Source organism: Nannobrachium achirus (genome assembly GCF_963921795.1).
Source record: "Nannobrachium achirus genome assembly, chromosome: 22".
Classification (NCBI taxonomy): domain Eukaryota; kingdom Metazoa; phylum Chordata; class Actinopteri; order Myctophiformes; family Myctophidae; genus Nannobrachium; species Nannobrachium achirus.
The window spans coordinates 11,216,204-11,286,221 of NC_137829.1; the positions used below are offsets into that span (position 1 = coordinate 11,216,204).

Below are 70,018 nucleotides of genomic sequence, written 5' to 3' on the forward strand. Positions count from 1 at the left end.
GTACTTTTACTTTTGGTACTTTAAGTACATTTTGATGCCAAATACTTTTACTCAAGTTTATTTTGAATTGAAGTGCGTGATGATTGATGTAAATACTTTATTGGAAGTTTGCATTGGAAAAAGACAGTAGGTCTACAGTCAGATATACTGTACAAGGTCTAAAGGATTGAAACCACAAGAAAGCACAATGGCTTGTTTGCATTGGGGTCCTTTTGTCAATTCATTAAAAAAGTGATGATGAATGATGATGATGATTATTATTATTATAATTATGAATATACAAATGCAAGTGGAGGACCAGATAAATTGGTCTCCATTTAGATGTTGTCCAGGCCCATTCTGTAGTTGTTCACTCACTATCTTATGACAAAAACAACAAGCCCTGAGGGCTTATATCTAGGTTATCTTTTAGCATTCTTTTGTTTAAATCAGTAATTCAAGACTTTCAGGTTCAATTCTTATTTTTTCACTTCACTTTTATTTTTTCACTTACACTGCTTTTTGTAAACAATCAAAACTTTTGGCCCTAAAATGTCTCCATAATTCTGTGCCACTTAGTTTTTGCATAAAGAAGCCTATTCATTATCAAATGACAAAAATTAACATGACATATAGCAGAATATTATCATGGCAATGTTAATTTTGAGTTCAGCTGTAGCTTACTTAATGTGTTATCTGAGGGAACAACACTTGCTTCTATAGGCAATAGTACATTTATTTGTATTTTGACCATTTTGGGGCTGCAGTGGCCTAAAGGTTAGAGCAGTGTGCTTGTTAACAGTTAAACGGTTAAATTCTTCGGACCAGCAGGAAAAGTCTGTGTGGGAGACTATGGTGGGAGAGTGAATGGCCACCAATTACACCACTGATCGTGCAAGGCACCGAACCCCCAAACTCTCCAGTGGAGCTGTCCAATTATAACTAAAGACTGCGGTTGTAGGCCTACTGGTCAGCTCACAGGTTTTAATGTGTAGACAGTGGTTGTACTGCTTTTTGTCTCCACCAGCCGAAGGCTGAGGGAGAGTATGTTTTCCCCTCCGTCCGTCCGTCCGTCCGTCCGTCCGTGCGTCCGTGCGTCCGTCCGTGCGTGCGTCCTCGCAGTTTGTGAACAGCTAATCTCAGTCACCGTTGGCCCGATCGCTGCCAAACTGAGCACACACACTCCCTGGATGCCAATCTAGAACCTCTGCCCCACATTTTTCAAATCAGCCTCATGGTGGCGCTATAACAGGCCGATTTGTGTGGCCTGGTTGTTACCAGCTAATCTCCGGCGCCGTTGGCCCGATCGCTGCCAAACTGAGCACACACACTCCCTGGATGCTAATTCAGAACCTCTGCCCCACATTTTTTAAATCAGCCTCATGGTGGCGCTATAACAGGCCGATTTGTGTGGCCTGGTGGAGACCTGTGCTCGGAAGAGCACTGCTTCAAGTTTGTACTGCTTTTTTTGTTGTCGTCATATTTTCATTTTGATTTAAGTGTCATTGTAAATGGCAATCAAATTCTTTCTCACAGCAAATAGTTTAGCAAATAGTTTTTTTTTTTTAAGTATGGCTTTAAAACAGTGGCGGGGAGTGACACTAATAGTGTCATCTATATGGTATCAGTGTTGTTGAGGACACTGCACACATTACTTATTTCCTGCATCATTGTATCATTTGGTCACAATTATGTAATTGTCTCCACCAGCCGAAGGCTGAGGGAGAGTATGTTTTCCCCTCCGTCCGTCCGTCCGTCCGTCCGTCCGTCCGTCCGTGCGTCCGTCCGTGCGTGCGTCCTCGCAGTTTGTGAACAGCTAATCTCAGTCACCGTTGGCCCGATCGCTGCCAAACTGAGCACACACACTCCCTGGATGCCAATCTAGAACCTCTGCCCCACATTTTCCAAATCAGCCTCATGGTGGCGCTATAACAGGCCGATTTGTGTGGCCTGGTTGTTACCAGCTAATCTCTGGCGCCGTTGGCCCGATCGCTGCCAAACTGAGCACACACACTCCCTGGATGCTAATTCAGAACCTCTGCCCCACATTTTTTAAATCAGCCTCATGGTGGCGCTATAACAGGCCGATTTGTGTGGCCTGGTGGAGACCTGTGCTCGGAAGAGCACTGCTTCTAGTTTATATACATTTCATGCTGGCAGGTGCTAAACTACAATAGCGGTCTCTAGGGTTGAGTATCCACCCAGTTATTTGATACATGATGTTGGCAACATAAATAGCAATGAATACTGAGCAAGTTAAGACTGTTTTGTTCAAAGGATTCCATTTTATCCAGAGGCATGGATAGACATGTTAGGCCACCTGACACATGGGATAACTTGGTTCCCTAATATATTTGTTAAAACTAACACATTAAAAGGTAGAGGTGCAATGATACCACTTTTTCATGACTGAGTATGAATACTTATGAATACATTGTAGTCTACATTTTATTGTTTTATTGTCTCCACCAGCCGAAGGCTGAGGGAGAGTATGTTTTCCCCTCCGTCCGTCCGTCCGTGCGTCCGTGCGTCCGTGCGTCCGTGCGTCCTCGCAGTTTGTGAACAGCTAATCTCAGTCACCGTTGGCCCGATCGCTGCCAAACTGAGCACACACACTCCCTGGATGCCAATCTAGAACCTCTGCCCCACAATTTTCAAATCAGCCTCATGGTGGCGCTATAACAGGCCGATTTGTGTGGCCTGGTTGTTACCAGCTAATCTCCGGCGCCGTTGGCCCGATCGCTGCCAAACTGAGCACACACACTCCCTGGATGCTAATTCAGAACCTCTGCCCCACATTTTTTAAATCAGCCTCATGGTGGCGCTATAACAGGCCGATTTGTGTGGCCTGGTGGAGACCTGTGCTCGGAAGAGCACTGCTTCTAGTTTTTACAGTGTGGCTCCCCCTAGGAAAAGGTCATGAGCCTTCTAGGAGAGGGTCTGTGTGTGCGTGCGTGCGTGCATGTGTGCGTTTCTGTGTGTGCTAACAGGGCTTGTAGGGCTAATCTCGCAAACCGCTGGACTGATCAGTGCCACTTTCCTATCCTGTGACTACTTTAGTACTGATCACTATCGTCTACTACTATATGCCAAAGCCCCAATCAAAGCTTTTCATCTAAAAAAATATATACAGTACTCCTACTCTACTCTCTCCAATAGTCATAAGCCATTTTTTTTCTTGTCTATAAATCATTTATTTTCTGAAACTTGTTTGAGTGATTAATTAACATCACTCTTTGACATCACAAATTATAATGCTCTACCTGGTGTTTACGTCATTGTAGAATGGCAAAATCTAGTGGAGGTGTATCTATATCTATATGTTTACAGAGTAGGCTTTCACTTTTTATACCTTCCGAATTGTAGCCACCTGTAAGACTGTAACTGCTCTTTTATAGCGGTTTTGAAGGAGTGTAAGGATTCACTTCTTGTGACATACAACAGATCCATCTGGGTTGTACTGATTAGTGGAGCTCCATCTGGTGTTGTGATTGTGGATGTCATTGAAGTGTTTGACCAGGCCCATTGCAAGTTGTTGTACTCTGTCCTCTACCCATAGCCATCCCACCCTAGCAAAATGAGCAGAGTTAGATCTATGGGTGTGAATCCAAGCAGTAGCCTTAACAGTTTGTTTTGGGATGTCTGGAGCTAAAGGCCTTTGTGTGCTATGGTATGAGGTGCATAGTTGAAGTGACATTGGATGAGTGCTCCTGCCAGAGTCCTCAATATATCTCTACTGACCAGTGAGGAGATCATGTACAAAAATCTTGTTCCTTGGTTGACTTTTTAAATTACTTTTGTTGCCATTTTTTTCACTGGCTGTGGTTAGATTTTACTCTAAAATGCAACCCAGGCAGGCAGTCTAATTAAGGTTATCCACACTGGCATTGGAAATTAGGAGAGAGATATTCGGACTAAAATATCAACATTAGGAAGCGCACTGTGGAGCTGTCGCTCTTTCTAGTAAGAGCAGCTCTCATGCGGAGACTTGTGTAACATGAGCCCAGATTTACCTAGTGCCCATCTTCCAAGGGTCACTTACGGTACTCACCTGCACAACAATATTCTGTCTCTGTCACCTCTTTCTCATGGAAATAAGTTGTTTATATGTAGCCTATGTGAATATTATATTTCCTGTTGTACAAATAAATCAAATCAAATCAAATCAGTCATTCTCAGTATTTGTATTTGAACTCCGTATTCAACAAGTGCTTTCATCTTGTCGACCTAAGCAAAGAAATAAGGTCAGTGCATTTACAACACAAGTACATAACTCTTTGAAAGTTAAGAATAGGTTGTATAAGATATTGATCAGTAATGCATCCCAACTTATAAGAAATATCATAATTAATAATCATCTTATTACAACTGCAAAGAAAAAGTATACTCAATCACAGGTAAGTTCAACCAGGCCTGAAATAACATCAAAACTAGATGTACATGGCTTTGGCCACTCTTCCATCCAGTTTGTTGATGACAATAGAGTATACTCTGATCCATCTGATATTGCATGTGCTTTTAACAATTAGTTTGACAATATTGGTACAGTTCTATCAGAGAGAGAGAGGATTAAGTCCTATTGCTATCTGAGTTTCTGACATGTTGCTATCTTGAAGCCTCCCACTGTGAAGGAAATCATAGGACATAATAATCTGAAAGATTCAGCTGCTGGTCATGATGAGGTCAGAGGATGTTCAGAAATAGACTGCATGAAAACAGACTGAACCATCTATGGTCTGTTTTCATCTTCTGAGGGTAGGCCACCCAGTTGTCCTGGTGCCTACGTTGTTTTGGTGCCCAGATGTCCCTAGTGGCCACTCTTCCGAGGTGCTCATATTTCCCTGGTGCCCACAATGACAATAGTGCCACCTCTTCTAACTTTTTTTAATCAATCAGTTTTGTCCTCTTTATGGTAGCCTGCACATGTTTCTATCAGAGGAAATAAGACTGACTGACTTGTGCAAATGCTGTATTATTAGCTGAAGAGAAAATATTTTTTCACCACAATTTAACAAGGCATCTTATAAACGATTAGTATCTCTTATTTTCACTACTTCTTGAACATTTGTTTTGTAATTTATGTAATTTCTATGATTTTTATTTTATTCATTAATGATATTACTGGGGGGGAAAAAATCACTGAATTTTGTTTTAAATACATGACAATTTTAGCTTTTTGGGGCAATGTTTTTTTTAAGGGACCCATAAAAATGGGAAATGTTTGGGAAACAGTGCCTTTATGGTTTTCCACTCCTATGAATCCATTCCAGAGCCGCTCTGATCCACTCCAGAGTTTTCACCACACTCATTGGCTCTCAAGTTTCACTCCTCCAGAGTGCGCTGTGCTTTCTGCTGCTTTGTGTTGAGGCAGGCAGGCAGAGCAAGCACACAGGCTGGCGTATGGGCATCCTTTAACTAACTACACAAGATTAACAATAGTCATCGTTCAATCTGTTCTCGAGGTATTCGTTTTTTGTTCGTTGCCATAATGTCGGTGGGAGTTGAATCTGGATTCTCGAGTGAAGAGGTACTGAATGTTCGGTTCCCTCTGCACCGAGCCTGCAGGGACGGGGACGTCGGTGCCTTGTCTTCTCTCCTTCAGTGCATCACAGACCCGGCTGACCTGGCCGTGGAAGACACCTTCTACGGCTGGACACCAATACACTGGGCTGCGCATTTTGGAAAGGTGCCTACTGCCTACTAATGTGTTAAACGGGCCGCACTTTCTCTTCAGTCAGTGGACTATTCTTTAAACGTTGTCCAAAAGGATAAATTCATTTGATGGTTTCCGGGTAGACTCGCCATTATTAGCAGCACTAGCAGGACCGCGCAGAAAGGGAGGCGTTGGCGGTTCTTGCTATGTAAATACTAAATAGAATGACCATCGATAGTTCGGTGTGTCACCCCAGGTAACAATGTAACATGCTAAACATGCGACGTACGTAACGCGGCAATGTTATTTCAAATGACTCCATGATTGAAGAAACTGGTATTTATAGTGATTATTTAACACAGTAGTCTAAACATTAATATGTGTCTGTAGCCTACGAATACAATATGACAATGCTGTACCCCCTCCAACTGTATTGTACTGTATGTTCCCCATTTTCAACTGTTTTTATTATGTAATATAATGTTATTATATTTTGAACCTTGCTTTGGCATTAAACTTATATTTTCTCATGCCAATAAAGCTAATTTGGCTTTGAATTGGACGGTCATTGTTGCTGTACAACAGTGCCTTCTCAATTACAAGATAAGTCTTAATATAAGCTGATAATTAATAGTTTGTGTCTGAGACAGATGTGATGGCCATCACATTTGCCCCCCCCCCCCCCCCCCCTAAAAAAAAGAAGACTGATTTCTGGGATTGAATCAGCACAGCCACACGTTAATATCCATATCCAATAAAAACCTTTTAACTTTATACTAATAAATGATAACTTTTCCACTTACTCCCGAATCTCTCTTCTCTATTATGCATTTTCTATTTCTGTTTTTTATTTTTATTATTATTATTTTCTGTTACAGTTGGAGTGCGTGATGCGTTTGGTCCAGGTGGGCTGTGGTGTGAATGCTGTGACTTCCAGGTTCGCTCAGACACCCACTCACATCGCTGCCTTTGGGGGCCACCCTGAGTGCTTGTTATGGCTACTGCAAGCTGGTGCTGATATCAACAGACAGGTACAGTATAACCACACCAAGAACTTTGCCCCATCATAAAATGTTAATTGTACTGTACATGTACAATAAATGTACAGGCTTCAGGTTACATTGGCAGTGCCCGCAGTTAAATGGTAGACTACTGACTCACGACACGTTAAACAGACACAACAGTAAACATCTGTGACATCCAGTGAGTGACATCCTTTAATCCAAAAATCAGTGCCTAAATGTAGGTTCACACATGATGGACGTGCAGTCGTGCACACAGACACGCATGCACATGCCAAGAGTAATTAAAAAATCAAACCTCGGTTCGAAGTGGAGCGGTGAATTTGAGCAGTTCCAGGTCTATGTTTTTGATTCTATGTGTTCTAAATCTATGAATTCTGTCCTAGATCTATAACACAGTGATGTTGCTAGCTTTTTAATGTAATGAGTCCCGGGACTCAAGAGGGGTCTTTCAGATGGGTCCCAGGGACATTTTATGAGTCACACAAAAAATCAACGAGTCAATGTAATTTTTCATAAAGTGTAGCATTTAACTTGTGTTAACCCTAACCCTTTAATATGTGCAGTATATGCAGACATAGAACAGTGCAAAGTGTATGCAAAATGAAATAGGACCTACATTAATAAAATAAGATAAAATAAAGACCAGTAATTCCCAACTGATACTTTTACTCCACTAAATCTCGGATCCGAACTTTACTCCACTACATTCATTACAAAACTTGATAGTTATTAGTTAGTTTGTAGATTTTGATTTATACAAATCATACATTAACCACTTCAGCTGTAGCCTATATATATTTGGCCATTTAAATAGCTCACATTGTGAGCTTGTAGATTTGCCATTAAAAATATTTGTATACACTTGAAATGGGACATTCACAATGAGTACTTTTACTTTTGGTACTTTAAGTACATTTTGATATCAATACTTTTGTGCTTTTACGCACAAAAGTAAAAAACAAAAAGTTTTTTGTTCTGGTAGCTGCAGAGAAAGGTCCTTGTCCAAATGTCCTCCTGCATGTGGTTGTGTATGAGTGAATAATGAAGATGAGTTGTCGATGCTTGCTTGGTCCCAGTGGTGTTTGTTGACTTTAAGATAACACTGTGTCGTTACTGAGGAATGTCAACAATGTTGCCAGGTTTGCTCATTATAAGTGACTTTGGTCTTCTTTTCCTGTAAAGTCTCTAGTTGCGAATTGCTTTTATTTGGGCTTGTTTCTGAAGTATAGTTGCTTATGTGGCTTGCTTTCAACATGCTTTTAGAAAATAGCGAATGTAATATAGGTCAAGTGGTGAAACCTTTGGGCTCGTTTTCATAGACCTCCTGTTTGCTTGTTTCACTCACAGAATCTGGCAACCGTGGCTTCTCCCCTCTGTGTGTGTGTTGCTTGTTTTTGGAGTGAGTGTGGGGGGTGGGCCGTGTGTGCATGCGTTTGTGTAGTGTGTGTGTGTGTGTGTGTGTGTGTGTGTGTGGGGGGGGGGGGGGGGGGGGGGGTGCGTGCGTTTGTGTAGTGTAGTGTAGTGTGTGTGTGTGTGTGTGTGTGTGTGTGTGTGTGAGTGCGTGCGTAGTGTGTGTGTGTGTGTGTGAGTGCGTGCGTAGTGTGTGTGTGTGTGTGTGTGTGTGGGGGGGGGGGGGGTGCGTGCGTTTGTGTAGTGTGTGTGTGAGAGTGTGGGGGCGGGCCGTGTGTGCATGCGTTTGTGTAGTGTGTGTGTGTGTGTGTGTGTGTGTGTGTGTGTGTGTGTGTGTGTGTGTGTGTGTGTGTGTGTGTGCGTGCGCGCGCGCGTTTGTGTGTGCGTGCGTGCGTAGTGTGTGTGTGTGTGTGTGTGTGTGTGTGTGTGTGTGTGTGTGTGTGTGTGTGTGTGTGTGTTCCTTGCACATGTGAGTGAGTGCTGAGGTGAGTGTGCCTGGCCTGCACAAAACAGCGCCCCTCCTTTAACTAGTGTGTTGTGTGTGGCCACTCAAGGTATTGCCAGACTACGGACACGGCCAGCCAGCCAGCCACCCAGCCAGCCACCCAGCCACCCAGCCACCCACCCACATACCCACGGATATACCTGTCTATTGGGAGCGTTTTCACCGCTCCAAAAGAAAAAGGCAGAGCGGTCTGTATGAGAGGCTGAGCTCAGCCTGATCCCATCACTGGCTGGGGGGGGGGGGCATCTTAACTCTAGGTCACGACCTCTCTAGTATACTGCTGTCTGCTCCACCTGACCTATATTCAGATTGAGTATCAAAAAGATTTGCACTTCTTCCAATTACGTTCTTGTGTTTTCATTTTCTTCGTCATAAACACCACTTATAGCTGCCTTTCATTCCTGATTCCTCGCTGCAATGCTGAGAGGATTCCAATTAGTACGACACAATTACATAACGCCTCCTTGTCAGGGATCACATCGCTTTTAGTTATTCTTTTTTATGCCATAATAAATATATCTTGTATATTTAAGACGTTGTTTAATTTAAAAAAAGACCCACACAGTATTTTAGCATGGCCTACTTTTTACGTCTGGTTAGAGACTAGTGAGTGGCTTGAAAATGTTGCCCTCTCTTTCTGTCTCCTTCACTCTGCGACTTTCTTGTTTTCTTCTTTTTTCTCTCTCTTTCACTCCAACCATCTTTGTAATAATGTGTTGTCCGGGCTGCAGTCGCATCCTGATTGCCCCTTTGAGATTCTGGTTCCTGATTATTGTGCACAGTGATATGTTTTTCTTTGCGTAACGATGATCTCTGTCATCCTTCAGGATTATGTGGGCGAGGCGCCCATCCACAAGGCTGCTCGCGCGGGTAGTCTGGAGTGCATCAACGCTCTCTTGACTCAGGGAGCGAAAGCTGAGTAAGTCCTGTTACAGCACCATACTGTGTCCTCCTTCTCTTTTTCTCTGTACAACATCTCAACAACACCTTTAAAAGGGATCGCCACCAAAACGCAAACAAAAATGAAAATACGAGATGGTGTTTGTTTTATCGTAGAGTAACACTAGTACGGTAGTTAGATCTAGGGATGTATGTAATCATTCTTCTCACGGATATGAGATTTAATAATCGAAACCTTATCCACAACCATCCAACGTCCCATTGCGCACAAGGAGTGCGGCAGTTCCGGCGCCGCAGCCAAAAGTGATCTACAAGCTCACAACGGTTGCATCTGCGACGCGAGGTGAGCTTGTATGTCTGCTGTTCTCCGGAAGTGTCCCACACATAATTCTCAAGGAAACAGGTGGATAGGTTTAATAATCTGAAATATGTGAACCACACAAAGATGATACAATTGCAAGTTTGGAATTTCAAGCAGCCACATGCTTTCATTCTATACACATAATGAGGTTGGCAAAGATACATTGATATATGAGGCTCGTCTTCAGGCCATAAATAATAATGCACTTTACCTGTAAATTGTACTCTTATGTTCCCAGTTAAACTTCGTTAATCTCAGTCACACAGCCATTGTATGTAGTCAAGACTTTTTAACCCTAGGACGATTGACCGGATGCCCAGTGAAAGGCAAAACACTAAATAAATGTTCACAAAGGTACCAGACAAAATGTTTGGTACATGGTTGGTAAATTAACAAGCCTGCCTACCGAATAATTTGACCACAAGGTGAAGTGTTTGATGAATATCAGCTATTTTGGTGGGGCTCCCTTGAAAACGTGATACATCTTGATAAATCTGAAATTGTTGTTTAATGTTGCAACAATTCACATTAAGTTGTCCTTGGTGTGCGTAATAACATTTACAGTTAAGACAACATAACTTTTTGAATTTTTAGAGATTGATGAAGAACTACTTCACAATACATTTATAGAGTTAGTTACACTTGGCACAGATTTATGAAATGCTGTATTGCCATTATGTATAAAACTAAAAAATAAATACTCATGAAATTGGCACTGAAATGATCATTTAAGAGAGAACAACTTAATGTAAAGGTTGACCAACATTATTTTTTATTTCTATAAAAGTAAGCCATGTTGCATGGTCTTTGTTGAATTCAGAGTGTTGTTTCCTTTGTTAATTAAACTTTGTTTTGGTTAGTATCTTATACTACACAGCTGGACTTGGTGACCCAATGTACATTTCCTCTTTTTATGAAGCATATATCATTGTCCAAATGAAGAGGCTACATTTATGTTCCATTTACTGCAAATGCACAAATAAAGAAATACTGGTAGTTGTTTCTTTTGCTGTGAGGATACTTCTTTACCAGATCCTTCTTAAAGCAAGTATTCAGCTGTTTAAATTATATAGAGTATATACAATATACAATCCTCCATTATTGCCACATTCCATCTTCCATGGAAGAAAAAAACAAAAAAACAAAAACAAAAAAAAGATAAAATGTAATGATTCAATTCAATGCTTGAAATAGGAAATCCATTATTGTCGATAAATAATTATGATGTTAAATGATAATTATAATCAAAACAAACAATAACTAAAATAACGGACCCTACAGGTTATGATAATTTGAATAGATTTGGATTCAACAGGACCTACAGTCTTCAAGTTCAAGTTCTGAATTCTCTAGAAACAAGAAGGGATTGACCTGATCCATGTTTTACAGCTGCAGAGACACACCTTGTAGTTGGTATTTGTTTGTGGTTTAATCTAAGAATAGAAAAGACAAATAATACATGTTGCGATTGTTGGTGTGAAACCCACCAATCCTGTTTGTGTGGTTTGAATCTTGAATGACTGATGACTCCTTAAACAAATTCTTAAAATGTGTCTTGTTAACTTCTTACCTGCTCAAAATAAGGGTAGACTAAACAAAGTAAGATTCTTGTAAAGTCTATGATGGTACAGGTCAACTAAATGTAAATAAAGTCAACACTTAAACATAAGGTCTTTACACACCGGGGGAGAATTTGCGAATAATTTGCTTTTTTTTTAAGTCGATGCAAGCTTCCACACCGAACGCGAATTTCAAAAAAGCGTGTGTTTTTTTATTCACTCTTGTGTTCGCAGGCGAACTCCTCTCTCTCTCTCTGTATCAAAGCAAGCTCACTCTATCCTATTTAAAGAGAGAGAGGGAACATGGTCAAGGACCATACCTTTGCATTGAGCCCGAGATGAACAGTGTTTTTCCTTCTCCGTGTCGTCTCATCTGTGTGTGGCTGCTTTCTAGTATTGCCGTCAGTGGTGGAAAAAGTACTCGAATTTCTTACTGGTAAAAGTATGGTTTATGTATGTTTTATTATAGGCTAATTTGTATCTGCAAAAAGACTAATGTTCTAAAATAAATAGTTGGGTATAAAATACAATAGGATCCGAAATGTAGTGGATCTAAGGAAAGTAGGCTACTGGAAATTGGACTTGAGTACAAATACCAAGTAAGTGTACTTTTAGTTACTTTACACCACTGCTGCTGCTGCGGGCTGCCTGTCTGCGGGGGAACATGTGAATTTGTGGTGTCCTCTCTGCTGTGATGTGATGGGTTGTGTGAGCCAGCCCCAACAATGCGCACAACAGATCACTTGGCGAATATTATACGCATATTCGCGTTGAACTTTGGTGTGTATGGGAAAAGGCGTAAGAAGGCGAATACTTTGCATTCGCTTCGCTAATTCGCAGGTGTGTAAAGACCTATACTCTACACAAATTGGCAACTTTGTAGCTGCCGTTCCATACACATAAGTAATTTATATCTCGGGGCGCCTGATGGGAGAAATGTCCAGGCGCATACCACATATAGGCTCTAATGCCAACAACCTTTTGCTGCATCTCACTCCCCAATCTCTCTCTCCCTGTTACCTACCCTATCTTTACTGTAATACTATCAAGCCCCCCCAAAATATCTAAAAATAAATCCCTAAGAGATCAGTCTATTTTGCATTGGATGTGAACATAATGATCCACTGAAACTTAACATTAATATGTTGTATAAAAACAAAGCCGAAGGACAGTCACTTGAATTGTAGAGTACAACATTTCTCTTTAGATTGAGAAATAAAGGCAATTCAGTTTTGCTGGTGATCATATTTGCCAGAAAGCTCCAAGAAAAAGTTTAAAAGCCTTATTATTACATGGGTACTGTATAGGGCAGACCATACTGTCTCCGACCACCTAACTTTTCGTCAGAGAAAATCTGGGAGTGCAGCTTTCCGATCTCAAATTTGTGGTAATGCTTTTCAGAAGTTGCGAGTGACGTCATGTTGTAGTTGAACCGGGCCTTTCCGATGACAAGGTTTGGTGGTCGGAAACGGTATGGACTGCCCTTTAGTTTAAAAAATGCCACCACCATGTTGAGGCATAGAAGCTGTAGCCACATAAAATAAAGGCTTTTAAACGTTTTTAAATTGTTTCTTTGTGAATATGATTAAAATGCAATTCTTTATATATAAATTATAAATATAATATAACCTACGCATATATAACTGCATTGATTGACTTCAAAAAATCTATGAATGGCCTAACCTTAATGTATGGAACTATGTGTATGCCTTTTCATTTCAACAAAATCAGTGTCCTGGCAGCCTGGCACTGTATTGATTTCAGACGACACTCAACACTTCACCTACAGTAGCTAACGGCCTTCCCCTGGACAGTAATTGTAATAACCAGGTGAAACTGTCCTTTGTTCTCCATTTTCAAATAAGGACAATTTGACAGCGATACTGACATTGGATATTCTGCCAATGTTTATATTCACCAGGTTTGTACACAGTGTGGCAAAAAGGCACTGTGTTGACAAATCCATTAACTGAAGAAAAGCATGTACTGTATGTGTCCCTTGATTTCAATGAAGAATGTTGAGGATGAAAGGCAAATTGAGAAACCTTTCTTCATAAATGTGACAATTATGTAAGGAATAATGCAGATATTTGACCTGGCATTGTTTTCCTTTCAAGGAAAATGTGGACTGAGAATAGTAGAAAAAAGGTTGTCAGAGGAAGCCTGGCTTCAATAATTGTTTATGGGAACACTGTAAACACAGGTGACATTGTATTTGAAACCCTGGGCTCAGTTTGTTTATTAGAAAATCAATATACATGGCTCAGGACTGATTTAGAGGAGCTAAATGTGCATTTGGTCATCAACTGTTGAATAACACTTAGTAATGCAAATGATGTAATCTGTTTTCTTTTCCTGCAGAAATTGTGTTTTGTTGATTGTTATCATGCCATTTCCTTTTTAGCTCACGATCCAGGAATGTAGAGAATGCTGGGATATGAAACTAATGCCAGCTAGGTGGTAAAGAGGCTCATGACATTATTTTTAAGTTTTTAGAGACTACATTTTAACCCATTTAGTTGACAATCAAAGCATTTTTACAACGACATAGATGCGCAACAACTAATGAAAATGAACTTTTAAAAGACGTGATTTAACCAACTACACAACTAGTAAGGGAAAAATCTGAAACGAATACAAACTGAGCACATTTCAAATTTTAAGGCCGTATCCTTTTAGAGATGGGCTGTAAGTATGCAAAAGTAATTTGAAACACTTAATGTAATATTCACATAACCAGAGCTTATTTTTAATTCATTATACTACTCGTGGTTATCATATAAAAAGGACAATGCTGAGAAATTGGCTGTTAATTGATTCAGCAAAATGGTTTAATTAAAGACAACTAGAAAATCTTTTGTATGTGAAAAATGTGAAAACCATGTTGTTCAAATTCACTATATACATCAATGAATTCTGACAGACATTCAATGCTGGTATAGTTTTGTTGGGGAATGTACTTATTTTCCCCTTGATGTTTAGAGGCACAGGTGTATCAGATGAGGAATCTCCTGCGTGCGTAAATCAAAAGCATCTACTAGCAGGACCAGTACCTTTTCAGTTGACTAGCCGTGGAAACAAAGCCTTACTAATCCAATGTTAGATTGTTTTGAAACTAAATTGCTTTAATAGGTGGTGGTAACATAACATACAGTCTAGAGTAGACAAACCATTATTCAATTTGGACTTAATTTCAGGTAAATCCATTACTGTATGTTAAAACATGCAGAAATATCCCATTGCGGTACTTTGTAAAAGGATTGAAAGCTATGTTCCCCAAAGTATTTTATACAAACATTTTATATCTCTTTGATTCTAACTAATAGGTATATGTTCACAAATAGTATAGTCTCAGATTTGGGTAATATCAATGTCTAGTTGTCACATTGAAGTACTTTTGACCAAAAAAAGGTTAGTAGCACCGGTTAGTAGCACCTTTAAGGTTAAATACAAATACTGTATTTATTAGTTACATTAAAAAGGCCGATAGCAAATAAGGCTCATTAATTTTAAATATGGCAAGTTTATTTCAAATGTGACATCTATCACCCTATATATTAATACAGAAATACAGTTTCTTTATAGTTAATATAATATATAAATATGATCCCTTAAGCAAAATTATAAATTGATCCAGCTTGCGAGTTCTCCATTTTAACCATAAGCTGTCAATATAACTTAGGAATGTGGTCCTTAGACCTGCTATGGCCTTTGTAGCCTCAATCTAGTAAACATTAAATAGATGACACAATAAGATCGTGGTAAACTCAAATCTACAGTATGTTTGAACTTTGATCTGAAATTCTTAAGTATTTGTCATTCAAACTGCCACCTTTTGATATATTGGAGATCATTATTTAATTTCTTTATGTCTTGCTGTACGTCTTTGCTTTAAGAAAAAGATTGCCTATTTCCCTTGCATTTTCAACCTCTTCCACCAACAAAGGGGACTCTTTCCTTATTCCTGTTTAAATCCTGGATCTGATTCTGATGTTCTCTTACCTGCGAACTTGAGTCCACAGCAGGATGACTCCTTGCTTGCTTTCTGTCAGCTCTCCAAAACCTTTGTCATTAAACTAACAGTGACGGCAATATTTCGTTCCCTTGCAATGCAGGGGATAGATTGACCCTTTCTCAGGATCAGTAACGTCTGAAGAATTCAAAATGCAGCTACAGCTTCCTTGATATGCAGTACAAACTCAAGCATGCAGACTAAATTCCCAAAGCTTAAGCAAGCAACACTTGTTGTGCTGTCCTACAGGCATAAGTTAGTACAGTACATGAATTACTTGCATGTAGAATCTGAAACGATGAGAAAATGTAGCATAGCAATTCTTCACAGCAACAGGATTGTATTTATTTAGTGGAAGAGAAAACTGAAAGAGACTTTGGAAAAGTGAAATAACAAAAGGAACTTGCTTAGAATGCTTACTGTTGCTTTTCTGTTGCTTTTCTTGCTTTATGCCCCACCTGGATCTTGGATTGTTAGCCTTATAATCAACTGGACATTTGCATTCCTTCTTTGAAGAAATTACTTTTTGTCCTTCGATTTTGTTCCCTTGAGGCCAAGTTCCACTTCTTGACAACACTCCAGAAAATATCTGTCAGTAGGCAAGTTATTTCAAGAGCAGGCCAAGATTTGTCTTTCTACTAATGGAATTTCAGATCAAACATCAAGATTTAAATTAAAACATTAGGATCAGTAACATTAGGATCAAACATTAGTTAGTAGATTGAGTAAACTGATTATATTTCGGTGTAAAACAAAAAAAAAATAGTTTGTTTAAAATTTTCATTTTATTTGTCATGAGCCTCGAAGTATTACAGTCGTCCACTAGTAAATTAGGACAAACTAGAATAGTGCATAGAGTGCATTTGGGTAGAGCAGTGGAATTAGCAAAGCCTAGAGCAGCTTAGTGAGAGAGGCTAGATTGGCACAACCGCATATTAACTGTTTAATGCTAACAATCTTGTTGCTATGGTTATTCACTGTCATTTTATTGTGCAGTATATTTCGCCTCATAGAAAATAACTGTTTTATTTTGTATGTCACTTACAGTATTAACCCAATACAATGATATCATACAGTCTGTTCTGACATCTTAATCTGTCACCTTTTCCTTTATGAAAGTGACAAGTAAAAAATAAAAAGAATAATAATATATACTTTTCTGTACTGTTAACAGAAACAGAAACGTACGTCTTAATGTTTTGCAACCATTGAATTCGAAATGACTTGGTTTTTTCAAGTAATCCTAGAAAAGGGGGAGAATAGACACTGCAGAGTCTGCCCCGTTCCCTGGGATAGCCGCACTGTTGTGGCATTGAGTGTTCTCACTATCGCTTCCTATCTACACACTGGCAAACTGTTGAGGTATTTCTTGCGGTGATTGGTTTTAATGCTAGGATTTTATGAATCAAAACAAAAGAAGTAAAGATTTTAGACCTGCATGCTTTGCTTATTATCCATGACTGTTCCTGTATCCAGTTTTTTATTTGTTTTGTTTTTTTCGTTTATTGTTTATTTGTTTTTAATTTTGTTAACTAACCATAGGAACCCTTTATGTGGACAGGTTTTAATCATGTGAGTCTCAAGACGTGTAGCATGATATTAGGCTTCCTCTGGCAGCTTAGAGGATAGCAAGAGAAGATACTGTGTGCTTAGGGCTCAAAGCAAAGCATATCAGGAATTTACAAATAATTAACGCTTCCCTTTTAATTGGTATACCAAAATAAGTAAATAAATAAACCATTTTGAAGGAAAAGATTTCAGGCCTCACTTAAAAGGAATTATCATTTGAGCTGTTCAGTGTATTGTAATATAGCTTTAGGTCATCTTAAATGATGCTACAGGAAGAATAAGAAGTGGTCTGGTTTAACAATGTAATAGTATAGAGCTGGGGATCTACAACTGTACACATCCAGCGCATTCATATGTACTTTGCAATAAATAGAATTGGGGTTTGAATCAATTCTGGAAGCACTGAATCTTTGTATTTGCTTCAAATATTCTGCAGAATCCTTTTCACAAATTGGATGACATTTACAAGACATTGTTTAGCCAGATTCACTTCCCAACTTTTAATAAGGTGAGATAAAACTTAATACAAAACTACTTAAACTACAAATGCATGTGCAAGTAAAGGCATGCACAATGCACATCCAAATGATAAAATCACAGAAGAACACATTAAAATAAAACACACACACACACACACACACACACACACACACACACACACACACACACACACACACACACACACACACACACACACACACTCTGGATCCTGCTCCCATGGATATGTATTGTATCAACACCAAAGGAGACATTTTGAGCATCTACTGTTAAGCTCATCCTCAAAAACATCACATTTGGTGGTCATGAATTAATAAATATCCATGGGAATGTGTTCCAGTTTGCAGACAATTTACTAAGTTAAAACTTTGTTCCAGAGGGGAAGAAGTTAAAGCAGCTGGCTGTAGAGTAAAAGCCTGAACAAGATAGAGATAGAGGAGTTTATTGTTTATTATGGATCCCCATTAGTCCTCACCGTAGTGAGTCCACACAAAAGACAAAACATTCACACAAAAACAAATATATATATATATATATACAAAGGAAAGGAATCAGGAGTAGCCTCACTTTACCAGTAAATACAATAAATATGACGTGATACACTGAGAGAAATTGCCTTAAAAGTTGCAATTATCAACTTATCAAAGTAAGATATTTCTCTGCAAATTCAGCAATTAGTCAAATACAGAGAAGGAAACAATGTATATAATTACAGTTTAGATATTTGCAATAAATGCTCTTGCATTACATACCTTTAATAATTGAAACAATTACAACTATTTAAAAAAAAAGATATATATACAGTATATATACAACCAATTCGTTTTTTGTTAGATGAAATGAGATTTGATTGATTGGATACTTTATTAACATGATTATTAATAGTACAGGTAGTACACTCAAAGGTTACGCTAAGAGGATAACACATAAAGCCCCGGGGACTTGTTTCCATTGTGGTACATTGTACTCAATTCATCAGTAATATATATTTTTTTAGATATATATTTATAAGGAAACAGAACACAATGTGGTGGTGATATTCTTTGCTTCTTTCATTGACCTTGCTACATTACCAATTTGACAAAACATTCTAATGCCAAACCATTTCTTTTTAAATATAATTATGAATTAAACGAAATGAGTTACTAATTAATTACAATGTAGTAAAATTAGTTTATTTTGAAGAAGTAGATTAACCATTCCTCAGAGTGAGACCTGTCTATCTACCTAACCAAAATAATATGTATTTAATTTTACAAAGAGTATTATCTTCTTGGAAGCGTTAATTTGAAAGGGGCGGGTGATGTGTATGCAAGTTAATATGTGATTTTTGTTTTTATTCTACAGATGTTTGTCATGTGCACTATTTACACCACAAAATGTTACTTGGATTGTTTTGCACCCTGTTTAGATAAGCATATTAAGAACAGTGTATAAACACTATGAATGAGCTAACAGTTACCATTTTAAGATGTGTATCTGATACCAATGTATTGATGACAATGTCACTTGGTTTAATATATAATTATTATATAAAACAGGTTAATTTGAATATAACTTATCATGCCATTGTAGATTGCTGAACACCTATTACATACACATTCAACTCTATTACATGTGTACACTGTCAGCTTAAATGAACACTTTCTACTGTGTATTTCCATCAGAAACAGCTCTGTCAGCACTTTTCCCTCTGATTGAGTGTGCATTCTCTCTGAGATGGCCTGCAGAATGCATAGTGCACATTAATGCAGTCATTTCCACTCTTAGGTGAAAGCTTAGACACGTGGGCCAGAAGCCCTGTTTCTTTGACAAAGACATACTTGTTTTGCCAGAAACTCATTCTGCAACAGAATGCAATGACATTTAGCATCTAAACAAGTGCAGTTGTGTTTTCAGGTTGGCCACAGAAAATATTTTCTGTCTGGCATTCGACCAACCAAGCTAAATGCATTTGTTGTTTACTTGGATATTTTCTCGATGTCTCCTGGCTGTTAATTAGCAAACTTCACGTCCAAGAGTTAGCCAGGCCTTCACCGTAAAATATTCCATTATCCTCAATTAAACTAGTAAGACGGCTACGGGCGACAAGCCCTAAAGGGCGAGGTCGCACCATGTCTTGGCCATCTGACCAGTGATGTATATCGGACCAGTTACCCATATATGGAGACCCCATGGAGATATGCTGTGAGACCCCAAACATGCTTACTCAGTTATTCGTTATGTGAAAGTCTTATGGCGTCTATGACATCTGACATCATACATACAATCAATCCCTTTTATGCCCATATATGGAGATCCCTGTCTGTAGAGCCAGCCACACAGATATGGGCTGTCTTCCTGTGAAGTCCTGTTAGATATGGGCTTAATATTGATTAAAGGGGATTCTGTTAGTGTGGTTCCCCTGACATCACAGTGATGTCAAACCCATAGACCGTAAAAAGGTGTAGACGGCCAGACAGATGTCCGGATGGACGGAGACATGATGTGTCGTTTCTCATACTGAACTGCGACCTTCGCTCGCAATTAACAGAGTACATTAAAGGCAATAATCAAGTCCCTGTTTTTAATTAAAGATACAACTATCCTCAGTCAAATAGTTTGTCTGGTGGATAATACTTCTAGCTTTGCTTCTTTGACGTCTTATCGCATCCACTAGATGATGGATCCAGTACACAGATAAATAGTAAGGTTACGAAACATAATATATTTCTCTTAAAGTAAAACTAGTACACTCAGTGACATTGGCACAATACTGACTAAAATACATTGAAACCTTTTGGGTAAAGTGGTGAAAACAATCACTTTCACTGCAGTGGTGTTTGCTCATTCATAATCACATCCAAATTACCACAAGAAACCTGCTGCAATCGGGTATGATTAACTCAACTTTATGTGATGCACACAACATCAAATCCAAATGAACAATGACTAAATGCATATTTTTCTATCAGCTTCTGTTAACGTTCTTCTGTCTTGTTTATCAGCCTCCAAGCAAAATGTATCCCACTTAGGCCAAGTCTAGAGAAGACTACGATGCTGATGCTTGGGGATCACATGCCATCTTCTCCCTCTTAACAATGATGGACGTCATGGAATTTCCTATGAAGCCTTTGAAACAGAAGCCTTTTTAGAGAATGCACCCTTGTGCTTACATACTTGTTTCTTGGAAAGTTCTTTAACTTTCCATGGCCAGCCTCACTGGCCTTCTTCTCTCAACATTTTGTTCCTTATAATCTGACACTTTACACACAAACATGTTACACTGTAATCGGACACATTAATCAGACACTCACACTGTGTAATTGAATCACTTTGTCCATCTTTCACACTCACAACTTAGAGAAACACTCCGACAACTCTATTGTCATCAAGAATTCCTTCATATCCTTCAGAGATGGTATTGATGTGCAAAATGCTTGGCATTTTGCCCTCCTGGTGAATCGTCCTTGATGTCCAGCCTTTGCTCAGACAAGATGAAGTGCTCAAGGATTTCCATCACTCCATCTGCTTTTGGTGAAATGAACTTACATTCTTGTTTAAAGGTTCAGATTATGTCAGGTAATTATTCAAACTGATTGGTGCATTATTTCAGCCTCCTTAATCATATCCTTTTGCAGCAGACATTTCCCTTTCCGTTTTACTTTGGAAATTGTGTCTCAAATTTCTATTGAATTTATATTAGATGAAAATGATCTAAAAGGATCAATCGTCATCACATGAAGATGACGAGGGTATGAGAGCATAGAGTAGCACAGGCAGTTTGTGTACGTGTGTGTGTGTGTGTGTGTGTGTGTGTGTGTGTGTGTGTGTGTGCGTGTGCGTGTGCGTGTGTGTGCGTGCGTGCATGTGTATGTGTGCATGTGTATATGTGTGCTGATTGATTGAGAGAGAGAGAGAGAGAGAGAGAGAGTGCGTACCAAAACACTGTTGGGGAGGTTTCTCTAACACTCAGTCTTCTTGTGCAGTATGAGGAATGCCACTGGGCTGACTGCTGCTGACCTGGCCCATGCCCAGGGTTTCCGGGAGTGTGCAGAGATCCTCTCCAATGCTCAGAACCTCCAGAGGAACCTGGCCCAGTCCCAGACCCAGCTCAATGAGTTTTTCTTGAATGGCACTGGTGGTCAGAATGGGCACCACTCTCAGCCCACAATCCAGGGACGGAGCTTCCTGAATGGGGTGCCAAACAGAAAGAGGTCGTTTGATAGCATGGATGTCAGTCAGATCAAGAAGGCAAGAATTAATGGTAGGTTGTTGCCTGCTAATGGAATCATTTAGTAGTGTATAGTGCCTGTGTGGTGGGAACAATTGCAAGGTGATTACTAATAGTCTTTTGAAGTCTGAGTGTAGTTAATTGAGCATTACAAAATGTGTGTCATAAACTCGGATAACTGTGACTGTGAAATCTGCTATTGTTCGTTTAGCCAGTTTACAATTACAATGATGTTTGTGAGAGAGGGTAAGGAACAAGGGGGGTTTCAATCTGATGTGTTTTTGTAAATTCAGAGAGCTGATTAATGCTGAAACGATTTCATCAGACAGTTTTTATGGTGTGATGTTGGTACAGATTCTTTGTTTTGTATTAAGTCAGATGGACTTGTCTGACCTCCTAAGAAAGGAGTGCGTTGAACCAGTGAAATCGTGTTGAGATTGAGATGAATTGAGTGAAAAAAAAAACAGGAATACAATGTTTCGGTTAGACCTTCATTGGGTTATCTTGTTATCCTGATGAAGGTCCAACAGACCGAAACGTTGTTGCACTCCCATTAGTTTTTTCTTTCAGTAGGTTGGGGTCCTTCATCTTCTCCTACGCACCTGTCGCCTTTGTAGTTGTGCAAAAGACTTTTAAGAGTTTGAGATGGACAAAATGTGAAACTATGGACTATTATTACATTATGCATAGGCAATATTGGTACTAACATATCAGGTGTTTGAGTTAACTTCAACATCCCAATGAATTCCGTTCATTCCTATTTTCATCCACGCAGTGTCTCTGTCACATCCAGGTTTGGATATACCATCACAAGTGCTGAATGGGAACGGGCCACTTGGGGGTGCTGGAGATTTCCAGATGGAATGTGTGAATATGGAGTCAACAGACACTGTGTGCTCAGGTGGGCCGGGACCCCTTACATTTGGGCTGAATGGGTTTACTCCACCACAGGGGCCAGGTCCCATAGACCAGAGGGAGGAGCAGGGGGGAGCAGACAGGTCAAGGCCTCCACCTAAAGAGCTGGAGATCATCACTGTGGCCTCAATGCAGATTCCGTGTCGTTGCACCAACTCTTATGCCTACCTGTAGGGGGATGGTTAGAGTATACTGCTTAATTCATACTTTGTTGAACGTTTGTGTCGCATGCCGAAAATGTAAGATCTACAACCTCATATTGTATCTCATTTTCAGCGCATGACACTGTCGCACATAGTTGAATTGCAGTTTATGTTGTTGTCACACTCCCATTTGTCCTGAAGATTGAATGCATAGTGGTGTATGTTTTCTTTGAGTTGGTGTGCAGGTAGATTTAGGTAAAATATTATATTTGTGTACTGTTTTTATCTTCCTGTTCTATTTATCTGAAACTTTGGTGGAAAAGGTATTCTGAAAAGTGTTGTTTATTGGTAACTTTGATACATTCAAATTTATACAGAAAGTTCTTGTACAATCCCCTTGTTCCCTACATTTGTAATGTAGATTAAAAAAAGAGACAATTGAAGGGAATGAATTTTGTTTTGCACAATTTTACAGCAAGATGTCCTAGATTACACAGAGGAGCAGCATTCCTCCTTTTGCCTAGCACTGTGAATGTAGGTCATGTTTGCTTTAGGGCGAGAAATTGAGGCAGGGCTTAGGACAAATCAGAGGCTGTGTAGACGTTTTTCATTGTTTCATTTCTTAAGCATAATGAGACAGCACATGTCTTGAGTGATCCATCCAATAGTCTTAAAATAAGGCTGTCTACTAAAGACTTATAAGAAACTTATAAATGTATTGTTAAAATTTGGGTTAAATGTAATGCACACACATTTACCTTCTGTTGGACTGAGTACATGACTTGTCATGTGTTTGCTCCCCAAAAGATCAAAGGGCAAGCGTTTTCTTGTCTTAGTCTGAACAGAATATGATTCTGCTCTGCTCTTATTTTGTTAAACTAGACTTATTTAATAGTTGATACTATTTTGTTTTATATGAAATAATCTTATGCCAAAGCATAACATGAATGTAGCTTGTAAAGTATTAACATTTTCACTGTGCAGCTTTTATATAGGTAGTATTATGTACTTTATGATGTACTAGGACATGTAGTCGCTGGGAAGCTTAAAATTTTGTGTGCTTTGCCTTTGTATCCATTTTGGCTGTGTGCTCTATTGCTGATCGTGTGTGGTGTGAATAATGGTGTTTACTTAGTTATAGAAAATGCCTGAATGTTAACAGTACCTAGTATACATCCATAAATTGATAACTTTCTTTAGAAATTGGCCATTCACAACAAGCCTTTATGAATCAATAGCTCTGCTCAATGCAATTTTAATGGATTTGTTCATTAAAAGCTAAATTAATTAGCTGTTTTGAATAGCACCAGATAATATACATTCATCATCATCTTTAATTGTTTCATGCCATTTGGCAAACCATTCCTTGTTGTCCCTTACATTACTGGTGGTGCCTATTTGTTCAGCTTTAAATGTTGAAGAGTTACCTTAATTGTTGGATTTTCTTCTTCTTTTTTTGGCAATGAGCAATTTTAGTTTTGGATTTAATAATAACCTCATTAAATGTTGGCTAATTTGAATTAATATAATTGTGGTGGGCTTTGATTGTGTTGTGTTTTCATGTGTTTTCATGCAACTTCCAAGACCTGTCTGTTTAATAATCTCTGAACTTTCAAAGTATCTTGGAAATAATCAGGTATTTAGCTTGAGATTGATTTTATTTTAGTTATTGTGAATAAATCAGAAGTTACTTTTTCCTTGTAGTGAGTTTAACTTATTGCAGTATGTAGGCTCTGAAGCATAGCTAGTTGAACTCTTCCCTTGGCATGTCACTGGCTTATGACATGCAGATGTCAAGGTACTCTGTCTTTTCTTGACTCAACGACTGAACCAACAGGAGAGCAAAACTAGGGCAGTGTGCCGTGTATCTGATTTGTATGTCAGGGCAGGAAAGTAGATCAGGATGGGAGGAGCCATTGCAGTCAAGGTCTAAAGCCAGTCTTGTGCAATTACATAAGGCTCTCTGGAGTTTATGTTGCAATTTATTGATCATTTGTCTAAACTAGGAGGGTTCACTGAGACATTTCGGTGTTTAAAATGTTAATCAAAGAATGAAATCAAAGACTGCCACAGCATTGTGCATGTGTAGTCCAGCCTGTTAACCCTTTACAGAATAATTGTGCAAAACAAATTAGTTTTCTCATGTTTATATTCTGAGCTTAAATCATTGGAATTATTTCAAATAAATCAGATCTCTTAAATCGGTCAAATGGAACTGTATCTTCAAGTGTCTGACCTTTCTGTCTTATGTTCAGCATTAGGTGCACCGCCTTGTGAAGATATTCCCTTAAATGGTCATAGCAAATCCCAAATCCAAAGTGGGTATGACCCAACACTGGAACTGGACACCACGCATTGCCATCAAGATATCTACAGGAACACATCTGAGACCATTTCTAATGGCACTGCAGGCAGCCAAGTGGAGCACCAGAAATCAGTGACAGCGGAGCAGTTGTATGACCATGCTCTCTTCAGCACCATGCTTCTTTACCATGGGTCATAAGGTCCTTTCCCTATCGTCGATAGAATCTCATTGACAGGCTCCTATTGTTTTTTGCTAAGCTTGATGTAAGCCTAAATGAGTATTTGTCTGCCTTAAAGCTATCCTGTCAGTGGGTCAGCTCCCCATCACTTTGTTGTAAAGGGCAGGCCCATTTTGTTCATGGATGTATACAGTTGTTTTGTGAAGTCTTCTTGTAAGTGGATTTCTGTTTTTGAGTTCCTAAAGAAACATGGTGAGGGTGCAAAACTAAATGCATTTTTCCCCCCCATGTAAATTTTGTTCAGCTGTAAATAGCTTTGTACTACTCACCTGTTGAACTGTAGCTCTGACATTAAAATGAGCCTGTGTACTGAATGTAATGCCTGTATTTCCAGATGGTTGTGTCAGCTAGAAGGCATTTTGACTTTCTTCTTTCATGTATTTCTTGATGTTAATAAAATAAGCAATTGAAAACAAAGGCTACTGATTATCTTATCGCTATCAGGATTGTTAATCATGGGCTTATGCTTATTGACTACGAATATATGTACAGTGTACAGTACACTCGATTGTTACACTGGATTGATTGACAGACACCTGTCATGCCCACTGGCCATGCCCCATTTATCCATAGTACCAGGCACCAGACATCAAAGGGGGCTTGAGCCCCTGCCCTTTTATCCATCTGTAAAAAGTGCCCTCTCCAGACCGTGAATGCATTATGGTGAAAGAAATGCAAATTCCCCCTTTCATTGCCATAGCCAATGAAAGGGAATTGCATTCAAGAGAATTGCCTTGTCCAATGTCCAAACTCTCCTGAACTTGAATGCAGCATCTTATGGTGAAAGAATTGCCCTCTCTGTGTAGAAATCCATGCCGTACGCCACATCTCCAGTAATCACTTGATTATGCTTAGTTCATTGTGGTATCATGCACCGAAAATAGCCGCTATAGCTGCTATTTCTGATATTTTCACCAAAAGGCCCTTTTAAAAGGATAAAGACCACAAGAAAGCTGTTAAGCTTGTTTGCATTGGAGTCCCTTTGCACTCAATTCATACAAAGCTCACCTTGCAAACTGCAAAGCGACACACTGCCATAAGATGAAGTATAAATCAGACTACTTAATTCACAAACAGGTAGGCCAGGCCAATCTCACACAGCACACTCCCTGGAAGATAACCCAGCTAGATCAACAAGTCGGGTCACCTGCAGTGGTGTAAAGTATATTTACTTAAGTACATTTTGAGGTATTTGTACTTTTACTCCACTAATTATTTGAAAACTTTTTTTGGTCGATTTTTATTATTATTACAAAACATACATGAAACACTTTAGCTCTGTATACATTTCGGCCATTTGAAAATTGCAGATCTACAAGCTTGTAGATCTAAAATATTTTTATACATTTTAAAACTTGAATGGGACATTCTGCATAACAGTTACATTTACTTTTGATAATTTTAATTAATGTTGTACTTTTACTCAAGTACATGTTGAATTCAGGACTTTTACTTGAACAGAGTACTTCTACATTGCATAATTGATTATACTTTTACTTTAGTACAACATTTGAGTACTTGTTAATGTTTTCCACCACTGCCTGTCTGTTTGTATCTGTGCGTGTGTGTCACCAGCATGGTCACCAGCAACTGGTATCGACCTTGATCGCACGCACACACACACACGCACACGCGCACACGCACACGCACAGCCTGCCCTGCACTGCACAAACAGCACGTCACTGTCACCACGCCCCCTGCTAGTTGCTGCCTGGTCTCAAATGAGAATCGGTATCTCAAATGAATCGGGGGGCGGACGATGCATTATCACAGGCCTGTCATTATTAAAATGATTTCACCCATTATTTGGGGTTATGTTATGACACAGATTGTTTGTTCTAACAATCCTTTGATCAATTTGATACCGGATGGACCGGGTTGAACCGTTGATGTGAAATATATAATGTCTTGTGATGCAATACCCCCCTCACGTCATTTGCAAAGTGGTATCGCCCTATGTACCTTGCTATGCTCCGCCAGGCCGGGATTATCGTCAGAGACCGACGCGAGAGAGAAGCGTAACTAGAGAGCAAAACAGTGTCACTGTGATGGTGTATAAACATCGATACGATTTATTTGATTAAAAAAAAAGCTTACTTAAAACACCTACGTTTTGTATATAGGGTAGCTTACAAATTAAACAATGTCAACTCCAGCGAGAAGGCGGCTTATGAGAGATTTTAAACGGTGAGTCGGCCGATCTTTTCCCCCAGGAATGAAACGATGCTGCTACCGTTGGTAGCGGTGTGATGTGTCAAAAACAGCTAACGGAAGCTAAGCTAACTACCGGTGGTGTACAAAGTAACTAAGTACATTTACCTAAGTATTGTACAAGTACATTTTTTTTCAAGTACAAACTTTACTGGATTATTTCCAATCCTTTTACTTCTACTCCACTACATCTATCTCTGAGGCAATTGTTGTACTTATACATGCGACGCATTGTGAGCTTTGTAGATCTGCTATTTTCGAAAACTTGAAATGGGACATCCTGCGTAGTGAGTACCTTTGACTTTTAACTTACATTTTGATGCCAATACTTTGGTACTTTAACTCAAATACATTTTGAATTCCGGACTTTTAACTTGTAACGGAGTATTTCTACATTGCAGTACGAATACGTTTACTTAAGTAAAAAACATTGAGTACTTTTTCCACCACTGCTAACTACTAGCTAGCTACTGCGAGCCAGGTCTTAACGGCTGGTCGAAACTCAACACCGCATAGTAGATATGCGTGTCACATACCCTACATTATGTGTTCGGTAGCTGCATACGCACTACAACGATTTCCAAGTAAACATGTCGATGTTAATTTGTGGTGAAACTGGTTTATGTTTAGCCGAGGTGGGCAACAAGCGGTCATTTCATTTCATTGTATTATTAGCTAGTTGGCTAAGTTCCTGTTGGCAGGCTAGGGTTTAAATGGCTGTGGACAAGTACCTTGTTAAACAACTTTAACTTAGTTTTGTGAAAACAAGGTTATCTCCAGTATTACTGGAAATGTTTTTTATTTGGTTGACGCCAATATTACTGGAAATGAGAGGAAGCTACCGCCCTGACTAGTTGTGTGAAACAAAATATTGGCACATACATACACACAATGCATATTGTGTCCGGCATCATTATGGGGTTGTAAAAACTGCTTTAAATTTCATTTAGGGAGTATTGGGTTTATGGTTTTAGTGTTATAAACTGAATAGCCCAAGTAATTGAAGAAAGGTGAACTTATTTTAGACAGCAAGGATTGTGGAACTGAAGACATAAGGCTCTGTTAAGACTGGCAGCCCATATCTGATTTGTGGCCTATCCAGAATTATTGCCTCAGTCTATCATTGCTTTTCGTCTCCGTCTGTATAGGATGTCACATTTGGGCTGCCCTTCTATTCTGAACAGGGCCTATGCTATGGTTGAAGTTAGCCGCAAATTGCAACACTAGATTTTTTTTATAATCGGATGAATCTAGGGTTGCAATACCTCCCATAGGCAGCCAATGCATCAAAACGTTATTTTGCTATCTGATTGTATTAAACGACGTCAAACTCACCAATATTGCGGCTCTATGGAAAGCTTGGAATTTACTCTTGCTATCTGAAAAGTGTTTGTTTCTGAAAAATCCACCGTATAATTGTTATGATTTATTTTCGGTCAAGAAATCCGAGCAGACATGGTTTATTTTCTAAGTGTTGAACTTCAGAAGCGCTTGTCTTCTATAACGCCATGTCCCGCTGCCTCCTGCATAATGTGACATTTAGAACCAGGTGGTCACAGGACCGTTGAGGGATTTCCACGAGCGCTTCCAAACTCCAGGACTTAGAAAAAAATTATCACCTGAACCAAATTTCTTGGATAGAAAGTAACTCATAACATGTCTACTGTGGATTTTTCTGAAACAAACACTTTGCAGATAGAAAGAGTAAATTCCAAGCTTTCCATAGAGCCGCAATATTGGTGAGTTTGAAGTCGTTTAATACAATCAGATAGCAAAAAACTGTTTTGATGCATTGGATCCCTATGGGAGGTATTGCAACCCTAGATTCATCCGATTATAAAAAATCTATTGTTGCAATTTGCGGCTAGGTTGAAGTATTGAAATTATCTATTTTCTGTTTAAAGTCTTAGCAATCGTCCTCCTGCTCTGGCTAGAAATTGTGCAATGACCATGTGATTGTGAATTAGCTGGATATGTATACTACTAAGGCATGGTACAAACCATGAGGAAGATTAGTTAGTGTAAATTTGTAAACTTTGACCTTTTGTTGGAGTTTACAATTCAGTTGTGGTGCCATGCCATGGTGTTTTATGTTGCAGTGATTTGTCTCTGAAGCAAATAAACAAATCAGTAAAGCAGAACCCAGTTCCAGTCCAGCCCTACTGGATTAAATTCTATTTTTGACTATTGACTTTCTGGATGGAAGTCAAATGTCATACCTAATATTGTTTCAGTTTTGACTTCTGGCAGTTCCTCCAGTGGAGAGTATTGTTAATATAATATTGTTTCACATTTCCAGCATGTTCTTGGCTACTTAATACTTATTATAATTTATGTCCCCGCCCCCAATATGTATTGACTTTATTGACACAAAAAAAGATTAAGTTAACATGTAAATGTGTCTTTTCTTCAGCTACACGTATTTTAAATTACTACTTGACTATAAGACTGTATCTTCCACTTCATATGAAAAGTAAAACTGACTTAAGGCTCCCTTCATGACTTGAACATTAATTAGTGGTAGCTAAGAATACAAAATAATGTAAATGCATGCACCACTTCTGCATCCTGTAAAGCAAGTGCATAAAATCTGTTTGAATGTGGAAAAAACAGTCCTTCGAATGAAGTTAAAGTGAAGACCGAGCCACGGAGCCAGTATCGTAATTCGATAATGATTCCACAGTGTGGGGTTAATACTTTTTGTGATTAATGTTTCCGTAGACTGCAAGAGGACCCTCCTGCTGGTGTCAGTGGTGCCCCATCTGAAAACAACATCATGGTGTGGAATGCTGTCATATTTGGGTAAGATGTTCATGCATTGCCACAGTGTTTACAGATGGAGACTTCCCTTTTGTAATCTGTGATTGCTTCCAGTGGCGTCACAAGGGGGGAAAAGTGGGACTGAGTTTCTAGTTACTAGTTTGAGCACCACTGACATAGAAACATAGCGCGGCACTCGGTGCCGCGCTGTGAGCTTGTAGATCTGCTATTTTTCAATAGTTAAAGCATAGTCTAAATGGTTAACCCCCGGACCCCCCCCCCTGATTGCTTCATTTGTATTCTGTGATTGCTTCATTTGTAATCTGTGATTGCTTCAGTGTTAATCATAATGAAATGCGTTTTTTGTTTTTGTAAACCCCACAGTCCAGAGGGAACACCTTTTGAGGATGGTGAGTGATTTATTTATTGACATTTATAACTCCCGAAATTAGTCAAAACTCATAACATTTTACATGAACAAAACCGTTTACTTGAAGAAGAAATAATTTACCTACGTCATCCCACAAGGGAAATTCAGTTTTCAGCTTAACCCAGCTGACCCCCAGTGCTTCGCACAAGGCGCGCAGGGGGAGGGGAGCAGTGATAGCTTGAGCGGGAATCGTACCTGGGACCTCCGGAGTCCTAGGTATGGACACTAACCACTCAGCTATCACTGCTGTTTTTGCAGTGTGTAAAGGTGATACAAAAATACTGTTAACTCATAAAAATAGACCCGGATTCTGTGAAGAATTAATTTATGAATGCATCCACAGTCCACACACAAGTCCCAGATCTTGTTCCCTACGGATAGAGTCGGAGTCCACGGCCGCTCCGACTGAGAGTGGTGGTGTATAATGCTAAATCGCTTGTTTAAAAAATATATTTTTGTAGATATGTGTCGTTCATAATGACAAAATACTCTCCCACAGTGTTAAGTGTCCTAATTGAGCCGCCATATTGGACTGCAGTGGGTCAAAGGGGACTTGAAATCAGAGGAGAAAACTTGTTTTGCTAAACTTTAGGAAGTATGAACGACACAAATCTACTTTTTTGTAATTTATTTTTACCAAATCGATACTAATAAGCGATTTAGCGCAATGCCCTACCGCTCACGGTCGGAGCTGCGGTGGACTAGCGATGAAAAAAATAAACGTTACTGCCATATCCCGAGTTTCCACAAGTTATTCCCGTTGTTCCAGGCCGCCACGCCCAAGTTTTCCAGTTATTAGATTAATTAGATTTAATTTAAAACAATTGAATTAAATTCTAATCAGCTGTTTTTAATGGCAGTAAATGAGTCAAGATCAGAAAACGGCTAGTCTGGAATTCTCCTTTTTTAAACTACGCAGAACACTGCAACAGGACACCTGACCGCTTCCACTCGCACAAATTAAAATGCAGTATATTTGGTTACAAGTCCACAGAGTGGTAAGTCATTTTTTTGAGCGGTGGTCACACCGTCTCCTATACGTGGCCGTGTGTGGGTATGCGTCCGTCCGTCCGTCCGTGCGTGTATGTAGCCTGAGTCTGTATGTAGCCTGCAATACCTTTGCTGACCACACATGTTCAGGCCAGGCACACTCACACGTGCGCGCACACACACGCAGCCTCCACCGCTCAGTTCACAAGAGTGTGATTTTTCTAAAACTCTAAATAGTCACTGAGCAGAACGCCATTGTCTTATGATTATGATACATGCACTAAATATCACTCCTTCTTGACCATGGTGTGCTCTTCTCTTCTCAGGTACATTTAAACTCACAGTAGAGTTCACAGAAGAATACCCCAACAAACCCCCAACAGTACGATTTGTGTCAAAGATGTTCCATCCAAATGGTAGGGATGTTTTCATATCGTTCCCTATCAGTACAATCATACTTATTACGTGAGTGGATGCTGAATTGTTTTTCCATCTAAAGTTTATGCAGATGGCAGTATATGTTTGGACATCCTTCAGAATCGCTGGAGTCCCACTTATGATGTATCCTCTATTCTTACTTCTATCCAGGTGAGTCATGGTAATACAAAAGACAAATATATCATTAGAGCAGTGCGTGATTACTGTAGTTTAAGAGTGGCGTACCAGCAAAAAGAATATTGTCTGCTGAATTCTCATACAGATGCACTGAAATTCAAATGACTGAAAAGCCTGTCTAATTCTGGAGATGCCATCTAGCTGTCCATGTAGCTACATGACTGAATGGAATCTTTCTAGACGAGGACCAGAATTTCAATGTAGACATGTACCTCCTTTCTAAATTCTACATCCTATCTAAATGATATGAGAAACGCCAAAAATAATCTAAACTATTATTAGAATGGCTTTAACATTGTGCCAATTTTCATATTGTTGTGTCATATCTTTTCTTTTTACCCAGTCCCTGCTTGATGAACCAAACCCAAACAGTCCAGCCAACAGTCAGGCAGCACAGCTGTATCAGGAGAACAAGCGGGAGTATGAGAAACGAGTGTCAGCCATTGTAGAACAGAGCTGGAGAGACAGTTGACCACACACAATCTGGGTGGCTGCTCTCAATACTGAGCTCTGTGTGTGCTGCAAGTTTTAGTGGAGTACCTCTTAATTTTTTGGATCCCTCACAAATTTGATTTTAAGCTTTTATGCACTTTACATTCACCTTCCCCTCATAGAAACCTTTTTTTTACCTGCTGGGAGTGTTACCCCTCTACAATCACCTTTTTTCAGTCTATCAGGGGAAGTATGTGCTCAGTCTTGCCTTTGAAATATTTTGTCAGTAAGGACAATTTTGGGCATTCAGATAAAAAATAATGCCCGTGTTATCTTGCTGTAATGAATCACCCAGACTGGATTTGAAATGGGAAGATGTATCAGTAAGTCACAATGGGTCCATGTCAGTCTGTACCTGTGGTCTTTTCTGTCAGGCGTTTTCAAAAGCAGTTTCTCTGGACTCCTGTCTGACCACTCACCTTAGGAGAGTTTGCAGCCTGAAAATTTTGGACTACAATTGACCCTAATCCAGCTCTTTGAACCACGTGTTGTGAACTGTTACATGCATGACAGAAAGAGTGTATTCATGTTCTGTAATGTATATAAAAAACATGCATCTGAACTATGTACAGATTTTGCACTGGTTGTTCCCCGTGTCATTTTTTCCCCCCCAGCACTTGTAAATAAAGTAAAATTCATCCCTATGTTAAAGGGACTCTTTTCATGTAGCTAAAAATATAGTTTAAATTAGAAATGTGCCTTAGACAATCAAAACTCCAGTTCCATTGCTGTGTGAAGCTGTTCCATGATGCATGACATTTAACCTGTGGTTAGGACAGCTGGGTGTTTAACAATACAAAGAAAGACATTTGTGACCAGCAGTGATGCTATAGGTGGTGAGTGTTACATAAAGGACAACAGTGGTGTAAACAAGTATCGTAGCCCTAGATAAGATGACACTAACGTGGAGTTGTTGCTTTGCTATTTTTGAACATGACAGTGGAGCGTTGGCAACAGTGCTAGGGTGAGTGCAATCTATTATGAGAGCCCTCCAGTAAAGGCCAGGGGATTTCTAAAGGTAAAGTCTAGTAGATCCTAGGATTCAGAGGGGCAGTGACTGGGACCTACCAATACAGTAAATGGAGGATGATAGCTTTGACAATGTACATCCTGAGAACAGTTGCCTGCGACTTCACCAGATGCCTAAATATAAACGACATGCAGGAACAAAGTAACTGAACAGACTAATTATGGCTTTAAGGGCTGACTAACTTGGGCAAATTAGTTCCATTAAAACCACATTACTATAATACCAAACTATACTTTTCATGTAATTGTGATCTGTCTTGACTAGACAGAATTCTGCCATGACATTTTCAGACATTTAGGGCTGATCTGATTCTTGACTGAAAACGGTAAATATTAAAAAAAATAACTCTTGTTTATAAATGTTTAATTAGTTCAGCATGGGACAGTAAGATGGAGTAATGTTACATGCATGATACATCTTAGCCGATTATAACTGGTCATGTAATTGTAGGACAATTGTTTAAACATGCTGGTTGTCTTACATTGCTGTCTACCTGTACTCTTTACTGAGAATCCTGACCACAAAGGTATAATCTAGCTTTACAGCTTTTTAGCACGTAACATTACAAAAATAACATTTACAAGAGCTCTCTTGAATTCATCATTCAAATAAAACTGCAAGTAAATGAATACAAATGCAACAGACAAAATGAATATAATACATTACATTAATAGTGTTCATTGGACCAGGCAGAGTAGCTACCTGTTGTATGCCCGCTCTTTCTTGGCCCTTTCTAGGGCCTTGTCCATAGTTTTCTCATTCTCCCCCCTACACTTAGGGCAGAACCACTTGCCCTTGGGTTTATGATGAAGTCCGACACATGAGAAGTGGAACCACTCAATAGGACATTCATCATTATCACAGCCAATCATCTCCCCATAGGACACCTGCTCACACAGGCAGTATGTTGGCTCATCTGGGTCAATAGGCAGGTCTGGAGGTGAGACTTCTCTCTCAGATTTGCCTTTTGACCGTTTCTTCTTCTTTGAGGACGTTTTAGCCCTCTTTTCCCGTGATGCCCCCATGCCAGCATCCTCGCTGTGCTCTAGACCCCCGCCGTAGCTTTCACGATTCTCCCCGTTTTTCTGGCGTCTTGACCGTTTACCTCCAGACTTGTCACCACCACCTGAGCTTGGGGTAACCTCATCGCGTCTTTTGTCATGGTGGCCTGCCTTACCCGGAGTGATGGTGGCAGATGTTGATGATGTAACGGAAGCTGCAGGGGTTGTCATGGAGGTTGCTGGGGGGACATTACTTTCTGGGGTTTCCTGTGAAGAATGCAGGAGCTCCGAATGCCAATCTACTTGTCTCGTTCTGTTTTCGACCAGCTCCACCTAGAACAAAGAATTGCATTATTTTGGGGGGGAATATTAGTCTTATGTATTGTGTACATGGTAGTATGGTGGTGCAATGGTACAATACACACACAGTATTATAAATATTACACTTAATGTGTTCAATACGCACCATTTGACCAGCAATTTGGATCTTCTCATCTCCAAGCTCTTGGCTGCGGATAAGTGCCCTCTGAATTGATAGCTGAAGCCTACGTCGCTGGAGGGGGTCTGACTCCCGACGGTAGCGTTCATAGGCATCATCAAGCTCCTTTAAAACATCTGCCAGAGACAAAATAAAGGAAATGCAATCACAATGTAAAAATGTCTGTAATAGACTAAAAGCAAATTACCAGGCGTGTACACTCTCACAATGTGTACAAATAGGTTAAATGTTTAATTTGTCATAATGGAATTGGAACATTTATTGAATAATAATTAATACAGGGTGGAGAAAGGAGACGAGTAAAATACTAATACTGTAAATTCATCACAGTAAGGTTAAAGGCAAGCAGAAAGCGTAAGACCTAGATATGTGTGACTGCATGTGTCAAATGTTACACTGAACATTCATTCCTACTGACTAGTTGCTTTACCTTGATATTTTGCATCAATTTCCTTCATGAGGGATACGTTCCTCTGTAAATCGAAAGGCAGTGATTCGACCAGATCCAAATATTCCTCGACATAATTTGCAACAACGTGGACTGGATCTCCATTAGTTGGGTTCAACATTGCTGATGTGTCTTTGTCAAAAGGAGGTTACACCCAGTGCTCCTGTAGAGGAAAAAAAATAATAAAAGTGTCATGATTGATTTAAGACATATCGTCACTGTCTGGCCAAAACCTCTTAACTCCATTTTTGAGGTTTTCGATTTTTCTTTTTGCATAAATCAGGGCTATTGAACACCCTTTACATCTGAGTGTTGGTTAAAATATTATTGAACCAATGGAAAGAAGTAAAAAGTGGGACAAACCTCAGAACTCCACACTTTCTGCCAAACCAGCTAACTCCACCCGATTGGCCCCGTCTTAAAATAATATTGAACCAATGAAAAGTAGTAAAAAGCCCTTCGGGCAAAACTCTTATATATATACTCTATGCAAAACTCCACTTGAGCTCATTTTCTCGAAAATGAACATTTTGGAGTTAAGAGGTTTCGGCCCGACAGCATATACGTTTTAAATTACCAACTTCAAAGAGTCCGAAAATGCGAGCAAACTCACTAAATGAATATGAAGGTGTGGGAAAATGTAAACCAACAACTTTTAATGAAGCATTCTCTGCAACCAATACATCCAATATGTAAGCTATTGAACTGGTACCAGCTCTACTGGTGTCACCACTTTCATAGACCCTTTTACATGGCAGACACTTTGACAGGTAAACAGGTAAGTTTCATTAGTTGTTAGTGTGACAATGCCAGCATAAACAGCTACCACACACCACAGGCACACACAGAATACCGTTTTATTTACAGTAGTAGGTGTTAAGGAACACTCCCAGTAAATGAAACACACCCACAAGTGGGGAACTGGGGATAGTTGAAGACAACTGCAAAACAGCATGGATGAGCTACAACGAGAAAGATGGAAAATGTACTATAGTTTCCACCGTGGTTGCTGTTAGATTTGACGCACTCTCCACCACGCTATACATTAGAGATTCAGCATCAAACAAATGAACACGGGTGTGTTTTAGGCAAAAGTGGTTTTACATTTCGTAACATTAATCACTTGGCACTGTTTAGCAAAGTTGCTAAAGGCTAATCGGTGTATATAACGTCACGTTAACGTTAATTAGGTAACAATGCATATTCTTGCCAAATATGTTTACGCGGCTGTACTGGGGGGGGGGTGATCATATTTGGTTTAGTTTAGCAGTAAATGTATGATAGGTGAATTTATGGTACGTGCCAATCAATGTGATAACTACTATGTTATTACCGTTTCATTGTTCCAAGTGGGAAAAAAACTTACACGTTTGCTAGCTAATCTCACAATTGAATAAAAATTGCAATGCAATAATTGAAAATGGTTCTTATTAGCACTTGCTGTAGCATTGTTTTATAACCCACTGTTTGCCACGGTAACAGTTAGCCAAGTTAGCGTGTTTAGCTTACAGTATGCACATCTATCAATACGCCAGTGGTGTAAAGTAACTAAGTAAGTACATGTACTCAAGTACAATTTTGAGATATTTGTACTTGAGTATTTTGAATTTTCAATACTATTACTTCTACTCCACTACATCTAGGATTCAAATATTGCACTTTTCTTTTACTCCACTACATTTATTTGAACACTTCAGTTACTAGTTACTTGGTAGATTTTGATTACAAAATACTTGAGCCATAGGCTACCAATTTTGGCCAAATTGAAAATAGCAGATCTACAAGCTTATAACGCGTCACTTTACGACGCGTTGTGAGCTTGTAGATCTACTATTTTCAAAATATATTATGCATTTTGAGCACTTGTGAAGAGGGACCTTCTGCATAATGAGTACTTTTACTTTTGGCACTTTAAGTACATTTTGAATTTGATACCAATACTTTTGTACATTTACTCAAGTAAATGTTGAATTCTGGTCTTCCACTTGTAACAGAGTATTTCTACATTGCATACTTTTACACGATTAAAACATTTGAGTACTTTTTCCAGCACTGCAAATCTATCAAGAAGACGCCTTGCATTAGCAAGCGAGTTGTTGTACTTTAACTTCACATAAATCAATAAAATCCTTACCTTAACTGTGTTGTTCTGTGTGGCGGTCGCTGCACTGCATTTAGTGCGTTAGCTGTTCTTATTAGCCGTGATTGTGAAGCGACGTCGCATTGACTAAAATACTACAACAAAAACCAGCCTGAAAACAACCAACCCACTGGCACTAACCACCAGCCTAGTTAGCATTAGCAACGGGTTAGGCTAAGTCTTCGCTTGTGCGCATGCGCAAGCAGCTACGCGTCGCGCGCTCTACTTAGTCCCGCGACGGTGTCGCGCGCAAGAAAACAGATGTACAAGCTCACAGTGCGTCGCGTCGTGACTAGCGAGTGAGCTTGTACATTCGGCATATGTTTGGGCGCGCGACACAGCCGGGCGACGAAACGGGCTCGCTGGGAAGCCAGCCTTTGTTGTGGTGTCTCATTTAAGAATGTATTTTTCTTTTTTTACAAACGAAGCGATTACGTCTGTACATGGCGAAAACCCTACCCCGTATTACAATGACCCAAACAGATGTAATTAATCCTTTACTCCTGTTAACGGCTGAGAGTCGACACGGTCAGAACATGATCCGTTCTGCACAAATAAGCTAGATTCTAGAGACGCACTTAAAGACAACTCTATCCTAAACAAATCTCAATTGTAACGAAATTGAAGAGTCGACACTGCTCGACAGACGCATTAGTCTGTTTGGTGGTGGAGACTGCGACAGTCGGTGTCTCTGCCAAGTGCCAACCGCTGATTTCTGTACAATGGATATTTGGGTTGTCACTCAGTCACTAGTGCCATACCGTCCATAGCATCGGTCCGACATCCCATAAGTCCGAAACTGGTGAAACAGCTACTTTCTAACCACCTGCCCACTATACCAAGACATCAGAGACACATACTTCCCACAGATTACACACACCCGAAGTGAGTTTGAAAACATGACCAATGATGAAAAACTCCCACCTACTGGGAGTAATACAACAATGTTCGAACACAGCAGCAAGATGTGTGAACTGTTGCGACAAAAGAAGGCTAGAAACACAAACAACCTAAGGACTATAAACCATGGATTGTCATCTAGACCTACTTAGTCCATGAGCCCCAGACTGAATTTTCACTAACGGGGGACATTCAAGGTGAATATATCTAGTTTGGTATTTTGAAAAGGTCTATATCCCTAGATAATATTTCAGCATGATAGCCCTTCCCAAGTCAAGTGGTAGCTTAGTCACAGTTATCAGCCTTCAATGACACCAACCACAGATCCACAGAATCAAAAACGTCTAACTGTTTTTTGAATAAAACATATCATGCAGAGGGGAAAAAAAAACATTGTTCAACCTCTTTCATTTCAAGTGTTAACTATGTGCGTCAGCCCGTGCCAACTTGTTTACAGTCTATGGCTGTGATGTGTTAAAAGTGGACACGTGAACACTTATTCTATAATTTCTGTGTGGGTTGTCAAATTTGACATAATTTTCGCAATGTTAGCAATCCTACTTTTATGGGGAGAAAAAAATCTTCATGGCCAGCACAGGAACGTTTGGGACAGAGACAAGGTGCTGCTTTACAAGGGCTACACTTAACACAAACACAACAACTGCAGTGCAGTAAGTCAACATATCAAAGTAGTAAATATTTCAACCCTTTAGAATTGCCAAAAATGTAAAACTATTAAACAATATCGCCCCCCCATGTGACGAGTGCGACAGCATCAAATAACAGTATCAGAGTTCACTCAAGTGGATCACACGAAAAAGTAATTACAATTTTCCTGATATTTATTTCATATTCAAACAGGCATATAACTAACACAGCACCAGCTTATTGTGTGAGGGATTATGAAAACCATTCCCATACCTGCTCCACCATGAGAACAATTCTCCATAGTCCAGGCAGCAACACACACACACACACGACTTGGACCTTGCTTGTGTGAATGCAAAACATAGTATTTAGGTTTATACATGTATTTTTACGGTTTTGTTTCAATCTTCAAAGAGCTTTTTGAAGGAAGAGTTGATCTCCTGGATCATATCTGAGGTGGTAGTGGATCGGCCGTGTTGGTGGAATGCGAGACTGTTGCATTGCCTGGTCAGGGAGCAAGCCCCAAACGCTGCAATGATTGATGGATTTACACTGAAAGTTAGATAAGACAGATTTGTTCAAAGATTAGGAAGTATGCCAGTCAATATCTTAACGGCTACAGTTTAAAATAATAAAATTAAATATCTTAAAAGTACTGTACAACAGAGTAAAACCCCCAGTGTTAATTTATCAATTTGTAACTCAGACGAGCCTCACAGGTCCAATCGGTTCCATTTATACACTCTCAGAGTTAAACTAACATAGCGTGTCATGTCTGTACCTTTTGGCAATTCCTGCAGATGTAGCATAGGCCCAGTGTGCTAGCACACCTAGAGATCCAGAGAGAAGATCACCTTGTCCCCCACATCGTCTCCCACTGCCCTCAACGCTGCACAGGATCACTGTAGACAAGAGGACACTATCAGATCAGATGGTTTACACTTACATGCTTATTATATTAAGATATTGCTTGCTTATACAGCACACACACTGGCCCTCATTTATCAAATATTGGTGTACTTGTATGGTACTTGTATGGCAACGTTGAAGTGGCATTCTAAGGGTCATTCTCTGGGTCTTCATCAGGGCATATATATGCCCTGATGAAGACCCAGAGAGGTCGAAACATGTTGGCTCTTATTATTATGAAATAAAGTACCCAGTTTTTACGCCCGCTCTCCTCCTTTTTAAAACTTTTTTGAGTGCTCGGATCTGTCCTCTTTTATTCAAGTTTTATCCCACTGATCCTAGTAGCACCCACTGCACGTTTTTAACTTTGCCGTTACCTCCTTTGAGCACCTAGTTTCTCTTGTTCATCATGTTACAGGATTCGTTTTTATCGCAAAAAAAACTTGCCTGTGTGAATGCCGCCTAAAGTACCATGCATAATAGTACATAAGAACCGCAGGAATACATAAGCAACGGAGGGTGAGACAAATTCCGTCCGGTTGTCTCCCAAGCCTCCGTACTCCGGATGATTTAGATCCGTATACGGACGCTTACGGACAGCACCCAACTGGACGGATTGAACGTACAAGATGTATATCCGTAGCAAGAAGTACCCACGACCACCGTTATAAAACATAGGCGCAGTAGTGATGAAAATTACTTTAACTCTGCTCTAACAGCGGTTCTCAAACTGTGTGTCCCAATAATAAATATATTTTATCAAGAAACGGAAAAAAGGTTGTTACACAACCACTTGAAGAGGACGCCTCGACTCCTCACTCATCACGCATCAACAGTCATCAGCTGAGCACAGACAGCGCGGCACACAAGTCACAAGAAGAGATGATGATGCGGCTCATTTATTACTTGGGAATTATGTTCAATATATGAGCGGGTGTGTACGTGTGTTTTGTTATAATTAGCCTACTCCGGGTCCGCATCCATGTGGTTAAATTTGTACCCTCGCGGAGTTGCATTTACCGCGATAATGTTGCCGACAGACAGCAGATCCAGTCCAGACTGTTACCACGTATTTATACTGTACCAAACATCACGGCGGGTCAAAAATCTGTGGTTCTACATATTTTGGCTAAATGCTTCGGTTTTTACACGTATGAGAACCACCTTCATGTGGCGCACGGACGCAAACGGGAGCAGAATTGGAGCGGAGAGCGGGTCGGCACATAAATAACGTGCATGTCTACTATGCATGGCGACGCAGTTACCGTACGTAGTTCCTCACCCAAAACGTACACAAAATCAACCATACGTAACTATAAATGGCCCTTAAGTGGTTGGATGTGGATGCTGCATACAAACCCTTAGTGCCATCCGTGATTACATCCTGTTCCCCTTTGAGCACCACAGTGAGGTTGCCCATAGCTACACTGAGCTGCATGGCGCTCCTCTGATGATCATCGTTGTCCATAGGTTCATGGTGCTGAAACATTGTAACGCCAATGCACGTTAATTGTGATGTTTTTGGTTGGAACATGCAAATTACGTTTCTTTTTGTCTTTAGGCTTTGTAAACCAAAATTGCACAGGGCAGAATTTAAACGTGCAAAGCAATGCCGGCTACCAATAACAAAAATAAATAATGTACTATGGCCAAGACAGAACATATAATTAATATGTTAAGTCGTGAAAATAGAAAATCTATAAGCTCTTCATACAAATTTTTCAACAGATTAATATATACTCAAATAACCACAATTAAGATATTATGTAATGTAATAAGACCCACCAGTGCCTCATATAGTCGAGTGAACTCCATGAAGTTAGGTGTAAGAATGCCCTTCTGGTACCCCTGAATAACAGATGGTTGCTGTGAAACTAGCCATAATCCATCCTGTTGAAGAAAAACAAACAAACCATTCACCTACACTGTCAAATCGGCTCAATGCAGATTTTTGCCATTAAAATCATTTGACAAGATGAGGACTTACTGCATCAATAACTATAGGAATATCTCTTGCTTTTGTCTTCTCTATCACCTCCTAAAAAGGGTGAAAAGTTTCAATTGAAGATCCTAATAATGATAGAATTACAAACAATTGTTGAAAATGTATTCAGTTGCATGAGGGTAGACATGGTGGAATATTAGCGTTGGATACAGTGGGTTTATTTCACATGCCTTTGCCGTTTTCAGGAGTGCGTCCTCCCTCCCTAGTCCTGGGCCCACCACCAGGCTGTGTAATCTTGGGAGCCATTTCTCTATCTCCTCCACTGCATTGGGGCTGTCCCTACATGAATAATACAATAATAATAATAATACTTTGTGTGCCACAAAGAGGATGTTTTATATGCCCACAGCATCACGTTTAACAACTCACTTCCCATTTAAAGGGGAAGACCACCCATTTTCAATATTGAATTATGTCATTAATATACCTTAGAGGAGTTGTGTGGAAATAAAAAAAAAGTTCCCCCTCTTCTGTGTTGCCTAGAACTGGAGGATTGATTTTGGGGTTTGTATTGTAAAGTACAACAGTGTGATGTCATCACATTGTGATTTGCAATACAAACCCCAAAATCAATCCTCCTAGTTCTAGGCAACACAGAAGAGGGGGAACTTTCTTTTAGAATTTCCACACAACTCCTCTAAGGTATATTAATCACATCAATAATCATGCTATACACATATTTGAATTTTCTTTTACAAGACCAGTTGGCAACTGAGCATTAAAGGAGTAGTTCACCCCCAAAATGACTTTTTTTCCCTATCGATTACTCATGCCATGGAGACTTTGAGTTCAATAATATTATTTTGTGTTTGTCGCATTCTTAAGGCAATATTTTGATTACAATAAATGTACCCCCATTGATTCCGGATGGGGACCCGAATGCATTTGGGTCCCCATCCAGAATCAATGGGGGGAAATTTGCTATAATCACATTTTTGTCTTAGGAATGCGACAAACACAAAAATATATTATTGAACACAAAGTCTCCATGGCATGAGTAATCAATAGACAAAAAGTCATTTTGGGGGTGAACTACTCCTTTAAGCACACCATGAAGAACAAAAGTAAACAAGTGAGATCTCTCAATGTACCATTTGGTCCGGATTCATTAATCTGTCTGTAAATATAGTGTACATTTAGTGAGTAAATTCAGCGTATATTTCTGTAAGCAAAAATTGGCGTGAAATTCACCAAGCAGTGCGTATGTTCCATTTTGTGCAGATCACAGGTATAGTAGGTATTTTACTGGGTTTCTCAATCTGGATGAGGCAATCTTTGTTATTGTAAATGGTGTTTACACATACATACATACATACATACAGAATATTTGAGTATGTGGAATAATAAAATAGTGGTGTTCATATACTGTATATTGTAAATTGTAGTTTAAACACTGATAACAAATGCTTCTTTATCCTCTATCAAAATTTCAAGAAGCTAGCAAGTTAAGTTTTACCTGTAAGTGTAAAAATAAAATCCTTTTCACAGAAATATCTAAAACTGTACCCTCATACAATTTGACTATAGACTACTACTATATGTATTACAGTACTTTCTTTCTCTTCTGCACTGTAATTGTATTTGTTATTTTTACTTATTTTGTTTTACACATCCTAATGTCATTTTATAAATGTGTTTCCTTTACTTGATGTTTTGTGTAAAGCACATTGAATTGTTGATGAAATATGCTATACAAATAAAATTCCTTGCCTGCCGGCTTACATTACTCAATGGTTCAAAGCATACTTACAGTACAGGATGGACTATGAGCTCAGGGCTGTATGACTTGATTACAGTTGCAGCATCTCTGGTGCAGAATACATGAGACAGATCAGCACCCTGGAGAGAGACAGCAAAGACACAATGTGACTATACTAATACTAGTACACATATTACTACTGACTTACTAATAAACTAATAAGAATGGATCAGAATGTTAAATGCCACTATCATGCCTCTGATGTGCATTTCAGTACACTTTTTAAGAAACACCAATATTTATCATTCAATCCATATTGAGGGAGAAAATTCCCCTTTCTGGCTGTTTTCCTACAAATCCTATAGTGTATTTTGGGCTAAATCTCTGAAAATCCGACGGCTCATGGCACGGAGATCCAAAATCCGATGTCCCAGAGAGAGAGGGAGAAAAAGAGGGAGCGAGCGACATCACTGGAGCAAACCTTTCAGCACAACTTCAGCTGCATTTCACAGACCCCGATGACTGCTCTACACCATCAACATGTGGAACGCCCTCCCACAAGCCTTAAAGGAAAGCAAATCCCTAGCCTCCTTCAAAAGCGGTATGAAAAGTCACCTTCAGGCTACCCGTGACTTGTAAATAGACTAAGCCCCCATGCTCCCCCCCACTCTTTTTTTCTGCCTTTGTATTTGATGTTATGCTTTTTCGGCTTTTGAAATTGATATTATCCTAGATAAAGTACTATGTTCTATCCGTCAATGTTATATGACTGCAAGGTATTAACACATTAGATGCTAGGGGTTTTTAGCTAGCCCATTTCTTTTTATTTAATCATCGTATTAGCATGGAACTAGGACATTTTGGCATGAAATGTGTTAAAGTGTGGTTCCTGTGGAAATAAGCCTCGGCTTTCTAGGATCTCCTTTTAGATCTTGACCTTGTACCAGTGATTTGTACTGTCATGAAACTGTACTTTTTTCTATTGCAAACTTCTAATAAATTCTTCAATCAATCAATCAGTTTAATGGCTGTTAATGACACATACTACAATAAAATTCACTGTGGGAATTTCGTTTTACAGATAATGTTGAAAGCAGTGATAAGTAAGTAGCCTTGGGAACCATTAATCCCAAGCCATTTGGCCCATAGGTCAGGACTGGAGCCTGTCTCCTGATACTGTAGCTTGAGACGGCTTGATGTGCAAGTCAAGTACACCCCCCTGGACATGACGGTAGAATGCTGCACGGACATACACCCAATCCATTGATGCTGAGTGTAAGCAGGAAGGCATTGTATACCATTTTTCTAGTCTTCTTCAGCACGACTCTGCCGGGAATTGACCCAATCTCAGGGTGGACACTCCAACCACAATGCCACTGAGCTGAATACTAAATCAGTCAGAACTGCAAAGTCTAACTAATAAAGTACAGTCAGACATTTAGGCTAAAGGGATAAGTGTTGCTAGTAGATGTTGAAAGCTGTGATAGTGTCCCTCCCTTTAAAGATTTTTCAAGCTTGAAAATTATTTGCATTTACCACTTTCAGTGCAGAGATGGCAGCAAAGTATGGCGCTCCTGTATACCTGAAATGAGAGGCAGAGGAGGAAAGAACTAAGAACAAGGCTTTATAGAGAATCAACACATAATTTAAATTGCACTCCTATTGCACAACATACTCTTGGCAACCTCCAATGATCCCAATTCTTCCATCCTGACCCTTGTGCTTTTTTGATGTCAGTGGCGGGATGATGCTCTTCACCAGTGCAAGGATATCATCGTCCATTCCTCTGTGTCCTTTGGAGCCAAAGCTGAAGTAGCGATCAATGACTGGGAGAAACACAGTGAGAGTGTAAATTGAATTCCAGCTGAGCACTGATCAATTAAAAACACAACTAGCATAGACCCTGAATTCAGGTCTGGTTGTATCCATATATATCATATCTTGTGTCTATATCCAGTTGGGATAGATTGATTCAAAATGAAAAAAAGTCTTCTACCAGGCAAACTTCTATCAGGCACAAGTTGTTCCACACACTCTTTATAACTAAACTATATAGACTAGAGTCCCCTTTATAATGTTTTTGTATCAGCCATGTTTGGGATAGATTTAATGCAGATACCTGTCACCTGTCATAACTTACCCACATACCTTGTGCTGAACCATGTACAGCAAATAAAAATCTGATACATTGTAAATAACTTCAACGTCCTCTATATTAATAAGTGTTTTTATTCACTCTAGGGGCCTTTCTTATTTTTTTTTTAACAAAGAGAAGTCATTCTCTTAGGAACATTAAGCTGACTGAGCATATGAATATCTAGTGAAAAGATCCACCACTCAATTTATTTACTTAACACATTATCCACTATGCAAGCTGGTGCAGTGAATCTTTTCACTATGGACTTTCCAAGGTTTTCAGGCATTGTAATAACACCACCTGGCCACCATTAACTAGAAAAACCTTTACAGGCTAGGACTAGCCAAAATGTGCATGCAATGTTATTGACTATACAGCATGCAATACTTGTTGACACATTGGTGTTCCCACTACACTACATACAGTATGTGCATTATGTGTCCAGGCCACCTCCGAATGTGGCATTAGCAATCAGGCCCCAAGATGCCCCCTCCCTATTTTCTCCCAATTTATGAATTGTCAATTCCCCTGTGTAATGGGGTATTGGTTGCTATCAACGCCCACTGTTGGTCTGTGGAGGGTTACTCCATATGCCTCCTCCGATACACATGGATTCACCACTTATCACCTGACAGCACTGAGTTTCACAGGGAGAGCATAACACAGTGGTTCCAAACTAGGGAAATCAGCAGATCTACAAGCTCACAACATGTCGCCACGCGCTGCATTGCGAGCTTGTAGATCGTCTATTTTCACTACTTATTAATTATTATAATATTTTATTCATGGGATTTCTTAGATGTGTTTGAAAATGTATACATTTTTTATTTTGTATATTTTTTTTCAAAAAAATAAAATGATTGGGGAGTAGAAAATCTTTTGAAATATTTTATTTATATTATATTTTTTGTAGGAAAAGACTTTTACTTGAGTCGGGACCCTTAAGAATTGGTCCGTGACGGTGAGACCCACAAATGGGTCACGACCCACTGTTTGGGAAACAGTGGCATAACACATACCCTGTGACTCACTCAGACACCTTGACCAACCAGTAGGACCTATTATGGAGCAACAAAAAGGACAAAATCCTTGACGGCTTCCCATCTGTGAACTCTGCAGCTGTGTTTGTTAAAGCACCCGACCAGAGAGAGAGTTGGGAATCAAATCCGGTTCTCTGCCCTAATAGTGTTTTACCTCTCCACCACCCAGAAGACACCAACAGTGTCTTGAGGAAAAAATTAAAGACTGTTCAGACCTGTGTTTAAAGCTTGCGGCCAGAGTATCCAAGATGCATTTTAATGCCTTGTCTGAGCCGGCCCATAGTGTCTACTGAACTGAGAAACCCCCTAAAACAAAACAAACCTCACACAAAAGAAACACAATTTAGGCCTACTGTAGCAGAGTAATGGCTCTATAATTGTGTTTGTCAATATTGCGGATATCTTTTGAGGACTCCATCTTGAGGCTCCAATGTCACAGAAAAGCTAATACCTAATGAATTGGGATCTGGGTTGAACTGTTGACTTTGTTGGTTCAAATAATCTGCCTGGGGCGAAGGGCGTTGGTGATGACTGGACTGGCCACGTGTACAAGAGGGAGAGGCACTGGAGTTTACAGGGGCACTGTCGGGGCCGGGGGGCACTGTCCTGGACGGTGCCTCTGCCGGAGCAGAGCTGGCGGGGGAGATGTTGGAGAACATCTGCCCAAGCATCTGCAGCATTTGGAGCTCCCTGGCATGTTCCACCTCTCTCCGACGGTCCTCCGCCCGCAGGCGCTGCTCCTCCATCCGGTAGAAGCACTCCTCAGCCTGGGCGCTCTGCTCCAGGAACTGCTCCATCAGCTTCTCCATGGGGAAGTTTGCCCGCCGCTTCCTCTGCCGTTTTGGTTTGCCGGGCGACAGACTACTGGCTCCCTGGCTGCTGTTCTTGTTTTGCCTCAAAGTTCCACCTGTAAATGATTAAAAAGGTAGATACATTCAGATCTGTAAAATGCATTTAGTTGAATAGCAATCAACAGAAAAAATACAACTTTGTGAGAGCTGGTATTATTTGGATTCAGTTTGTGCACTAACCATTATTTCCCACCGTCACTTTAACAGGAATAGGAATGGGAACAGATGGATACTCCAGCTTCACTTCAGTTTCTGCAGGAATGGGACACTCTCCCATGGTCTCCGAGTATGTATCCTGACCATCATCTCCATCCTCTTCCATGCCATCCCCCGTCTCGTCGCCACCTGCCCCGCTGTCAATGAACTCCTGAGGGTCAATCGCAGGTCGGTTGCTCAGAATCCTTTCCATCGCGTCGTAAAACTTACATATCTTGTGATACTGCCCGTTGTTCCGCAGATTACCTTCCTTCGCGAGCAAATATTGCCTCTTGAGGCTCTTGATACGCACGCGGCACTGCTCCGGGGTCCTCTCGAAGCCCATCACCCCCAGCCTCCGCGCGACGTCTCGGTAGACAAAGCTGTTTCGGAAGTTTCCGTCCAGCGCTACCTGGATGTCCTGCTCCCCCCAGATGTTCAGCAAGGTTCTGGTCTCCACATCCGACCACAGAAAGCCCCGTGTTGTGTTAGCATGCATGCTCGGTCGCCTTGTAACAACAGTAAAGCAAGTCAACTAGATAACAAATGGATATGTTGACACTGCGGATATGATGATGATGGACGGGCTGATACGGCGGTTTGCCCGTTTTGCTAACGTTACATCACAGTCGCGATATTCCCCGGTAAAAAACAACTATTGGATCGTCAACTTTGTGCCACCTAGCAATATAATGCCACCTAGTTTTTAAATATAAGCAATTTCCTGTACTGTAAAAAAGTATTCGCATGCTAGCCAGTGTCTAGAATCTTTATCCCCTACGTCAAAAATACGTTCTTGGGTGACATTTAGCCCATCAGAACTGAACTGGGATCAGTGACCCTCGTCCACAACCCGACGTTTAACGTCAACGGACCGAATGATCAAACTGACCCCAGTTCAGTTCACTTCACTCTAAGCTCATGTGGAATCTCTCCGCCCACATCGTCCATGCTAGGGTGTCTGCGGGGTCCTAGAGATCCCCCTTGTTTATTTGTCCCCTACAAGAACGACCAGACGATTTATGTTGTGTACAAAGTTCAGAAGCAAAGACATGACATAACGTGACATTAGCTACAAATGTCATAACCGCCGCTCATACTTTACCTTCGTTATAATTCGTATAGACCAATGACAGTGTTACAACAATCGACAGCGCGACTGTGATGAAGCAAAAGGCGACCATTTGAATCTCTTGGGGCATTATTCTGTCTCACTAATTCTGTCTAAATGAAAACCCAACCGCCCCATTCATTTCTATGACAATCCGGATCCTTCTTACCTAAACTGGATTTGCGTGTCAACGCTGATAATAGGACAATATTCTTGTTCATGAGGGTGAATATTGTTGTCCTGTGCAACACAGGAAATAGGCTTTGATGTTTACTTGAATTCAATTGGCTGGAGGAATTAAAGGTATAGTAACACATTTTGTAGTGTCTGTTAAAGGCATAGTTCACCAAAAAAAAAAAAATCTATTTCTATCGATTACTCACCCCATGGTCATGGAGACTTTAATTCATGGATCCCTCGAGAGACAACGCGACTGCTTTGTTCCCTATGGAGACACAAATAGTCTCCTCAAATTATTGGCTTATTAGGAATGTGACAAAAACAAAAAATATCCATGAATTGAACTGAAGTCTCCATGGGGTGCAATCGATAGGAGAGGTCATTTGGGGGGTTTAAACAACACTTGTAGGCTAAAACAGGATCGATAATGTCAGTGGTCAGATTAAAGTGTTTTACTTGTTTGGTTTGTTCATCTTTATTTAGCCTGCAAAGTAATGCCGTTATATACTGTAATAAATAATCTATTAAAATCAATAACTTTCTACGGCGTAGGTTTGGTACTAATATGGTCTACTACACTCAGGAATTGGAATGTGTAAGAAAGGTAGATTGTGTCGAGAACAAGAACATAACTTTCCGCTCATCAGGGCGAACCCTGCGTGACTAATCGAACGCACCCCCTTTCTACCAAAGAGATTGTACTTTTTGACTCACTTCCCGTTCCACCTCACTCAGTACTTTTTGAAGTTCACTCTGCAACAACATGACACACTCTGGATAGCAGCGGAGCTCTCTATTATTTCGAACCTCCATATTTTACTCCAACAAATGTCGGATGCGATACCGTAAACAATTAGTTTCTTTGTTCTGATGGGGTTTATATGGAACGCAACCTCAAGTTGACTGGCTAAAGGACTGTTGATCTTTTAAAACAACCCCCCGAAGAGCAGCAAACATGCCCGAGATGTCGAAGATGAAGAAACCCGACGTGAAGGTGGTGATTCTGGGAGACATGAACGTCGGGAAGACGTCTCTGCTCCACAGGTACACGGAGAGGAAGTTCAAAGACACGATCAGCACCGTCGGAGGGGCGTTTTACCTCAAACAGTGGGGCCCTTACAATATCTCCATATGGGACACTGCTGGTAATGCTCGCTTGTTTCTATGTACTGATAAGTTTTATTGTGTGTCACAGTGCTTGCGTGCGTGCGTGCGTGTGTGTGCGTGTGTGTGTGTCCAACTGAGGGTTTGGGATCTAGGCTCCATATTTACTCTCAGAGTTTGGGTCCATTTGGAGTTGGGTTCCATTTCCACACTCTCAGAGATACAAATAGATACATTAATATCAGGATTTTACTGTAGCTTTGGCATGAGACAGTTTACTTAAGCCCAAAGCTTAACCATATTTTGACTAAACACTGTTTTCTAGCAATACAGTAACGTATACAGTTTACTTTGTAATAATATTTGTAAATATATGAAATCACAACTCCAATTTGAACAACAGCAACAAGACATAGAGTGCAGACTCCTGCCAAGGCCTGCAAATCTCCCCAGTTTGCTCTTTTGAAAGTTTGACCAAACCTAACCGTAACCATAACCCTAACCCCAACCCTAAAGCAGGAAACTGCAGTGTCTGCCCGAAGTTGCAGTTATCTCGGCTCTGCAGGAACCCTGCAGCTTTGCTGATGGTCACACACTGGGGGAAAAGTCATGGGGTCACTTAAGGTTTCTTCCTCTTGGGAGCATACACAACAAATTCCATGGCAATCTGGCTATTAGTTTCGAGATGTTGGTCTCACTCAGACAGATAAAGTGGATTGAAAACAACCTCTTTGGTGGAAGTATAACAACGTGAATGAGTACATTGGATACAGAACAATCCGATACATTAACTTAGCTCTGATATGTACAACATTACCGGTATGTTGGGAATGGGCTCTATGGCAGAGTAAACTAATTTAATGTGAGTGAAGGTGTGTGAATAAAAGATTCCGGCCGTCAAATCCAATGACTTGTCCAGCACCACTATCATAATAAGCACATACTGTATTTATTTAGCACATATACTAAGCCAATGCTTTCCTCTAATACTGGTGACTGCTGTGAGGTGAAGATTGTTACTAGTGAGATGAGATATAGGGCAAAGTGGAAGTAAACATATTGGGCATGTCAGAGCTCCTCAATCTGTTTTTCCAGAGTTAACCAATCATTTGGCATACCCAGATTCCCCACTATTGCAAAACTTTGTATTTTTGATCTTTTGAAAAATACATTTAGAGCTAACATTCACCACCACTGCTATTCAGGAGCCAAACAATCTTGAAACTGATGCACTTTTTCCTGACATTGTGTAAATATTTTACAGTGGACCGTCCCAAACAAATATTAATCTTGGTTAAAAACAAAAGCGTGGGAGTCTGGTGACAAGTTTCTGAAATGCCTCCTCCAGTCTGAGTGTCATAAGCCCTTTGACCTCAAATGCTCCTGTTTCCTGTCACTGGGTTACAGAAATGCTGCATCAGCACGGAGTCATTAAAGTAAACAATGTGATGGCCTATCAGCACAGGGATTAAACTATGATGACCCCATTATTAGGCCTGTCCTAACATGTTTGTGTCATTTTCCACAGCATTTACGTTCTTTTCCTTATTTTGACAGTAGAGTGTTGTACTACTTTTACTCACCGCTAAAGCTCTCTGAATGAGGTTCAGTATGTGATTTCTGCAGAACCTGAAGACTAGTAGCTCAGGGCCTTTCAGCTATCCGCTCTGTTCCTCATATCAGTCACATGATCAGTCACATTACATGGCTATGATAGGAAGACTTGGCACATGCTTTAACCTTTCTCGTCTTCTTCCTCCCACTCGCTCACACAGTGAATATAGCACAGTTCGGTTCCAAGGGATGACTAATGCATACATTAACAAGGGGGGGGGGCAGACTTTTGGGTTTGACTTTTGGTTGCCGTAACATCTCAACTAATCCCCTCTATGAATGGACGCATGAGCACCTGGCTATGACGTCATGGTCAGTCGTGTTTCACAATAGCACCAGTGTATGGCGTGGACCTTTCTCAATCATTTCCCTAAAAAACAACCCTTTGTTCTATTTTCCTCTAAAAAGTAGACCATGACTCGAAAAGGTTGCTCCCATACAGCAGAGTGACGCAGACATTTCATCTGTAAAGCTAAAACTAAGGAATGTTACCAACTCTATATTATCAAAAAGGCATGCAGTCTGGTCATTCTTTTATTCACGCACTGTACCCTCAGGAATCCTGGCTGCATATGTCATCAACAAAGGTTCCCTTTGTTTTCCAGCGGCTCATAGTCTCTACTTTTCTTTTCTACTTTATGGTTTACACTACAGCATTTTCTTCTGTCTTTCTGATGAACAATGTTAACTTATTTTACTTTGTCCATGAAACGGCATGATTTTATTGTAGATGTGTTTTCTACACAACATTTGTGTGTGTTTGTGTGTGTGCCTGCCTTGTCTTTTTATTGCGTGTGTAATGCTACTATTGGGTTTGAATGGACAGTTGCCATCAGGCGTTACTAATGGCAGCCTCTCTACTCCAGGCCGCGAGCAGTTCCATGGCTTAGGTTCCATGTACTGTCGAGGTGCAGCAGCCATCATCCTCACCTACGATGTCACCAACTGGCAGAGCCTGGCCGAGTTGGAGGAGCGCTTCCTTTCCCTGACTGACACCGCCAATCTTGACTGCATCTATGCTATAGTTGGCAATAAGGCAGACCTCATAGACCCTAAGGCCCATCTGGCCCAGACCACAGATGGAGGCATGGATGACCAGGCTAAGGGCGAGGAGGAGAGGACAGAGCTGGAGATACCCTCTTCCTGCCCCACCCCCCCTGCATCCCCCGCCTTCCTCTCAGGAGTGAAACAGGTTAGCCATGACGACGCGGTGGCACTGTATGGAAGGATACTGCGTTATAAGGGCCTGGACGAAAAGACCAGCCTACCTGCTGAGAAGATGTGCTTTGAGACAAGCGCCAAGACGGGGTATAATGTGGACCTTCTCTTTGAGAAACTGTTTGATCTGGTGCTGCCTTCCATCCTAAGGAAGAGGAATGAGAACCAGGGATCTCCCACCATTAACCTGGAAGAGTGCAGTGGGCTGAATGGCAAGCGGTCCAAAGCATCCTGCTGCTAGGGCCTGCCAAAGGTCTCCACCCCCCCTGGTGGAGGAGTGGCCATGGACAGAAAGGTGACTGTTATTTTAAAGTTTAATCTACAAGTACAAGAGATACTGAGATTCTGAGTTTCTTGGTGAGCTTGTGTTGAGAGATCGGTTGGTATTGGCTATACTGTACACACACACACACACACACACACTTGAAGCTGTCAGACAATCAAAGCTCAAAAGCAAAATTGTGTTTTTTCATCTACAATGCTATTTGAAGGATTGCTCTGGGAGATGTCGGAAGTAACTTAATGCTGGGATATTAATTTGTTAAAGAAAAATAAGCAGACAGAAGCTGCTTTTACATTATGTGCAGCACAGGGTCGTGGCTATGAGCAATCACTACTACTGATACACTTATATTGATACACAAGTCAATCACTGCTATTATTGTTTTGAAATGAGAATGTCACTAATTATGTTGGCCATGTTTTCAAGGTGGCTGTTTGCGCTTAAGTCGTACTCCGAGTTGGGGGGAAAATGACTGCCATGTGAATATTGTCAATTGTTAAACGGCACTAATTGTTAACCTGAGTGGCACGTACTATAGTTGTGTAAACTAGTCCTATTTTAAGGATTCCTTAATGCATAAAAATCACTTGCTATTATGATTTATTACTTGCTGTGATATTGATCTTTTACATTTCATTTGCACATAATCTGCACTGTAAATTTATTGAACTGCACATTGTAAATATGTTTTTTTTTCTTCTTTTTTTTAAGATGGTATGATAATAAAGATTTTTATTTTGAAATCCCATGATGCAGTTTGTTTAGCATGTGAGATTAAATGGTGAAGAGTACAGTAGGTAAGCAATAAGATCAACAGCCAAGTGAACACAAATAAGATTTAATTTGTTAATTTTTAATTACAGTATAATGCATAAACATATTCACTCAAGGGAAATGGACAGTTGGCCTGACTTCACTCTTAAATCATTAAACTTCAAAGTTGAATCTAGAAACAATTGACCTACTTCTGAGAATTGTGTAAAAGAAAGCTGTAAACCACATCACTGATGAAGGCAAACATTTGCTGTGATCAAATCTTTGGCTCTGAACTTTGATCAGGACTGTTTACATTCTGTACTGTTGGCAGATTCAGTGGTTATACTCTGGTGTACAATGGTGTCACATCACATGGCAAAGAAAAAGCAGATCTACAAGCTCAAAATGCATCGTAGATCAGCTATTCTTTATATGGGACACCATAGTACAACTAGCTGGTTACCAGTAGCAAAGGGTAGAGGAAAATATATTGGTGTGACATATTGGACAAAACAAATAAGTTCATTTAGCAGATATAAATACAGAACAAAGAATCAGTGCATTTTGTGTGGCCAAATGATACAATGTAATACATAAGTAAACAATATACATGATTTAGACATAACTGATGAATAGCCTACATCACAAAAATGAACATCAATTTCAAGTGGGTCTATTTAATTGTATAAAAAGGTTAGACTTTGTACAAATATTTGAAAGAATAATACTGTTTAGTCTTTACTCCATTGTTTAAGACATCAAGCCGGGCAAAATTTACAATCGGTTGAGGAGCAATGTTAGTGGTGTTGTTGGGCAATATACCCATTAAGAATAAAACTATTTAGAAAAGTTCTAACTGAAGCAGTGCACACACAGGCATCTTTGGTTCAGCTGTAGTGTATGTTTGATCTTCTAATACAACGATGTACTGTATCATATCTGAGGTAATAAGTTAAAAAATAAGCACCATTTCAAATAACAAAAATACACTTTATTTCCGAATGTTGTTATGATGGGGATTGTCTTCTGCTTCTTATAACAGTGGGACTTTTCCCTCATAGCCAGAGGCATCGAATGGTCCTTTGTCTAAGCCAGAACCTTATGGTATCATATTTACATGGGGGTAAGTTAAGTTTATCAATTACCGTCTGTTGCTTCTGTATAGCATATGGAGAGAGAAAACTTACATGAGATCCACGTCTACGACTTTTTCTTGGTGGCATTGTTGAAAAGGCAGCGTTACAATTTCAATTACAATTTACACATACAATTACAATTGTTGTAATTGCGTTGAAGCAAGTCTCGCTCACAGGTTCTTCATGCAGACCTGACAGCGGCTAATGCGTGAGAGGAGTTGGCCTGCTTTGAGGGTCTCTGATGTCGACTCGGTATTGAAAGACTGGTCTAAGGAGGTTAGCCAGAAGCTCATCTTGTTTTGAAAGTAGTGGCAGGTGCCTTTGGCCCCATTACACTCGATAAATGGTGCTGTGCGGAAGTCTTCCAGGCAAGAGCCAGGCGATGACAGAGACTGGCCGCCTCCTTCATCTCCAGCTGCTGTGTGCTGTGAGACCAGGGACAAAGACAAGGAATGAAGTATTACTTGTAGATAGGCTATTTCTTTCTTTTCAAATCTTTTTATTACATTTTTCAAATAGAAAGAACCCAGAGGCGGGTAGACAATCTCACATCAATGAATAAATCATCTGTAGATATCAATGTACATTATTAAGAGAGTGAAAAACCCCATCCCCTATCCCCCCTCCCCCCACCCACAATCCCCAGGACGGTTCCACATAAGATTCCAATGATAGGCTATTTCTACTATTTTTGAAACATTCAAATATTGTTTTAGCAAATATTAGCTGATTCGCAAATATTAGCCTATAATCACTTTCCCAAAATAGGACAGTCAAATTGATTGATTTCATGAGCACTAGCCTACTGATGTTTTCACAATAGTTATCATAAGCCAGAGAGTTTCACTTTGGGTCATTAATGATTTCCAATTTTCCATGTTCAAAAAGGATGAGGGGACTCACCATAAGGAATGAATAACCAATCCAGAGGCTCCGCCAGCCCACAGGACACTGAGGGATGGTGATATCCTGGCTGTGGACTGCTATGGCAACCGACGGCGCTTCACACACTGAGCAGCGGCTGATGTGTGGCCTAATGGCCGTCTCTTCCACAGGCATCATAGGAAGAGGCGCCGTTGTCGACAACCAATAAGACTTATCATTTCGGCTGGCATAATGGCATAGATCTCCAGGGTTGCAGTACAGGAAGGGCATAGTGTTGAACTTTGGCAGGCAGGAACCAGCCAATCCTGAAAAACACCAGTCAGCATAATACTGTAATTACACTCAGCAGTACACATGTGTGGTGAGGAAAAGGTACCCTTTTGTGCTATGCAGATTCATCTTGAGAATCTTTCACACAGACATACCTAGATCCTGGTTGTGGGCCTTTTCCTGGCCCTCAAAGTAGAGCAGACTGTACCCATCCCACAGTTTGGCCATGCCCACAGGGCACATAGGAGTCTGCTCTGATTGGCTGTGCTTCACTAGCAGGTAGCCCACACTGACACTGCGTCCAGCCATGCCAGTTATCCCAGGGATACCAGGATTGCCACGGCGACCTACAGCCCGGATTCAGAAACAAAATGGATGTGTTTAGGATTTGGTTTGGATATACAGTACTAAAATAAAATACCCTAAATCAGTTAAATGGAACATCGTATGATTTATTTATGCAAACATAATATTATTCTTTCATAACTGCCCAAAAAGTCTGATGAGAGTCAACAAGTCTAGACAGATTATTAGATAATACTTGAGAGACCTAGACGCCTGCTCCATGTGGATAATTCTCATTTCCCATTCCTTAGTGGTTTATAAGAACTCTCTATAGTAATGATCCAAACCCATTGGTCACTGGCCCTGCTTGAGCCTCTAAATCCTTTAATCCATCCTAGGTTCCCCTAATCCTAAATAGCTCCACAGCACCAAACACACCTTCCAGGCCTTCCAGACCAGGGTGCCCCCCTTGTCCTGGTACTCCTCGGTATCCAGGGACACCTGGTGTACCACCAATTCCTGGCATGCCCTTGTACCCCTTCGGTCCCTGAAAACCTGTAAAGTTAGGGAGTACGGTATCATTATATGTGGAACAGTTCAGACAGTTAAGTTGAACATGTAATATAATGTCCAGAAAACTAACCGTGATCTCCATGGAATCCCTGTGGTCCATTTTCCCCTCGGACCCCTTCAGGTCCTCTGATACCCTGCGGTCCATTAGGGCCCCTATCACCAGGGAGTCTTGGGGGGGTTGGGCGGGGACCCGGGTCACCTTGAGCTCCGGGATAACCTGGCGGGATAAATCAAGTGACTCGTTGTCATGTGATAATGACGAGTGGGAAAGTCTAAAATGTAAAGCAGTGGAGAACCAGTGCAAGTGAATCTAAATCTAAAATCGAATACATTTGAATTTATATAGTGCCTTTATCCAAGGCGCTTTATAGAGATTGTGCATTACATTCACCCATTCACACACACATTCATACACCGATGGCGGAGGAAACCATGCAAGGCACCAACCTGCTCACCGGGAGCAACTAGGGTTTCAGAGTCTTGCTCAAGGACTGTTCGACACTAACTCTGAGGGAGCCTGGGATCGAACTGGGAACCCTTCGGGTAACCCTCTGTGTTCTAAGACGACAACTCTACCCCTGAGCCACTGCTGCCCTGTATAAGATCACATAAGGTCATTTACCTGTGGGTCCAGTGTCTCCTTTTGGACCAACTGGTCCTAAGTCTCCATGGACTCCATTCCTACCAGGAACACCCATCATTCCTTGTTCCCCTTTTATGCCTATAAAGCAAAAAAACAAACAAACAACTACAACAAGTGCCTCAAGCCCTAAGGATTTGCAAACCCCTGGGTGAGAACCACTGCAATACTGTAACTACTGTATCTGCCCACAGGCAGGTTTGTTAATGCCTCATGGAAGCTTTAACAAGAATTTAGCGATCAGATATACTGTGGTATTGAATAAGTCAAATGCCAAAGCAAGGAGCCACGTATTGTCTAATGTAGTGCAAAAGCAATAGCTGGAATTATATAATGGAATACATCTTTCTTTTAATATCACATCAGGTGCAAGAGCATGAGTTCTTGCTAAACAGTTTCATTTCATTTTTAATCATAATGTTATGAGTTATATTGCGTGTTACTGAAAAAAGTTGAGACATTTTATCCACTACAAGTACAAAAAGTTTGAAAATAGAAGATCTACAAGCTCACAACGTGTCGCCATGCGCTGCGTTGTGAGCTTGTAGATCGGCTATTTTCAAATAGCCAAGGTATAAAATAGGGCTAAAGTGGTTTATATGTTTTATAATATTATAATTTATATCTGCAAAGTAACAATAACTAAAGTTTTTAAATAAATGCAGTGGAAAAAAGTACAATATTTGGATCCGAGATGTAGTGGAGTAGAAGTAAAAGTATTGGAAATTGGAAAAACTCAAGTAAATTACAAATACCTCAAAAGTGTACTTAAGTACAGTACTTGAGTAAATGTACTTAGTTACTTTACACCACTGGTCTTTAGAATCACCTTTCTTCCCGGACACGCCGCTGGGTCCCCTGTATCCACCTTGACCTTGGTCCCCTTTGCTTCCTTTTCTCCCTGGGAATCCAGGGAAGCCATATTGTCCAGAAGGACCTTTCTCTGCAGGTGGAGCTTCCACACCAGGAAGTCCTCTGGGTCCAGGGAACCCTGATGAATGAACCATAAGTATCAGGGGTCTTCAACATTTTCAGGCCAAGGACCCCTTAGTTGAGGGGAGATCTGATGCACGGACCCCCCACAACCTGTTATAACCATATAGTTTCATTGTTTGACAGCACAATCGTCAGTGTATTTTGGATTCATGTCAATTTGTGTTTTCAGATATTTAACCATCAATACTTAATAGACTTGACCTTTCACTCTGTACTTAGTCTGCTCTTTTTCCCCTCTACACCAAACCTCTTTGCCAAGACGTTGTGAGCTTGTAGATATGCTATGTAGTAACTCTGAGGACCCCCTAGGGGTCCAGAACCCCCTGTTGAAGACCCATGGTTTAAATTACACATCCCTCATTTGTGTAATTATCAAATCAACAAAATGTAAAAAAAAACGTGTATTATGACATTTGATATCGTCACTCTGACACTGATATCGGCGGAAATCTTGTACGTCCGAAACCGTTACCTTTCAGGAAATGGAAACCGGAACCTGCTGTTCCAATGGATCCAGTATAGTTATTATTTAGTCGCAAGCTATTGTTAATACTTTTCATTGGTTAAATATCGATCTGGCATTCCTATTTTGGGCACGTCATTATAGGCAAAATGTAAAAAAGAAAAAGGTTTTCTACATTTTTCAAAAATAGCAGAGCAGAGAGCGATGCAATGTGTTATCTATTGCAAAGTATAAAATAGAGCACTAGTGTGAGTGGTTAGTGGTTAGCTGCGTGGTTAAGGCGCATAGCACATGGGCGCTGCTCTAATGCCTGACGGCAAATCCTGAGTTCGATTCCCAGCTGGCTGGACCATTTGCTGCTGCATGTGACTCCTCTACAGGGGATTGTCAAACTTTATTTTTTGCCATACAAAATGAGCGGTCAATAATATAACCGGAAATGCATAGACCTACGCCTAAATGTATACTAGTGATAGCATTTCTGTATTCATTAAATCTAGACTGTGTCCTATTCTGAAGAAAACTTGGAGACTTGCAAGTAAGCCACTATGTCGTAGGCTATATACAGGCAGCAATGCAGCATGGTCAATTAAGTCTATTCCGTGTCATGGATTTAAATAATTGGCAGTAAAGTAAAGTCAGTGCTTACAAAATAAGAACATGGGAAAATAAACCGTATTGTCATGCAAATGGAGGCATTTTGCCACGGTCGGACATGTTTGTCCTTGTACTGCCAAAAAAAGTACTCAAATGTTTTATATCAATACTGCAATGTAGACTCTCGGACAAGTAAAAGTCCGGAATTCAAAATGTACTTGAGTAAAAGTACAAAAGTATTGGCATCAAAATGTACTTAAAGTACCAAAAGTAAAAGTATGGAGGTACGCATTATGACACATTTCAAGTTTTCAAATGAATAAAAATCTTTTGAAAATAGCAGACCTAGAAGCTCAGAATGCGTTGCATCTCGACGCATTGTGAGCTTGTAGATCGGCTATTATCAAATGGCCGCAGTGTATATAGGGTTGCAGTGGTTAATGTATGTTTTGTAAAAATAATCAATCTACAAAGTAACTAGTAACTAAAGTTTTCATATAGCCTAAATGTAGAGGAGTAAAAGTACCGGTACAATATTTGGATCTGAGATGTAGTGGAGTATAAGTAAAAGTATTGGAAATTGGAAGTACTCAAGTAAGGTACAAATACCTCAAAATTGGACTTAAGTACAGTACTTAAGTAAATGTACTTAGTTACTTTACACCACTGCTGACACATTGGTGAACCCTGCTCCCCTACTCTATCTCTCTCTCTATTATGTTTCCTTTCTCTCTCCACTTTAGGTTTCTGCCTGACAGCAACAATATAAAAACAATGCTACTTAACCCATTTAGGCCTAGAATTATTTAATGCTTTAACTATTGAAAAATAGCAGATATACAAGCTCACAGAGCGGCACCGAGTGCCACGCTGCGAGCTTGTAGATCTGCTATTTTTTAATAGTTAAAGCATACAATACTGGTTACAATAATGCAAGGAAGAGGGAGACTGGAGGAGAGCAGTTGGTCCGTTCCGCTTATTGAGACAGATAGGGAGGCACAGGATGAGGGCTCTGGTCAGATTATGATCTTTGTAATTATGATGGTCCTGATGAGTACTGCAGTGAAACCAGACAACACAACCAGTCCAGTATTGATAATACATGGGCAGCAGAGCAAGCAGCCATCATAAGCTTTATTCGACCGTATCCGTGAGTGCTGGTATGTGGTTGGCAGCAGTAGTGCTTTGGGATTTTCTTTTCCGGGCGGACGGTCATTTATTTATGCATGCGTTTACCCGGTCGTGCACCGTTCGGTGCCGTCCGTGCGTCCGTGTGGGAATTTTTCCGGCCACACGGCGTCCGGTCGCGTCCGGCCTGGTTGGCAGGAAATGAGGCATGGAGGCATTATGTTCTATTGTAATATATGCCTACCGTGGTATCCTTTGGGTCCTAGAAAGCCGGGTTCTCCGGGTGGTCCAGGTCTACCTGGGGTGGCATCGGGTCCTGTGGAGCCTCTGAACCCTGCCTGTCCTGGGTGCCCCATGTCACCTGAACAAATGAAAAATGGAACAGTTCTAAACACTATGTTGATGTTGTAGAAGAATATAATCTTAGTGGTCTTCCACCAAGATGACCTCTCATCTTCCTGGGGTCCTATTGATCATATTCACATGGCAGCCATTTTGCTTTTACGTTCAACTCTGGGAATATGAAATATGGCCGCTGTGTGCATATGTTCAGTTCATCCAAGTATATATGTTACAAACCTGGGGGTCCCTGGAAGCCTTTAAAACCTGGTGTGCCTGATGTGCCAGGTTCATAATTGGGATCACCCTCCACTCCCCTCTCCCCTTTAGCTCCAGAGTCTCCGGGCGGTCCATGGGCGTCCACACCTAAACAGATGACAATGGACTCTGTCAGAATATCCTGGGATCTACCAGTGGTGGAAGAAGTACGCTGAATGTTTACTTCATTTTCACCTCGTCTTCTTATAATTGGTCCTCACTAATATCCATGCAATGTTTTTTTTATCGTACGTTAAAAAAGTTATGTATTGTGATAATAATCTAAATCTACTAGTAAATAAAGTTTTGATGTAATTGTAAGTGTAGCAAAAAGTACAATATTTGCCTGTAAGATGTAGTGAAATAAAGAATAAGGTAGGGATGTAAAGTAAATTAGTACTTGAGTAAATGTACATTTACTTCCACCACTGGGACCTATTATGCATCAAGCAACACCCTCAAAAGATTTTGTTGTTGTAAGCACTACTGATGATTCATCACATTATTGTGATCAACAGCACACTTGTTCATTTATGATCTGATCACTGTTTAAGAACAGTCCACATTCTACCAGTGAACACAAGCTGTAGACAGAATACAGTATTTCTGTGTATATGCTGGAGATTCTGTGGAATACCTGGGATTCCAGTGACACCCTTTGGACCTTTCAGTCCATCTAATCCATAGAGACCTTTCAAGCCAGGAAAACCTGAAAGCCAAGAAAAGAAAGATGATATATGAGTATGATAAAAAAAATCAAAAATAAAACACATGGAAAGAGTACTTGAAGTTCTCCTCAAGCAGAGTTACTTGACTTAAATATTTCTCAAGAAGAAGAAAGATTACTTATGTTGAGTAAAAGTACAAAAGTAGCCCTTTACTGTCTAACAGTTACACATCGTCACTTTCAGGTGGAAACCTTTTATGTCCGAAATTAGTTTTCAGGAAAAAAACATTAAAATAAAATAGCCACAAGCTCTTGTCAATACTTTTGATTGGTTAAATATATTTTTTAAATATTTTCCAAAATATCGAAATCAGACGACCTACAGTACAAACAACATGTCGCATTACAACATAATTTATGAAAAAATATACTGTAACTCCCCTTTTAACAATAAAACATACGATTAAAAGGTTTCTGCCCACAAGTGACGATATGGTCTCTGTAAAACGTCACTGTCCGGCAGAAACCTCGTATCTCCAAGTTTCAAATGTGTATGTTTCTTTGTAAAGTAAAGCCCTGCTTCATCATACAAGACTGTTGCACAAAACTAGTGAAAATAGCAGATCTACAAGCGATGCGATGCGAGGCGTTGTGTGCTTGTAGACCAAATCGTCTATTTTCACTATATTAGATCATTTTCAAAATTATGTTGTTTCCACCCGACAACAACGAAAAGGGCCAGTGTACTGTAGTATCCTGATTCCTGACGCTAACCATTTCTATATGAATACACCCTACCAAATCCCTCTCCAAGGCAGCGATGCTCTCCAAAGTAGTGATCATATTTTATTTATAAGAAAGCTTTCTCATATTTCATCAAAATATTAAAAGAGTTGTACCTATATCCCCTGCAAGACCAGGTGAGCCAGTAGTCCCTGAATGTCCAGGACTTCCATGAGTTCCCCTGAGTCCTTGGGTACCAGGAGTTCCCTCTTGACCATCTGAACCTGGAGTAAATGAAGTAAGAATACAACACTATTGTCAAGAACAATTCTACAAGAACACAGTGAGTGTGTCTGTGGTGATGGAATGTGAGGATGGACATTGAAAGGTGTCATACCTGGGAATCCTGTGATGCCAGGATCGCCAGGAGCGCCCTTCATGCCCCCAATACCATGGAATCCCGGGCTGCCCCTGTCCCCAATGTGTCCAGGTATTCCCTTCTCACCTGTAAGGAGCGTGGCAGTTTAATGTTAACCAAGTCCAAGGTTATAGCTTCTTTGCCATTTCTGAACTGATGGTATTATTGGAACAGTGAAACACTAATAAAGAGAATATAAATTACCCACAAAAAGTTTGGAAACAATTGGTATGGTTTTATATCATTTTTATCGTTCATTAGTCACCTTTACAACAAGGCACAGCTTGTAAACATTTGTGGAATGAGCAGCACAGCCAACAACAAAGGTGAATGTTGGTATTCACCTTTGTTGCTTGTTGTATTGAATGATTGCACTCTCCCACAGAGTCAGGGAAGCCCAAAATGAGAGTGAATGCCAGCAGAACAGCATTGCAGGCCATTTTTGCATGGCTACCCGCACGTTTGGCTGTGCTGCTCATTCCACGAATGCCAGATGCTTACAAGCTGTAAAGGTAAAGGTGACTAATGAACGACAATATATATATATATATATATATATATATATATATATATATATATATATACTGTATACACACACACACACACACACACACACACACACACACACACACACACACACACACACACACACACACACACACTGTATATTTTACTATTACTTACCTCCCGGCCCATCAAAACCAAGTTCCCCCCTCAGGCCTATAGATCCAGGAAGGTCAATGCGTCGGCCCTTATCACCTGTAAACGTATGTTCACAGTTAGCAAGAACAGTCTAGTTTTATTTATCATTACCATCTGTATCTTACTATTGGCCGGTATCTATCTGTGGTGCATAAACCAACATTGTACCTTTGACTCCTTTCCGTCCAAACTCTCCTGAACGACCGTAGGCACCAGGGCTACCCTTTGTCCCCTGAAATGTATGAATCAAATGAACAATAATGAGAAATTATACAGATTATCTTCTCTCCACACTGAAACAATGCTGTGAGTTAAGCATTGCCCATGTCTGTCAACTGGAGAGGTGTTAGAGCAGGCGTCGGCAATAGGCGGCCCGCGGGCCAAAACTGCCCCCCCCCCCCCCCCCCCCCCGAAATAATTTCTGGCCCCTCTGATTATTTTGAGAATTACGTTTTTTTGGGGGGGGGGTTTTTTCCGCAAACGTCGCAAAGTAGCAAACAGGTGTTTCGTTCGAAACACTTGTGTTCAACGGGACTCGGGAGCCGGAGGCAGGCAGTGCAGAGACAGGACGTTCGCGAACGAATCAGCTCTTTTGAACGTCTCTTTTAAATGAACGATGGGATCCGGTTCTTAGTCGCGGGACACAGAGCACTGAATGAATAGTGAGTGAACAGATTCAGAATCAACAGATCATCCACAGGTGGAGGCACAGCCAATCAGACCTATCATAGCAGCACACGGCACGTTCCAGCTAGTGTGGCTTTATGGCTCAGCCTGCAGCAGGCGGAACAGCGATGAGCCAAACAAGAAAACGCAGCACAGGTGCTGTTGTCACAGACTGTTGTTGCTTTTTTACTAAGTTGAATTTTCAATATGGTAGGATGGTTGTTGTTGTAGCATTGGGTGCTACCTCAAGCTACTGAGTGCTCACACAAGACAAGATGACAACGCACAATCAATGGAGGAAAAAAACGTGATATTTTGGTTTTAAACCCAATGCTTCAACACATCGACAAGACGTTGTGTTATCTAAGCCTGTTAATATTACAGTATGTGATGCGCTTGTATTCTTTTTATCTTTTTTTCTTTTCTTTTTTATCACAGATGCCTATGTCAGGCAGTCTGTCTTGGAGTTCTAGTAACATTGTTTAACTATGAATTTCTTAAATTGGCCTTTCATTATATGAGGCCAAATCTAATTGCTGACCCCTGTGTTAGAGGATGGGTTAAAGTAAATTAACAATGCTGCTATGACCTTTTTCTGAGAAAAGGTTTGGATCATTTAATGGGATCTAATTACACAAATTTGAAGAAACAAGCGCAGTCTGCATTACGGCTCTGCTCACCTTGTAGCCATTCATTCCCATGAAGCCACTAATTCCACGGTTTCCGGTTGGTCCAGGCATTCCTTTTGGCCCCGGAAGTCCTTCGGCACCTGAGCTGCCTTGCAGCCCCTTTTCATGGCTGGGGTCACCAGGATGACCATGAAAACCCGGCTGTCCCGGAAGACCAGGGACACCCTTAACTCCTACAGAGGAGAGAGAGGAAGAGACGGTAAGGTGTAACAGGAGGATAGACATAGCCTACATGGGAAAAGGTGTGATTTAAGTTGTTGTACATCTACATCAGTGGTTCTCAAAGTGGTGTCCTCCTGAGGGAGAGTCTGGGACCCGGCCATAGCCAACTCATTACGATGACGTAGCGGCTACTCACTTTGACTGACAGATATATTACTTTAACCAAACAGTAGCCATCAGTGCATCAAAACAGCCTCGGCAGAACAGCAAATACGTCTTTTCCAGACAGAAATTCCAAAAGTGCAAACTGTTGTTCAGAGATGCTGTTGAGTTCAAATAAAACTTCGCTTAATGCAGCTTTTATTTGCGAATTCGCTTTGGGTATGGTGACCGCCATGTTTGTTTACAAAATGTGAGAGGTGCAACAGCAGCTCGAATTCTACGTAGTCAACTAAACGGACCAATCAGGAGCTGTGAGGCGGGATGGGTCGCTCCAAATGTAGCCATTTGATTGGAAATTAGAAAATAATTTCTCGTAATGAGAAACTATGGGAGGGACCCCAGACCGAGAAAGGAAACACATTTGTGATGACGTAGCTCGGGATGGCTGTGCCAGGCTACCGGGGGTCCTCGAAGGGGTTCCAGGGGGTCCCCAGCTAAATTAGTTAACAAAAAAAAATTAGTTTAACCTCTTTCACCATTAGATATAGGCTATTTTCGAATAGCGTAGGAACAGAAATACTGTGAGCTCGCATGGAACACCATGTATGGGCACAAAGATCCCTTTGGCTGCTCCTCGTTGGCTTTGTACATAACATGTATAACATACTGATATAACATACAGGTCTCGAGCCCACATGTTGTTGTTATTTATATCAGGTTGCACTTGTTGGTGGTGATGTCACCAAGAATGATGCACCTGATTGGGTCCTGATTGGCTAATCGCCTTTCAGCGAGCCCACAATAAATGACACCGAAGTACAGGCTATTATACTGTAGCTACAAAGTTCAAACAACGTCTATATATTATTAGGCTACACGAAAGTGTCTGTGGACGGTTTCAACGATGACACACACAATCAGACAGACTCACCTGTGTCAGCTTACACAGTCACAGAGACAACAGCACCTTCTCAATTCGGGGGTTGGACACTACGAAGTGCGGGTTTCAATCATGACAGAGCCTATTTAAAAATATGCCACAGCGTTGACGGAGAATTCATCGCACCGGTGTGTATCGTCCCGGGATAAGCATGTATCCGTCTATCAGGCAGCTAATAGGCGGCTACATAATCGTCCCCGAACGTTGTGGTGATATTTTTAAAAAGGCTCTGTCAACTAAATACTATCCTAATATCTTAAAAGTAAATTCCGTGCCACAAAAAAAAAGTTTGACAGCGTTTAAGAAGGTAAAAGAATAGGCTACAGCAGTGAAATAACAATGGCCGCTGTTGGACTTCATTCGTTTCCATTCGGAAGCCCTTGCTCTTATTGATGATGCCAAGAAATGCATTTTCTTGTGATGACTAGGCAGAGAAAGATGACAAGACAAAAAAGGATGACTAATATACAGCACTGGGCACCCCGAGCACAATGGCTAATACCAGAGCCTTCTATCTACGGAGAGTCGCGTCACTCCCATTCACTTCATGGGGCCAGGTCTTCTACGCACACATTTATTGGTGTATAGTGACAAACCACGGACCAGAACTTTACAGAATGCATTGAAGTCTATGAGTATACATATTGATTTGAGGGTCTTTGACATGAAAATGTCTGAGAACCACCGGTCTACATACCTCTACGCCCAGTGAACCCATGCTCTCCATAGTTTCCGTGTTCTCCCTTGGCACCTTTCATCACATCAGTCAAGGCACTAGGGATTCGAGGCTTTTCACCTGCTGGTCCCCTCAAACCACGATCACCTGGAAGACACCAGATCAGAAGAGGGACAGAGTCACATACCGTATGTGTGCTAGCCTCAAACTAAACAACTGAGAAATCAAATTATACATTAGAAACAAAAGATATTTTCACAAAGGTGTTGTCTGACCCTTTAGTCCTGAAGCCCCCATGCCTCCTTTCACACCAGCTTGTCCAGGAACCCCATGAACACCTTTAAGGCCAGCAGAACCTTGTATTCCTTCGTTGCCCGGACCGCCCTCAAAGCCCGACATGCCACGAGAACCTTTGATCCCTGAGATAGAAAATACATGAGAGTTTCGGGGAGCGTAAGACTTTGATGGGATCTCATTTTTGATTAGACTGTAGCAAAGTTCAGTTATCGAATGACCCAAGAGATATACAGTATGATTTAAAGGCAGGTTCTGTGATGGTAGAACGTTCCCATTAAGGAATTGAGTAGACATAGTACATAGTACCAACCCTTGAGTCCTGTAAGGCCTGGGTTTCCGGTTGGGCCTGGAAACCCTGGGTCACCTTGAGCACCTTGCTCTCCTAGAGGCCCATCGTCTCCAAAAGCCCCTGGTGTCCCTTTCAATCCTATAGGACCAGGTGGGCCACCGTCTCCTACCGTTCCCCTCTCACCAACCACGCCTGAAGGACAGGTTCAAAAAAGACATCACAAGACACAGGTGTATTAGTCCCTTTCCTGAGGTGTGACATCTTCTTAACTCTGTAGTGCAGTGTGAGGGAAGTAGAATGTGTCTGTGCCAGAAGTCCAGAAGCCTACTACCTCACACGGCCAAAGGGGATTCCCCTTTGATTGAGTGATAGATGTCTGATTTACCATACAGAAGAGCCAGGGTTCTAATCTACAGTAGGTGGTTACATTACATGTGCATCCATGATTTGAGTCTTACCTGGTTGTCCAGTGGCCCCAGGTGGTCCAGGTGAGCCTGCCCTCCCACGAGGGCCAGGGAAGCCATATTTCCCAGCTGGCCCAGTTCTCCCTTCTTCCCCTTGCAGGCCTAGAGGGCCAATCCCACCCTTAATGCCAATCATTCCAGGCATGCCCATCATCCCTAGGAGAAGAGGAGACAGACAGGTCCTTCAAGAAATGACACCAATTCACACCAACAATAAGTGGCAGACACGTGCACACATACCGGTAGACATCAAAGGGGTCTTGAGCCCCTGCCCTTTTATCTGTCTGTAAAAAGTGCCCTCTCCAGACCATGAACTTTGACTTGGCTTTGACTATGGTGAAAGAGAAGCAAATGCCCTCTTTCCATGCCATACCTGAAGGCAGGATTCAAGAGAATTGCCTTGTCCAAACTCTCCTGAACTTGAATGCAATTTGAAAGAATTGCCCTCTCTGTGTAGAAATCCAGGTCATACGCCGCATACTATATCCTGTATTCACTTGATTATGCTTAGTTCAGTGTGGTATCAAGCACAGAAAATAGCCGACCTCCAAGCTCACAACGCGTCGCAGCGCGACGTGTTGTGAGCTTGTGTATGCTATTTTCGATATTTTCACCAAAGGCCCTTTTAGAAATGTCATTCTCTGCACGTCCCTGAGAAGTGGGTATGTTTGTGACAACTTGACTAACCTGGATGGCCTGGCTCTCCTTGATTTCCACGGTCGCCTTTATTTCCTCGTGCACCGTGTGGACCCGGGTCACCGGCAGCTCCAGTCGAGGCTCCAAAGATTTCTCCATGCTGGCCCTTCTCACCCTCTTCCCCGTTCCGGCCATGTAAGCCTGGGACACCAGGATTACCTACACCACCTTTGCTGCCAGGAAGACCCAAGTCCCCACGGGGGCCAACAAAACCTATAGAGGGGAATCAAGATTGTGACAGAGGTCTCAATGAGAGAATGTAGAATTCATTTCAGTTTGACGCGTTCCATATGTCTTTTGGTCAAGGGAAAAGCTAATTTAGAAACCTCTGATATGATCTGTCAGA

The 70,018-nt window shown here is 40.7% G+C and overlaps 6 protein-coding genes across 9 annotated transcripts in view; 3 read left to right on the forward strand and 3 right to left on the reverse strand.

The window, feature by feature from the left end:
- The first annotated feature begins 5,423 nt into the window (after positions 1–5,423).
- ankrd10b (ankyrin repeat domain 10b) lies at positions 5,424–25,459 on the forward strand. Its single transcript, XM_080753310.1, has 6 exons — positions 5,424–5,665; positions 6,511–6,663; positions 9,400–9,491; positions 21,440–21,717; positions 22,478–22,585; positions 24,998–25,459. Exons 1-6 carry the CDS (start codon positions 5,468–5,470, stop codon positions 25,243–25,245), a joined length of 1,077 nt encoding a protein of 358 aa, XP_080609436.1. The 5' UTR covers positions 5,424–5,467; the 3' UTR covers positions 25,246–25,459.
- Positions 25,460–27,294: 1,835 nt separating this feature from the next.
- ube2al (ubiquitin conjugating enzyme E2 A, like) lies at positions 27,295–33,364 on the forward strand. Its single transcript, XM_080753374.1, has 6 exons — positions 27,295–27,472; positions 30,218–30,298; positions 30,641–30,666; positions 32,003–32,092; positions 32,176–32,264; positions 32,635–33,364. The coding sequence occupies exons 1-6, from the start codon at positions 27,429–27,431 to the stop codon at positions 32,761–32,763; spliced, it is 459 nt and encodes a 152-aa protein (XP_080609500.1). The 5' UTR covers positions 27,295–27,428; the 3' UTR covers positions 32,764–33,364.
- A 797-nt stretch (positions 33,365–34,161) lies between these two features.
- On the reverse strand, positions 34,162–38,053 carry ing1 (inhibitor of growth family, member 1). 2 transcript variants are annotated; one of them, XM_080753122.1, is made up of 4 exons: positions 37,896–38,053; positions 35,744–35,924; positions 35,281–35,429; positions 34,162–35,147 (listed from the first exon to the last, which is right to left on the reverse strand). In XM_080753122.1, the coding sequence occupies exons 2-4, from the start codon at positions 35,880–35,882 to the stop codon at positions 34,512–34,514; spliced, it is 924 nt and encodes a 307-aa protein (XP_080609248.1). In that variant the 5' UTR covers positions 35,883–35,924; positions 37,896–38,053; the 3' UTR covers positions 34,162–34,511. The 2 variants fall into 2 exon arrangements, with proteins under 2 accessions (XP_080609248.1, XP_080609249.1); XM_080753123.1 differs by lacking the exon at positions 37,896–38,053 and having other exon boundaries at positions 35,744–36,371.
- A 1,572-nt stretch (positions 38,054–39,625) lies between these two features.
- On the reverse strand, positions 39,626–49,636 carry LOC308307797 (ATP-dependent (S)-NAD(P)H-hydrate dehydratase-like). 3 transcript variants are annotated; one of them, XM_080753084.1, is made up of 12 exons: positions 49,391–49,636; positions 48,271–48,794; positions 47,691–48,146; positions 45,738–45,888; positions 45,599–45,644; positions 44,114–44,202; positions 42,534–42,642; positions 42,346–42,396; positions 42,144–42,248; positions 41,718–41,838; positions 40,231–40,351; positions 39,626–40,001 (listed from the first exon to the last, which is right to left on the reverse strand). In XM_080753084.1, exons 2-12 carry the CDS (start codon positions 48,782–48,784, stop codon positions 39,851–39,853), a joined length of 1,914 nt encoding a protein of 637 aa, XP_080609210.1. In that variant the 5' UTR covers positions 48,785–48,794; positions 49,391–49,636; the 3' UTR covers positions 39,626–39,850. The 3 variants fall into 3 exon arrangements, with proteins under 3 accessions (XP_080609210.1, XP_080609211.1, XP_080609209.1); XM_080753085.1 differs by having other exon boundaries at positions 49,566–49,625; XM_080753083.1 differs by lacking the exon at positions 49,391–49,636 and having other exon boundaries at positions 48,271–49,323.
- Positions 49,637–50,308: 672 nt separating this feature from the next.
- Positions 50,309–54,536, forward strand: rab20 (RAB20, member RAS oncogene family). The gene is made up of 2 exons (XM_080753003.1): positions 50,309–50,721; positions 53,161–54,536. Exons 1-2 carry the CDS (start codon positions 50,532–50,534, stop codon positions 53,751–53,753), a joined length of 783 nt encoding a protein of 260 aa, XP_080609129.1. The 5' UTR covers positions 50,309–50,531; the 3' UTR covers positions 53,754–54,536.
- A 1,187-nt stretch (positions 54,537–55,723) lies between these two features.
- The window catches only part of col4a2 (collagen, type IV, alpha 2), a gene marked incomplete at its 5' end in the record, with an annotated part of 81,617 nt that continues 67,322 nt past the window's right edge, over positions 55,724–70,018 (reverse strand). Inside the window, 20 exons of the mRNA XM_080753572.1 lie at positions 55,724–56,112; positions 56,591–56,877; positions 56,998–57,189; positions 57,566–57,682; positions 57,771–57,917; positions 58,323–58,421; positions 59,170–59,331; positions 61,769–61,885; positions 62,104–62,229; positions 62,759–62,830; positions 63,688–63,795; positions 63,909–64,016; positions 64,614–64,688; positions 64,800–64,863; positions 65,978–66,159; positions 67,948–68,073; positions 68,202–68,345; positions 68,588–68,704; positions 68,971–69,132; positions 69,664–69,885. Of these exons, the coding sequence (XP_080609698.1) occupies positions 55,858–56,112; positions 56,591–56,877; positions 56,998–57,189; positions 57,566–57,682; positions 57,771–57,917; positions 58,323–58,421; positions 59,170–59,331; positions 61,769–61,885; positions 62,104–62,229; positions 62,759–62,830; positions 63,688–63,795; positions 63,909–64,016; positions 64,614–64,688; positions 64,800–64,863; positions 65,978–66,159; positions 67,948–68,073; positions 68,202–68,345; positions 68,588–68,704; positions 68,971–69,132; positions 69,664–69,885 (2,882 nt within the window). The 3' untranslated portion in view covers positions 55,724–55,857. The remainder of the gene's footprint in view (positions 56,113–56,590; positions 56,878–56,997; positions 57,190–57,565; positions 57,683–57,770; positions 57,918–58,322; positions 58,422–59,169; positions 59,332–61,768; positions 61,886–62,103; positions 62,230–62,758; positions 62,831–63,687; positions 63,796–63,908; positions 64,017–64,613; positions 64,689–64,799; positions 64,864–65,977; positions 66,160–67,947; positions 68,074–68,201; positions 68,346–68,587; positions 68,705–68,970; positions 69,133–69,663; positions 69,886–70,018) is intronic.

What these genes read in the sequence shown, in the direction of transcription:
- ing1 (XM_080753122.1), bottom strand. Translation starts at nt 35,882, where the DNA reads ATGTTGAACCCAACTAATGGAGATCCAGTCCACGTTGTTGCAAATTAT. An exon ending in AATTGATGCAAAATATCAAG is followed by an intron (nt 35,430 to 35,743) that starts GTAAAGCAACTA and finishes TGTCTCTGGCAG; the next exon opens with ATGTTTTAAAGGAGCTTGAT. An exon ending in TCCAAATTGCTGGTCAAATG is followed by an intron (nt 35,148 to 35,280) that starts GTGCGTATTGAA and finishes TCTTTGTTCTAG; the next exon opens with GTGGAGCTGGTCGAAAACAG.
- LOC308307797 (XM_080753084.1), bottom strand. Translation starts at nt 48,784, where the DNA reads ATGCATGCTAACACAACACGGGGCTTTCTGTGGTCGGATGTGGAGACC. An exon ending in CTCATAGTCCATCCTGTACT is followed by an intron (nt 42,643 to 44,113) that starts GTAAGTATGCTT and finishes TTATTCATGTAG; the next exon opens with GGACAGCCCCAATGCAGTGG. An exon ending in CTCGACTATATGAGGCACTG is followed by an intron (nt 41,839 to 42,143) that starts GTGGGTCTTATT and finishes ACAATGTTTCAG; the next exon opens with CACCATGAACCTATGGACAA.
- ankrd10b (XM_080753310.1), top strand. Translation starts at nt 5,468, where the DNA reads ATGTCGGTGGGAGTTGAATCTGGATTCTCGAGTGAAGAGGTACTGAAT. An exon ending in GTGCTGATATCAACAGACAG is followed by an intron (nt 6,664 to 9,399) that starts GTACAGTATAAC and finishes GTCATCCTTCAG; the next exon opens with GATTATGTGGGCGAGGCGCC. An exon ending in CAAGAAGGCAAGAATTAATG is followed by an intron (nt 21,718 to 22,477) that starts GTAGGTTGTTGC and finishes TGTCACATCCAG; the next exon opens with GTTTGGATATACCATCACAA.
- ube2al (XM_080753374.1), top strand. Translation starts at nt 27,429, where the DNA reads ATGTCAACTCCAGCGAGAAGGCGGCTTATGAGAGATTTTAAACG. An exon ending in CTTATGAGAGATTTTAAACG is followed by an intron (nt 27,473 to 30,217) that starts GTGAGTCGGCCG and finishes ATGTTTCCGTAG; the next exon opens with ACTGCAAGAGGACCCTCCTG. An exon ending in AAAGATGTTCCATCCAAATG is followed by an intron (nt 32,093 to 32,175) that starts GTAGGGATGTTT and finishes TTCCATCTAAAG; the next exon opens with TTTATGCAGATGGCAGTATA.
- rab20 (XM_080753003.1), top strand. Translation starts at nt 50,532, where the DNA reads ATGCCCGAGATGTCGAAGATGAAGAAACCCGACGTGAAGGTGGTGATT. An exon ending in CTCCATATGGGACACTGCTG is followed by an intron (nt 50,722 to 53,160) that starts GTAATGCTCGCT and finishes TCTCTACTCCAG; the next exon opens with GCCGCGAGCAGTTCCATGGC.